Source organism: Macrotis lagotis, chromosome 1 (genome assembly GCF_037893015.1).
Source record: "Macrotis lagotis isolate mMagLag1 chromosome 1, bilby.v1.9.chrom.fasta, whole genome shotgun sequence".
Classification (NCBI taxonomy): Eukaryota; Metazoa; Chordata; class Mammalia; order Peramelemorphia; family Peramelidae; genus Macrotis; species Macrotis lagotis.
Genome location: NC_133658.1, coordinates 488,851,313 through 488,923,401, shown reverse-complemented (window position 1 = coordinate 488,923,401; position 72,089 = coordinate 488,851,313). Strand labels below are relative to the sequence as shown.

Below are 72,089 nucleotides of genomic sequence, written 5' to 3'. Positions count from 1 at the left end.
ATCATATTAGAATCTCTGCCTGGGATGTTTTAACATTAATATTTTTAGCTAATTAAAATTAACATTTTAATATTTCATAGTACAACACTGGCAGAGACAGAGCCAAAGGACTTGGGTTCAAATTCTACCTCTGATGCTTATTACCTTTGAGATCGTGAGAAAGCCAAATAAGCATCTTGGGCTCCAGTATTCTCATCTGTAAAATGAGAGGGTTCAATAGGCTAGATAACCCTTATGTCCTTGCAGCTCTGAATCTATAATATCTTAATGATCTCTCTTGTTACATGATACTTCCTTAGTTAGTCATGCATAGCCTGAATCTTTTACCTACCCTAGGGTACAAGATATCAATGGCAATATGCTTGTTTATGTTTATCATACATCTTTCCCTCCCAGGGTCACACAGCTAGTTAGTGTCTGAGGTCCAATTTGAACTTGGGTCCTTCTGACTCCAGGTCTATTAGTCTATCCATTACCCTCATCTAGCTACACTTCCCATTCAGCTCTCAATTAGTATTTGAGTAACTTGCAATTTTGGTTCTTTATGGTGTACTATGATTCCCAGTCTTGTATCATCACCAGAATATTGTCAGTAGCTTTTAAAAGTATTTGGCAAAAGTAACATTTACAATCATTTAAAGTGTTAATTAATTTCACAAATATGTTCTAGGCCACTCTCCTCCTATTTAATTCTAGGCCCAGCTCATTTGTCATGATGAACACAGTGTTTGTCCAAGACATATGTATTATTAGGTTAAATCAATAGACTGCCTATGCAATCAATTCTACATCATAATATATACAATAAACAGTCTATGTCTATTTGGATTTTTCCTATATGGACTGATAAACCAATTTCTTCAGTGATCAAGATTTTCTTTAAGAAGGTCCTTTATTGTTCTAAAGGTATCAAGGTGGTGCAGTGGATAGAAAATAAGCATAAGGAAATGACAAACCACCCCCAGTATCGTTACCAAAAAAAAATGGAAACAAAAAGTTAGACATACTGAAATGACTGAATAAAACTACAAAATATTGCTCTAAAGAATGTTTGTGATCTTTGTGTATGACTCTGTGTGTGTGTGTGTGTGTGTGTGTGTGTGTGTGTGTGAGAGAGAGAGAGAGAGAGAGAGAGAGAGAGAGATGTCACAAACTTCTTTGGCAATCTGGTCAAGCCTATGGATTTTTCTTTGAATGATATTTTATTTTTTTTAATGATATTTTAAATCAACAAAATAAAATAAGTAGTATTATAAGGGAAACCAATTATATTGAAATAGTTATCACAACATTAAAAAAGAAAAGTCAACAAACCCTAGGTGAAGAACCCCCACTTAATACACTCAAAGACAATATCATCTACAAAAAAGAATATATAGATACCTTCACCATGACTTTGTATAGTATATCCTTATTCACTTTGGACTTTGCTCGGACCAACCTCCATAACAATGGCAAAGCTCTTTAATAGAGAATTTCTTCCAAATCTATTGTTGATAACCAGATGACCCAGAATATGGTTCAGTCTCTTAGATGAAATTCTTACCTACTTAAAACTACCCCTCCACACAAGGAAAGCCAAAAAAAGTCTATTTTCCATTCTATGACATGCTGTTATATGGACTTATCTATTATATATCTTAAGAGATACAATAAATGAAGAATGAATTAGGTTCAGAATTATGTTGGAGAAGAAAGGGCTGGATAGTCTGGGGTACAGGGAGGGGGGGAGGGAATAAGGATTTATCTGGCACCTACTATGTGCTAAGCACGTTTTTACATATAACTTTTTACTTTTTAAAAATCCTCACAGTGAGAATAGGTTCTATTATTTTCCCCATTTTGCAGGAAACTTAGGCCAACAGATGTTAAATGACTTATCCAAGGTCATACACCTTCTTAAGTGTCTGAAGTCACATTTGAGCTCACTTCTTCTGGCCCAGAGCTCTAGTCATCTCACCAACAACTGCCTCTAAGAGAAATTGCAGAGATCTCCCCCCTCAAATTCTCCCTTAAGCACCCATCCTTTTAAATATAAATATTTAACCAATGTTGTGTTATGCCTGTGAGCCATGAAATAATTCAGAATTAAAATCTACCAACATTCAGAGACCATTATAGAGGCATGATGTGCTAGGTACAAGTAGGATGCAATGTATAAAAGACCACAAATATATAATTAAGTATGTTGCTGAAAACATACATAAGATCAAAAAACGATGAGTCGATCAGATGGTAAAGGAAGAAGTAACTACTGGTTGACTCATGTTTTATGATGTCAAGGAAAAATAAAGAAGACCCCTTCCTCCCCCAGCACACTGAGTGGACGCTCTGTAGTGAACTTATGGGACAGTATGGACAAGAATCATACAAGATGGGCAATCATGGTTGCATTACATTTTGCAAAATTAGAGTGAAAATCCAAATCAGTGAAGTCATAGATCCATTTGAGTACTGACTATAACCTAAAATAGGATTAAAAGGAATCATAAAAGATTGAAATAAATGAACAACAAATAGCTATAACCCGCAAACAATAAATATGATGGGGAAATTTACAGGTGGTAGAGAAGAACTTATAAAAACTTGCCTATTTTCTTTTTTTGTGCTTTTGCTAAGGATACCTGCAACATGTACAAAGACTAGATGATTATCTTAAAGAGTATATAAAGATGAAAGTAGATAAATGTTTAATGGATGTCTTTTTGATGGTTATTTTTTTAAAGAAAGATTTTATTTATTTTGAGTTTTACAATTTTTCCCCTATTCTTGCTTCCCTCCCCCTACCCCCACCCCCCACAGAAGGCAGTCTGTTAGTCTTTCCTTTGTTTCCATGGTATACATTGATCTAAGCTGAATGTGATAAGAGAGAAATCATATCCTTAAGGAAGAAAAATAAAGTATAAGAGACAGCAAAATTACATAATAAGATAACGTGCTTTTTTTCCTAAATTGAAGGTAATAGTCTTTGGTCTTTGTTCAAACTCCACAATTCTTTTTCTGGATACAGATGGCATTCTCCATAACAGATATCCCAAAATTGTCCTTGATTGTTGCACTGATGGAATGAGTGAGTCCATCAAGATTGATCATCACTCCCATGTTGCTGTTAGGGTGTATAATGTTTTTCTGCTTTCTGCTCATCTCACTCAGCTTGATGGTTATCTTTTATTGGTAATAAGCCTGCATTATCCTTTGCTTCTCTGTATTTCAGCATTAAGTCCAAGAGTTTATCCACTGCGGCGATTTCTGGTCGCCTGCTAGATGATTATTTATATCAGTTAAACTTCTCTAAGAAACATCCATAAGCTGAGTAAACAGTTTTATTTGATCAATTCATGATTTTTAAGAGTTAGTTTATTTCAACTCAGATTGAGATTGAGTGCCAATGATTTCTCATATTTTCATGGACTGATATTGTCTTTGAATTCTCTTCCAATCAGTTAATGATCTGACTGCACATAAGAGATCTTGACATGACTCCCATATCTGTCACCAGTTATTTCCTCTCCATTAACATTATCAACTTCAGTTTTTTGTGATATTGTTTGGTGTTCACAGTCACACAGTTAATAAGAATTGAAGTCAATAAGCCCTTGCAGTTATCAGTCTGCAGCAGATATCATCAAGGGGACAAATTTTTATGAAAAAAGAGTCATCTGATTCCTGGTCTTCTTTTTCAGCACAGTCAGTAGACTCACTCTTTGTTAACTAATCAGGGATTCATTATCATTCTTAAGTAATTAATCATTTTTTCACTAATGAAGCCTGAGGACCATTCTCAGAATTAAGTGTATATAATAAAATACATAGAATTACAAAGGAAACCAAAGGTTAGTGAAAATACATAATTTTTTCCCCATCTAGGTTCAAAGAATCCTGGAAAAGGGGTCTGTGGATCCCAAGTAAAGAACCCTAGCTTTAGAGGCAGAACTAGGACCAAAGGACAGAAGTTAAAAAATACATTTTTTCAGATCAATAGAAGTAAGAACTCATGACTATTCAAACTGTCCCTTGAAATGGACTGTCCCACAGATCTAGGCTTAGAATCCTGGGTCCTAGAAATCGTAGTGTTTCCCACCAGTCAATCAATAAACACGTATTTTTGTTGTTCAGTTTTTTTCAGTCATGCCTGACTCTTCATGCCCCATCTGAGAATTTCCTCAGCAAAGATACTGAAGCGCTTTGCCATTTCCCTTTCCAGCTCATTTTATAGATGAGGAAATTGAGAGAAATAGGGTGACTTGTTAAGAAATTCCTACAAACCACTGTTCTGAGCACTTGGGGATATAATGAGAAAAGCAAGACAGATCCTACTCTCAAGCAGCTCACACTCTAATAAAAACAATATATTAAGGAAGATGCAGCTCCAATTCAGATCGCAAGACTTGATTTGCCCAGGCTTACACAATTAGTAATTGTCTGAGGTCAGATTTGAACTCAAGAAGAAGATTCTTCCTGACTCCAGGCATGACATTTTATCCACCGTGCCATCTAATTATCCATTAGTAAGGATCCAAAAAGAGGAAGAGGACTGCCCACACAGTATAATGACTTCATCCATCTTGGTCCTTGCCAAGATCAGCATGGGGATAAATCTATACAAATAAGAAATCTGTTCATCTCTATTGGCAACTAATATCGGCTGTTGAATAGCTGCCACTGATGGATACAGTCACCTAAGTGTTCAGAGAATAGCAACGTCCTCTAGACCATTGCTTCTACTTCCAGCCAGACTTCCTCATCCATAATGCTTATGGACACATAACCTTGACATTTCCTCTACAGATAACTAGAGTTCGGACCTCTTCAACAGTCACTGTTGTTGAAGAGCCAATAGGAAAGCTCTTGTCACCAAAGTCCTTGGCACTGTCAAATAGATCAATATCAGAAACAATATGTTTTATTCATGAAAATGTCATTTAAAAAAGATGTATTATTGTTGTATCCTAAGAACCATCAAGTCTTGCCATCTGAATTGGAGCTGCATCTTCCTTTATATATTGCTTTTATTAGAGTGTGAGCTGCTTGAGAGTAGGATCTGTCTTGCTTTCCTCATTATATCCAAGTGCTCAGCACAGTATTTTGTCCATAGGAATTACTCAACAAACATTTTTAAATCATTTATTAAAAAGCAGTGATAAAAAGCAGTGCCATAACTGTTCAAGCAGAAACTGGTACGGGGCCATCTGAGTAATCTAAAAGCCTTTTTGGTCTCTTTCATTTTTCAATCTGGAACTATATTTTTTTTTCAGGCTTGTTTCCCCCTTCTGTCAGCAGTGTTGAAGACATTCTTAAGTTGGGTGGGAGGCTGGGTTTGATAACCTTTAAAATCTCTTCCAACTCTAAGATTCTGATTCTGCCATAAGTCAGTGTTAAATTAAGATACAAATGTATCAGATACCAAAATAAAATTTCTGGTAGAACATGGAAAAATCGGAGAGTGATTTTTTGAAGGTCTTTGTGAATCGGTATGATGGTTCAGAATCATTTCCCAAAAAGACCTTTGAACCTTCTCCTTCACTGTCCCTACTTCTGGTCCAGTCCCTAGTCTTCCCCCTCCCCCTCATTACCTCAAAATGCAAGCTTCCTCTTGTCAACTATTCTTGGTTTTGAGAAAGCACAGGCTCTGTCTTCTGTAAAGGCTCCCGAGGATAGTAAGCATGCAGAATAAACTACAATTAAGTTCTCTAGATGTACAAGTATTGATGTTTTCTGATGAACTTATAGAAAAAACCCAGGCTTGAGAGCATTAACAAGAGGAAACCGATAGGGAAGTTAATTGATTTTTCCCTGAGTCACACAGCTAAGTGATTAGGGATGAATTTGAATCATGGATTTTGGTTTCACAATTCAATCTCACCTTTTTCTCTCCTAGTCTCTCCCAAATGGAAACTAAATCAGTTCTCATTAGAATACAGAGATATTAAGATGTGTCTGAGCCTCTGAAATTAAATCTAATTTATCCTTGTTTAGTTATTATCTCCGCCATTAGACTGTAAGCTCAGAGAGGGCAGAGATTATTTTTGCCTTTGTCTCCCCAGTGCTTAGCACATGTAAGTAATTTATAAATTCTTGTGGATTGACTTCTTGGTTCTATAAAATAAAAGAAATATAAATCCTCAGGAGCAAAATCTCACTTATATCACTATCAAAGTCATTTTTGACCCAACAGTATACGACACAAAGCTATTGAAAACCTTTTTACCATGTTTAATACATGGTAAGCACTCAATAAATGCTAGCTTATTGATTCAATAGAAATACCAAACTCATGAAATATGGAGAAGTTTTGTTGTCATACTAAGGAGATTAAAAAAAAACAATTAGTCCTCTGATGCCATGAAAGCAGCTTTTTATATATATATTTTTCAAGATTTCAACTAATTCAAGGGTTCATGGCCTTCTAGCAGGAAGGTATCTTAATGGTCATCTAAATCCTTTCTCCATACCAAACCCCTTTGTTGTTGTTGTTGTTGTTGTTCAGTTGTGTCTGACTGTTCATGAATCTATTTGGGGTTTTCTTGGCATACTTGTCATTTCCTTCTTCAGCTCATTTTACAGATGAGGAAACTAAGGCAAATAAGGTTAAGTGACTTGCCCAGGGTCACCCAGCTAAAAAATATGTAAGACTAGATTTGAAACTCAGGTATTGAACCACCTAGCTGCCCAACCCCGTTTTACAGATAAAGAAACTGAGGTCCATAGAAGTTCTGTGTCTTGTCCAAGGCTGCTCAGGTAATAAATGGGAGAACCATGTTCTCTGACTCCAGATCCTTCAGTGTTTCCTCATTGCCTCATTGCCTTTATGGCTAAGGGCTTTTGTTTCTGTTTGTTTGTTTGTTTTGTGTTCTAAATAGATTGAATAGTCAATTCAAATTGAATTTAATTTGAAAATACTGTCTCTGTGAAAGAGTCTTGAAATTATTTAGTGCCCTTAATACAGTCCAATCTTTTCTGAGATTTCCAAAATGAAGGCACCATGCAATTTCCCATACTTGTATCAGAATGTAGTCAAATTCCTACTGGTTTATGATGCAACTTAATTCACACAAATGTAAAAGCTGCAAATCACAGGAGATCTTGTCATAGTGAAAGCCACAGCTGTATTCAGTCATAGCCCTCACAGACCTTTGTCACCACATCAGGGCTATCTTTGTGCCCCCAAGGATAAAAAAGAGCCCCTATTACTTACAATATGGGGTCTTTTTCATGGGGAACAGTGCCCTCTTGTGTCAGCCCCAGTTCATTAAGTTGATATGAGATCAGGTATCTAAGGCAAACTAAGAAAATATTATCTCTATTTATTTCATGGACATAAATTTCATTCCCAGAATTAAACATGACAGAGGATGAATAGAGATATCTAGATGCTCAAAGACAATCATTGACTCCTTCTCTTGTGCTATGTGGCAACCAGGTGGCATAGTGGATAGGATATTGGATGTGGAATTGGGAAGACCTGAGTTCAAATTCAGTCTCAGAAATTTACTTGTTATGTGATCCTAGGAAAGAAACTTAACCTCGGTCTGCCTTAGTTTCCTGATCTGTAAAATAAAGGTAATAATAGGACCTGCCTCCTAGAATTGTTAGAATAAAATGAAATAATACTTTCAAAGTGCTTGGTAAACCTTAAAGTCATATAAATATTAATTATTTTTTATTATTATAATGATAATTAAGCAAAGGAAAAAGAACCTGATAATAGACAGCTAATTTAGCATAAAAGAAGATCTGGGTTTATATTCAGAGGAAGATTAGTGAGGTTTAAAAGAAAAAGCCATTTCTAACCCAAAGAATAACATCAAATGATTACAAGCCCATAAAGAATTCTTGGAAGAATTTTAAAGGGAATTTTAAAACTCAAATAAGTTCATCCAGAAAAAGAACTGTTAAATGGAAATATGTAAATGTCTAATGGTAACCATGGGGAGGAAAGGAGAAAGAGTGTAAAAAAGAAATTTACATGATAATTTTGTTATATATTTAATAGTAGATTTGAAGTTTTATATAATCATCCTTTTACTATATTGTTCTGGAAATGTTTGTTTTATTCCATAAATTAAAAATCAAATAAGAAAGATTGAGAAAAAAATCAGAAAAAATTAAGAGCAATCCATGAAAATTATGAAAAGAAAGTTAACCAATTGGAAAAAGAGATGACATCCTCTTTGGTTACCATTACTACTCCTGTGGCTGATTCTTCAATTCCTTGTGTTGCATCTTCTATATCAGTCCCTTAATTTTCCCACTTCTACTTCATGCACAAAAATCTTATCACTGAAAAATCTGGAACTTTGATTCCAGGTAATCACTAAAGTACAGGCTGCCTGGCTTCCACAAATAACCTCACAATACATTTTAGATAAAGATACTTATCCCAAGAGATTCATTAATCAAGGTGTTACCTGGGTCCAATAAATATTCACTTACTGAGAAACTACTATATATTCAGCATCCTACAAAGAGCTGGCCAGGGGTGGGGGATCTACAGAACAAAAGGCACAGATCTTGCCCTCAGAGCTTACTATGCAGTTGGGGATGTAGAGATAAAAGCACATTTGAAATGGACTAACAGTGAAGTAAAAAAAAATAGTAGGTGTCAAACTTTATGACAGATTATAAGTGCTATTAGTTCAGAAGAGATCAATAGAAGCTTCCATGGTCAGAGAAGATTCCATAAGAAGTTAGGACATGAGCTAACTCTTAAAGTATTTGAACCTAAGCAGAAGAGAGTAGGAGAAGGTGAGAAGGTAAGATTGGATTGGGAGAAAAAAATCAACAGTTCATTTCTTCACAGTGCCTAACATATAATAGGAATTCAACAAACATGAACTCATTTCCCCTGCTTCCCTATTAAGCATTTCAAGACTCTCATTTTCCCCTATCTTTAGTCTCATGCTTTACTTCCTTATTTTAAGCCATCCCATGAATTAATCTCTCTGAATTCAGTCGATTTTCAATCATTGGGGAACTGATTATTTCATTGTATATTATTTAGATACTTGACTTCTCCTCTGACTGCTGGGTAACTTTTAATCATTTCTCGGTCTGCCTATAAATAAAGAAAAAAAAGGAGATAGAAATTCAAATCAACCCATTTTAACTCACATGTTTTCCTAAAAGATTACAGAGGCTAAAACTAGTAACTGAAATGAGATTTTTAAAAATTTCTTCTATATTTCTTTTTAGGTTTTACCTTTACTCATGAATGAATTGCCCAATCTTTCTAAAATATTGATATAATGAGTCCATCTTTTTAGGAAAGAAAAACTAAATATTAAGTAAGGTATTTGTGATTATTATTGCAATTTAAACTAAACCTAGAGATGTTTATTTAATTTTGTATAGAGTAAGAGTAGTATCTGTTTATTCATAACCACAAATATAAAGATGTGAAATATAGTTTCAATCACAACACTAAGATTTCTAAGTAATGTTTAAAATAAGAAGCCAGTTTGCCCAAAATGACATGGAAGAATCAATGAAAAGATAATTGAAAAAGTGAAGAAAGCACTGGCTTGAAATCAGGAACTCATTCTCATGAGTTAGTTAATATTTGGCTTCAGACAACTACTAGCTGTATGACCCTGGGTAAGTCATTTAACCTTGTTTGCCTCAATCCTTTATCTATAAAATGAGCTGGAGAAGGAAATGGCAAATTGCACCAGTATCTTTGCCAAGAAAATCTCCAAATAGGGTCATGAAGAGTCAGACGTGACTGAAAAATGACAGCAAAACAATAACAAAGATATTTAATATCTAAAGGAGAACTAATGAGCATCTGTTACACTTACCAGCTAGTTTTACTATCACATGAAAAAGAACAAATGTTTTTGTCTCTTGAATGAGTGAATTTTTTTAAAAAAGTATTTATTAAAATACATGTATTAATTGCCAGCACTAGGTGCTGGGGGTACAAAAGAAAGAACAAGAAAGTCCTTTCTTTCAAAGAGTTCACACACTATTTGAGGGACAGTACATGTTAGATAGAAAGATAGCTTGATAGACAATTATATATATATATATATATACATATATATGTATATATATACACACACACACACACACACACATATAGAGAGAGAGAGAGAGAGGATATAGAAAGAGAGATCTGTAAAGACAGATAGACATTGATAAAGATAGAGTAAAAAGACAGATAATATGATAGATTGATAGATACACAGATGTAGTTAGAAATCAATAGATAAATAGACTTAGGCAGATAGAAAGAAGGAAGGAAGGAAGGAAGGAAGGAAGGAAGGAAGGAAGAAAGGAAGGAAGGAAGGAAGGAAGGAAGGAAGGAAGGAAGGAAGGAAGGAAGGAAGGAAGGAAGGAAGGAAGAAAGAAAGAAAGAAAGAAATTAAGAACATGCTATATGGTGCTGAGTAGTAGCTGAATAGTCATGAAGACACAAAAATAAGAAAAGTCCTAGAGCTCAGGTGTTTCAAAAGGAGGAAGAAGTCCAGGAATGAAGTGAAAATTTGATGGGGTACCTCCTGAAATAGTAATTAAGACACTAGGAAGGTAGAGTTCAATCAGGAGAATGGAGAATGGGGGGGATAAGAGAGTTAGTGAGAAGGAAGAAACAAAAAAAGAAATTCTGAAAACAATGTTCAATTTGGAAAGGGTCAGTTGATAAAACCCAAGGGTCCTTAGACTATATCATTAAGGTAGATGACAGTCCCTGAGTTATGTTTCACTGTAAGAAAACTTCTATGAATATATTTCCGTGGCAGAAAATTGGACCTAGAATAAGATTCTTCAAAAGATAAAGGCATACCAAACACCTAGCCTACTGTTTCTTAGTTTGTCCTTATCCCAAATGACATTAGTTATTTAGTGCCTGCATAATAACCACACTATTAATGACTGATATTAAAAATTCTGAATTTTTAAATTGAGATTTTATCAGATATAAAGATTTTATTAAGGTTTAGAAAATTTAAAACTATCACAGTACTAAGGAATCATTTATTTATTGTAGTGATTAGTTATTGTTGTGATCAGACAGTTAGGTGGCATAGTGCCAGGCCTGGAGTCAGGAAGACTCATCTTTCTGAGTCCCAATTTGTCCTCAGATACTTACTGGACCCTGGACAAGTGGTTTAACCCTTTTGCCTCAGGTTCTTCATCTGTAAAATGAGCTGGAAAAGGAAATGACAAACTACTTTAGTATCTTTGCCAAGAAAATCCCACGCAGGGTCATGACTAAAAAATGACTGAACAACAACATCTGTGACTACTGAGTGTGAATGAAAGGAATCAGAAAATCATTGAGAAGCTCTGTTGGAAGCAATTGGATAAAAGAATACTTTACAACAAATTAGTCCTGCTGATTCTCTTACTGCAATGGTGGATAAAATCACAGACCAAGTTCAAGCTCTTCATTTTGCCATATGTGTCACTACAGGAAAATTTCCCAATTCTTCATCTGTAAAATAGGAATAACACAATTTATTATAATAGTTTGGGCATATCAAAGTTCTTTTTAAAATTATATAGCACTATTCAAAACAAGCTATTATTATTCCCCTTAGAAATAAATAGCCGGTTTTTTGACTTTCTTTAAATGTCAGTGCTTAGCATAATGCCTGTCACATTGTGTTTGCTGTTCAGTTGTGTCCAACTCTGGGGTTTTTCTTGGGAAAGATACAGAAGTAATTAGTCATTTCTTTCTCCAATTCATTTTACAAATAGAGAAAGTGAGGCAAGCAGGGTTAAATGACTTGTCCAAGGTCACATAGCTAATAGGTGTCTGAGGTCAGATTTGAACTCAGGTATTACAGACTCCAAGTGTGAAGCGCTATCTATTTCACCACCTGTTTCATAGCATGAGCTTAATAAATGACTGTCAACTGACTTGTAGTTTCATTCATTCATTGCATAGAAGAACAGTATTTCTTTCTGCCAAAAGGAAGAAAGGGAATTCGCCGTTAATTCATTTTTTTCCTAATGTTGTTTTCTAAAAGATATCTGACAGTATTTGCCATTCTCAGTAGACTATAAAGGTAACCAAAGGCTTAAGACTGAGTCTTGGGACACATGAAAAGGAAAAGGAGGGAGGAGAGCAATGAAGAAAGACTAGTCAAAAAGGTAAAATAAACTGGACAGCTCCATTTTGTGTAGGCAAAGGATCACAACCCTTATAAGTAAGAGGTGTTATGTGGTATTGCAATGCTGCACAGAAAACAAAATGAATAAACTTACATAGGAATGCTGGATTTTTGAGAATCACAAAGTTGAGACAACTTGGAGTCAGGAAGACCTGAGTTCAAATGTGACCTCAGGCACTTACTAGCTCTATGACCCTGAACCAGTCAGTTGAGGACAGTTTCCTCAACTGTAACATGAAAATAATAATAGTACCTTCTTCCCAGGCTTGTTGTGAGAATAAAATGAGATATCTGTGAAGTGCCTTGCAAACATTAAATAAATAAGAGCTGTTATTGTGATTATTATTATTTGAAGACCCTTCCCCCAAATAATAATATTATAAGCTCATGAGTCCTACTTTTTGTTTTAATAAATTATCATATATTTCCAGTTGCCTGACTGGCATTTATAATTAAAACAGAGATTGAAACATCCTTCTATTTTAATATAACTTACAAAATCACTTATTATATCCACACATATTTCCTCTGAATTCATAAATAGCCTAGACAACAACTATAGGGTTTTTTTTAATTAAAAATTAGAAGTATTTTTTAAATGACCTAATGCTTGCATGTATTCTTTTATTTAAAACCTCTTCATTTACAGAATCTTCATTCAGTGTCAAATTTCATGACTAATGTGAAAATTCAGAAACTAATATGTTTAATTACCCAAGATCTTTGTTTTTCTCTGTTGTCTTGCTGATACTTTTTCCTCTATCTAATTACTGTTTTGATTTTAAGGTGGGCTGAGTCACTCTGAGAAGAGGTAAAATTCAACCAGTAAATTTGGCTCCTTGCTGGTGATAATAATGCTGTTTTGTAAGGAAGGAAGAAGAAAAAGAATGAAGGATGGAAGGAAGATAGGAGGGAAAGAAGGAAAGAAGAAGGGAAAGAATGGAGGGAAAGAGGAAAAGAGGGAAGGAAAGGCTGTTATTTGACTTGTCTATACCACCTAGTGGCTAAAATCTAAAATGGACTGAACATGTTAGCACAATCCCTGACCATTTGCTTTTAAAATTATCAATTCCCAAAATCAAAGCCCAGTACAAGGTTTTGTCCTTAATTTTAAAGTAAATTCTTGGGAAGCTACTTACTATAATATCTTTGGAAGGACTGTTGAACAAGAAATTGCTTCCTTTTCAACAACCCAGGAATTTTGAAACTACACTGGAACACTGAGAAGAAGCTGTAGTCTCTTTGTAAGTATCTAAGGAGCTGTAATATAGAAGACAAATTTAAAAATTTACTGATTTTACTCATAGAGCCTAAGAAGAAATAACAGATGGATGTTGCAAGTGAGATAGCTTTAAAGTTCATATGAGAAAGCATTTCTTAACAACTAGAGCTGTTTAAACATGCACTAGATGCCTCAAAATAGTGGGCTTCATCACTAGAGGTTCAAATTGAGGTTAAATGGTGACTACTCTGGGAGGGAATTAATATAGGAGGGAATTGATGTCTCAAGTAAGTGTTTACCTAAGATGGCAATGTATGATCCCTTCTAATGCAGAGATTCTGTGATTCTAAGAATTTTTACCTTTTTCTTTGAGGTGGGCATTGGAAGGGGTATAGAAGAGGGAGGAACATGAATATAAATATAAAGAGTTGGGGGTTCCATACCAGTGTCAGCCTCTATGTTTTCTACCTTTTCAGTTCCTGGCTTTAATATTTCTGTATGAGGGCAGCACAATTTTGAATGCAATCTTAGTAGATTATAGAAACACCACATTTCATACAAACAAATAACTCAGAGGAATAACAAGTAATGAAAACACTAAACTAAAATTCTATTTTTCAAGATGAGTTTTGTGGCTCTTACTGATGTTTGGTGTTTACATAAAGTCAAAGAAATTTGGTTTTTGTGATACTATACTTTCAAACCTCAATAAACTGGAAAATGGGAATGATGTATGATAAAAAATCCATTAAAAATCAGAGCAAGAATAGAATAAACTGAAGATTTTTGAAAGGCATAAAACAAATCATATTAGTATAAAATTTTATAATAAAATTGCCCAAAGGCACATACTTAAAATAAATTTAATTATATTTTAATTACATTCATTTTATTCTATCAATTTTCTATTTTTAATCAGTATTAGAATATTTATCCTCTAAATCAATGATGAATTTTTAGATCATAACTATGTTTTTTGTTATAAAGTCTGCTAAATCAGAGCTGTTAAAATAAGAATGAATCCCCCAAAAAATGCTAACCAAGAGTTATAGAAAGGATTCCTGTTTTAATTTAAAAAAAACCCAATAATTGATCATTTCCTGCTTTCCACCAGGGATATTTTCTTGAATAATTTAATCAAAATGTCTTCAATGGATGCTTATTGTTACTGATTCCTAGGCTAGACACTATATGGGGAGACAAAAAACAGGGTCCCTGGTCTAGAAGGAACTCATAGTCTAGCTGAGATGAGACTAATATAAATAACATCAATATAAAAATATTAGGTCATATAAGACCAAATAGTGCACAGTAGGCTTATGGATGAATTAGTAGTAAAGATAGAGAATATATATTATCATCCACAGACAGATGTGTAAAGAATTATTCTAGGAGGGGCAGCTAGATGGCACAGTGGATAGAGCACCAGCCCTGGAGTCAGGAGGACTTGAGTTCAAATCTTGCCTCAGACACTTAATCATTACCTAGCCGTGTGGCCTTGGGCAAGCCACTTAACCCCATTATGCCTAGGCATAATGGGGTTAAGTGGCTTGCCCAAGGCCACACGGCTAGGTAATGATTAAGTGTCTGAGGTCGGATTTGACCCCAGGTACTCCTGACTCCAAGGCCGGTGCTCTATCCACTTCACCACCTAGCCGCCCCCTCAAAAACATTTTTTTAAAGAATTATTCTAGGTGTTGGTAATACAGTAAAAGAGGAACTTGGCTGTCCCACTACTTAAAACATTATTGCAATATAGCCTCACTGTAAATGTGAATATAATTAATTAGTGTCAGAATAGGGGAGGGCAAAAGACCACTGAACTCAATTCTTCTACCATCTAATTCTGGCTTCTGAACCTCCTGAAGAAGTGAGTCTGTCTCAGCTAACCTTTGATATTCAGTTTTCTCATCTAAAATGAGATCCTTATTACTAGTTACAACAACTCACGGGGATTTTGCAAGAAAAGCAATCTGAACCCACTGCTGGAATGAATCATAACATTCTTCTCATTTGAATAATTCATGTCAAAAATAGAAAACAACAGGAAGTTAGGTGGCAACAGTGCCTGGAGTCAGGAGGACCTGAGTTCAAATGAGGCCTCAGAACCTTACTAGCTGTGTGACACTGGACAAGTTACTTAACTCCATGCCTCAAAAAAAAATTAAGTAATAATAATAATTATTATTATTATAATAACTAGTCATTAGATATCATTTTACTCCTATCAGATTGGCTAAAATGCTAGAAGGGGAAATTAACAAATGTTGGATAGAATGTGGAAAAATGAGACCTTAATTCATTGTTGGTGGATATGTGAATTCATCCACTCATTTTGGAAAGACATTTGGAATTATACCTAAGGAGTTATTAAACTGTCTATAATCTTTAACTCAGCAACACCACTACTAGGTCTATTTCCAAAGATGACTGGAGAAAATGGAAAAGAATGTTCATAATTCTAAGATATTTATAGCAACTCTCATTTTGGTGGCAAAGAACTAGAAAATACAAGGATACCTATAAATTGGAAAATGGCTAAAAAATATTGTGGTATAGGTTCATTAGTGGAATATTACTCTACTATAAGATATGATGAGTTCAATAATTTTATTAAGGCATCGAGAGATGTCCATGAAATAATGAAGATGGGGCAGTTAGGTGGCACAGTGGATAGAACACTGGCATTGGACTCAGGAGTACCTGAGTTCAAATCTGACCTCAGACACTTAATAATTACCTAGATTTGTGGCCTTGGGCAAGCCACTTAACTCCATTGCCTTGCAAAAAATTAAAAATTAAAAAAATAAAAAATAATGAAGAGCAAAATGAGTAGAACCAAGAGAACATTATTTATAGCAATAACAATATTGTTTTAAGAACAACTTTGAGCATAATATAGCAATGTGGTCTTAAGAACAATTTTGAGTAACCAAATCACTCTATTACAAATATATAAAATAAATCTCAAAATTTCTATGAAAGAAGATGCTGTTTGAATCCAGAAAGTAATATTGCTAATGGTATAAGAAATGATGAGCTGGTTGATTTTTGAAAAACATGGAAAGATTGGACTATAATCTTACATATGTGTGTAACAGTATATAAGTGCATATATATGTGTGTGTGTTTATAGATATATATGTATATATGCCTACACACATACATATATGAATATATACATGCATTTCTTCATACATAATTGTAGCTTTCTTTAGGGTGGGGAGGAGGGAAAGGGAAAAATAAAACAGTGTACAGCAGAAAAAAAGAAAACCAACAAAAAAAGCAAAGAAAAATTGGGCAGTTTTGAAAACAATGTGTAATATTTAATATATAGCCTTTCTTGAAATAGAAATTTATTGTTTTATATTAAATCCTCTCTCATGAACTACTGTGTACATAATAAATCTTTTTTCTTTTCTTGCTTTGCATTTGTATAAATATTTTAAAATTTATCCCCCAAAATGAAATTACTGATTTTTAAAGTGTCAAACTTGGTATCAGGAAAACAATCTGGGTTCAAATTCTACCTCTAACACAATAGTGTGATAATCAGCAAGTTATTAAATCTCTCTAGGATGGAAACCTGGAGTAGATCCAACTCTAAAATGATATGGTTACCTGTATCTCCAACAGTATGTTGTTTTTCCCTTTATAGGGGAAAATTCTAAACTCTACTCTAAAATGAAAGAGATGGATGAAATAGTTTCTAAAATCCCTCGCAGTTCTAAAGCTATCCTATAATAACCTCCCAGACGTACTGAGGTCTCTAAATTTTTTTGCTGTTTATTGTTTGTTCTTCATTCTCAAAGAGGACTAATGATGTGGGGTTGGGGAAGGGGAATTAGTTTGTTCTGACTACAAGATTTCTGTATGCTTTCAGCTGCTTTTTGGGCTTCTCTGTAATTATACTGTTCATTATCTTCCACTATCTTCCTCCATGAGATTTGACAAATGTACTCTGGCCTCATTATTCTTGACAACTACATTAAAAAAATTTTATTTTATTTTTATTTATGGAATTAAATAAACATTTTCATAATATACCATAATAAAAAGATGATTGCACATGAAACTTCAACTCTACTATATATAATTTGTTATTCCTTTTAAACATACAACAGTTATCATGTAAATTTCTTTTTTTTCCTTCCTTCTACAATTCTTCCCCCCTTTCCCTGGAGGTGACCATCATTAGACAAAATAAGAAAATGCATTACACACACACACACACACACACACACACACACACACACACACACACAAACTTATTCTATGCATCTATTTATCAGTACTTTCTTCATATGTCCTTTATAGTTCATCTGGGTATTTATAATAGTCAAAATTTGCTCAAAGTCCTTCTTAAAAAAATTACTATTACTCTATACAATGTTCCAAAGGTTCTGCTCTTCATTATTTCATGCAATTCTTTCCATGCTTTTCTAAGATCCTTGAGCTCAACATTTCTTATAGTGTAGTAGTATTCCAATCATATACCATAACCTGCTTACTCATTCCCCAATTGATGGGCATACCTGCAATTTCCAGATCTTTGTCACCACAAAGAGAGTTACTATAGACATTTTAGAATATAGAGGTTTTTCTTTTTCCCTAATCATCTTTGGAAATAGATCTAGGAGTGGTATTGCTGAGTCAAAATGTATGGACAGTTAAATAACTATTTGGGCATAATTCCAAATCTCTTTCCAAAATGACTGGATCAGCTTAAAGATTCACAATCAGTGAATTCTCAATTTTTCGGAATTCCCTCCTACATTTTTAACTGTCCCCTTCAATCATTTTAGTCAATCTGATATGAATAAAACGATATCTCAGGTTTTAATTTACATTTCCATAATCAATAATAATTTAGATAATTTTTATATAATTATAAATTGTTTGTATTTCTTTCTTGGAAAATTACTTGTTCATATTCCTTGAACACTTCTCAGTTGAGGAATGGCTTTTATTCTAATAGATTTTTTTATTTGGTGGTGAGACCTTTACCTGAGAAACTATCTTTAAAAACTTTTCCCAATTTTCTTCTTTCCTTTTTTTCCTTTCTTTCATTTTCTTTTCCTTCTTAAAATAATATGTTGTTTACAAGAAACACATTTCAGAATGAGAGATATATACATAAAGTAAAACTGTAGGGTTGGAGTAGAGTTTATAAATACATACATACACACACACACATATAAAAATTGGCTTATATTGTGGGGTCCACATATAGATTTCAAGGCTTCCTGAACTTGTTTGGGGAAAATACCTCTAACTGAAACCAAGCATTTCCTTTAAAATTTAAAACATTTATAAGAGTCATCAACTAAAGCTAGTACATGCATCTAGGAGGAAGTAGAAGAATTTTTGATCCTCTCCTGTTCTAATACATCATAGTACCCTGTATTAAACTTAAGAAACCAACTGACCAAGTTCATAGAAAACTCATTTTGTACCTAAATTTCACAGGCAATATATAAATTTTGAAATTCATATGCAGGTTATACATCCATTGGTGTCCCCCTTCTGCTAAAGAAGCCTGGGACACAGACAAAAAAAAGATTGAGTCTCTGGTTTACAGGATTTTGTCAAGATTTATGCAGTTATTCTATTGCTTCATTGCTGGGCAGATATTGGTTCAGGTTCTAAGTATCTTTATGGTAGTCATTTATTTTAAACACTCCAAGACAAGAAGACAAAGTGTCCCATGAAATGGCCTTGTTTTCTTCTATCACAAATAAAATCATTTCCATGTATTCCTTCATTTGCCTTCTGAGCAAAGCCTGAGAGTCATTTTTTTCATTTGACTATTACTTCTACCTTCATCTATTAACAAAAATATAATCTTTAATAGATCTGAAAAAGGAAATAGCAAACTGTTCCAGTATCTCTGCCAAGAAAATTCCAAATGGGGCCATGAAGAGTCAGACGTGACTGAAATGACAACAAAAACAACAATATTGATTATTTTAGGTCAGTTGCATGATTTTCTTTAGTCCTAACCTGGTTTCTATCAGGATTTCAGTAGATGATAATACTCATAAAATAGCAAACAATAGATTTTTATAGGTCATTAGAACAAGAAGAAAACTTAGAAAACATTAGTACCTTTTTTTTTAGGTTTTTGCAAGGCAAACGGGGTTAAGTGGCTTGCCCAAGGCCACACAGCTAGGTAATCATTAAGTGTCTGAGACCGGATTTGAACCCAGGTACTCCTGATTCCAGGGCCGGTACTTTATCCCCTACACCACCTAGCCACCCCTAAACATTTAGTTCAGTCTCCTGTTTTTCTACAAATAGATAAATGACTTTCCAGAATCAAAACCCAAGTCTCCTGATGTCCCTTCCATGTTTACCACATTTCCAGTTGCAAATTTTTATATATTATCTGTCTATTTTAGGTACACACTGAGTTTTTTCAGTTGGTCAATCAAATTTAACATAAGACACTATTGGAACAAGATTATGCCTAAAATTTCCTCTGCTTATCCTTGATAGCATGTACTAGCTTTAACTGGAATCACTAAATAAAATATATAAGCATGAAAAATACACATACAAACACACACACCCACAAGTTTCTACCAACAAACCCTCATCTAAAAACTGATTTTATATAAAATAATGCAGTGAATGGAACAAGTGAGTCTGGAGTCAGAAAGACCTAAGTTCAAATCTGATCTCAGACTCTTCTTAGCTGTGTGACTCTGGACAAGTTTGCTTCAGATACCTTATCTGTAAAAGTGAACTGGGGGCAGCTAGGTGGTGCATGGATAGAGCACTGGCCCTGGAGTCAGGAGTACCTGAGTTCAAATGTGGCCTCCGACACTTAATGATTACCTAGCTGTATGGCCTTGGGCAAGCCACTTAACCCCATTGCCTTGCAAAAACCTAAAAAAATAAAAAAAAACAAACAAAAAAAGATAAAAAAGACAAAAAATCTGTAGTCATGAAAAATGTTACTACAGTAATCATGCAATAAGAGTAAACAGTACACCCCCAAGAAAAGAGATATCTCAAGAAAAATACAGTTAAAAAAAGTTTAGCAATCTGTATTCAGCCACCGTCAACTCTGTCTTTGGTATGGATAGTATAAGTCCTTCAGAGTTTCTTGGGTCACAGGATTGCTGAGAAAAGGGAAGCCATTCACAACTGATCAGACTATAACATTACTGTTATTTTTACATTTCCCATTGCATCTGCTCATGTAAATTTTTTACTAGGAGTATCTATCCATCATTTCTCACAACAGAATTGCATTTCTTCATAATCACATACCACAGTTTATCCAGTCATTCCCCAACTGATGGGAATCCCCTCAATTTCCAGTCCCTTGCCACCAGAAAATAGTTGCTATAAATATCCTTATGCATATAGATCATTTTCCTTCCTGTTTTTTATCTCTTCTAGTATATCGATCTAGAACTGGCACTTCTAGTTCAAGACATAGTTTTATAACCTTTTGGGCATGGTTAGAAATTGTTCTACAAAATTGTTACATCACTTCACAACTCCTCCAACAGCTCATTAATCTCATTTTCCCTCCTTTCCAACATTTGTCGCCTTCTCTTTCTGTGCTATTAGTGAATACAATAGTATAAGGTAGTACCTCAGAATTGTTCCAATGCACATTTCTCTTATCAATAGTGTTGACATTTAAAAAATGATTTAAATAGATAGTATTGATAACGTTGTCTGAAAACTGTTAATATCTTTCAATTATTTATCAATTGGGGAATGACTTTTATTTTTTATAAATATAACTCAGTTCTCTATGTTTGAGTATCTGTAAGGAAAAAATATTGAAACAAGTTTCTTGGAATATCAGAGAAACTTGTTTCAATAGTTTTCCCACAGTTACTATCACTAACTATAATTCCCTACAACCTATACCCTCCACCCCCATAATTACTCTGTCCCTCCTCAAAAGTGTTTTGCCTCTGACTACCTCCTCCCACAATCTTTTCTCCCTTCTATCACCTCTCCCCTTTCTCCCATCCCTTTTCCCTTCTACTTTCCTTTAAGGTAAGATAGATTTCTATACCCAATTGAGAGTATATGTTATTCCCTTTATGAACCAATTCCAATGTGGGTAAGATTCACTCACTTCCCCTCACCTTCCCTCTTCTTTCACTCCACTGCAAGAACTTTTTCTTATCTCTTTTATGTGAAATAACTTATTGATTCTACCTCCTCCTTTCCCTTTCTCCCAGTACATTCCTCTCATTCATTAACACCATATTTTTAATGTATTATTCTTCAAATTCAATTTCTGCCTGTGCCTTCTCTCTCTTTCTCTCTCTTTATGTATATATATATATATATATATATGTGTGTGTGTGTGTGTGTGTGTGTGTGTGTGTGTCTGTGTGTGTGTGTGTGTGTGTGTGTGTGTGTGTCTGTGTGTCTGTGTGTCTGTGTATCTGTGTGTGTATAGTTTGTGTCCACATAATGAGGAAGTTCATGAGTTACCATGACCAGCTTTCCATGAAAGAATATAAGCAGTTCAACATCATTAAGTCCCTTATGATTTGCCTTTCCTATTTATCTTTTTGTGCTTCACTTGAGTCTTGTATTTGAAGATAAAATTTTCTGTTCAGCTCTGGTTGTTTCATCAGGAAAGTTTGAAAGTTCCCTATCTCATCATTTCTTCCCCTGAAAGAGCATGTTCAGTTTTGCTAGGAAGTGGATTCTTGCTTGTAATCTAAGAACTTTTGCCTGCTGAAATATCATATTCCAAATCCTACAATCCCTTAATGTAGAAACTACTAAATCTTGTGTTATCCTTATTGTGGTTCCATGACATTTGAATTGTTTAATTTTGGCTGCTTGCAATACTTTCTCTATGACCTGGGAGTTCTAAAGTTTGGCTATAATATTCTGGGCAGTTTTCATTTTGGGATCTCTTTCAGGAAGTGATTGCTAAATTCTTTCAATTTCTATTTTATCCCCTGCTCCTAGATTATCATGGCAGTTTTGCTTGATAACTTCTTGAAAGATTAAATCTAGGCTCTTTTTTGATCCTGCTTTCAGGTAGTCCAATAATTTTAATTTTTCTCTCCTGGGTCTGTTTTCCAGGTCAGTTGTTTTTCCAATGAGATATTTCACATTTTCTGCTACTTTTTCATTCTTTTGGTTTTGTTTTATTGTTTCTTGATTTCTCACAAAGTCATCAGCTTCCCTTGGCTTCATTCTATATTTTAAGGAATTATTTTCTTTAATGACTTTTTGTATCTCCTTTTCCATTTGACCAATTTTACTTTTTTTAAGACATTCTTCTCCCCATTACTTTTTGGATCTCCTTTCACATTTGACCCAGTCTGATTTTTAAGATGTTATTTTCTTCATTATTTTGTATCTCCTACACCAAGTTGCTGACTTGATTTTCATGATTTTTCCTGCATCACTCTCATTTCTCTTTTTAATTTTTCCTCTACCTCCTTTACTTGATTCTCAAAATCCTGTTTGAGCTCTTCCATGGTCTGAGACAATTCACATTTTTCTTGGAGACTTTGGATGTAGGAGTTTTGACTGAGACATTTTCCATATGACCAGAATAACTGCCTATAGTTGAATTTTTTCCTTCTGTTGTTTATTCATTTCCCCAATCTCTGACTTGATTTCAACTATTTGTAAGGTGGGACTCTGCTTCAGGGTGAATGCACTGTCCCAAGTTTTTGAGGGTGTTTGCAGCTATTTTCAGAGATACTTCTAGGGACCTGCAAGTTTTCAATTCTTCCAAGATTTTAGTGGTTATGACTACTCTCTTTGCTTATGGTCTGGTCTGTGAGTGACCTTAAACACTGCTTTCTGCCCAGGAACTGTGAGGAGAGTCCTGCTCCATTTAGGCAGCAAGCTCTGTTATGCTACTGCTCCTCTTCTTCCTGAGACTCTGACCCAAATCTGAATATGGACAAAGCAACAGAATCCTGCCTAAGTGATAATTTAGAAATCATTATAAGCTCCCTCTGTCCTCCTTATCATCCATCAGCTGAGAGATCCAGAAGCAACTGCTACTACTGATTCAATGGCTCTGGAGGCTTGCTCCTAATCTGCTGGGGTTGGGTCTGCACTGCTGGGGTCTATGAGGCTTGTGCTGGGCTGGGCTTCAATCTCATCCTGGTGTGGCAGAATTTTCCTGCTGACCTTCCAAATTGTTCTTGGAAATCTCTGAATTGGGAGGTCTGGAAGACAACACAGCTGCCACTGACCCAGTTGCGTGGCTTCCTGCTCCTGGATTGCTAGGATCAGTTTGGTCCAACCTGGCCTGTGAGTCCCAGAATTCCTCTCTCACCCCTTCCCCAGGATTTTACAAGTTCTCTTAGGCTAAAAAATTGATTCACTGATTTTTTGGGGGTTCTGCCACTCTAGAATTTATTTATTTGAGTCATTTCAGGGATGGCTAGGTGGAGTAGTGGATAAAGCACCGGCCTTGGAGTCAGGAGTACCTGGGTTCAAATCCGGTCTCAGACACTTAATAATTACCTAGCTGTGTGGCCTTGGGCAAGCCATTTAACCCCATTTGCCTTGCAAAAACCTAAAAAAACAAAGAGTCATTATTTGGAGTGGTTTTGGGGCAAGTTCATAACTTTACTCCACTACCTTGGTTGTGTCCCTGTCCATTGTCATTTCTAAATAAACAAAGCCTTAGACGAAACAAACATAATTTAAAATTCACTTCCTCTGTGGACTATCAATGGCCATTCAACTCACTTTCTAGAAAATAATAAATAATCAAAACCACATGTCATACTATCACTGTTTCCATTAAAATGCATGCATTCATACACACATGTATATATGTACATACTAAATGCATGTATATTTGAGACAGTGGGAAATATATCAATATGGAAGTTGGTGAATGTAAGCTAATTTTGGAAAATTTGTAGGAGAAATTGGATCTGTTTGGTTCAAACTATCTAACTAAAATCATTAGGAGCAGATTGTACAAGTCAGAATTCACTTTCAATACAAGTTTTCCCATCATTTGTTTACTGTTCGGAGAACATAAAAATGTATTCACTAACTCCAAAAGTTTGTTCTCAAAAGCTTTTTATCTGCCAAGAATATAACTTGGCAGAATATAACCCAGGCTGTGCTGAAACAAATTAAGAAAATATTAAAAAAGGAAATCCAAAAGGGCACCATTCTCTCAAGTTCAAGATTTAATCTTCATTTCCTCTTACCATCTGATACTATTTTTCTCTTGTGATCATCCAAACATAACAATAGGAAGAGCATGTTTTGTACACTATGATACATGTCTTCCTCTTACTGACCATGAATTTTTTCATCTCATCCTCTGGGTTTTCTAAAAAATAATTTTTAACTCTCAGTGCTACTATACAATCGAACCCACTATTCCATGATGCTTTTTCTCTTCCTAGTTTAATCTGTTGTTTATAATTTGGATTATGGATCAATAAATTGGACTTGTAGTTGTATCTAATCTTGAAGCACTTGAAGCACAGACTATCCAATATTAATATCAATAAATATTAGGGGGATAGAGACTGGGAGTGGATCTGTAATTTCATTCGAGTGAAAACTCCCAAGTCTTTGAGATTTGCTTAGAGGACTCACTAAAGATTCAGAGTCACACACCAGTATTTGTTATAGGTAGAAATTCAACCCACATCTTCTTGGTTTCAAGGCTGGCTCATTATCCACTATCCCATGTGGTATAGTGTACAATTCAATAGAACACCCAGAAGCAATAATTATTATCAATCAAAATGAATTATTTAATTAACAGAACAACATAAGATTATATATAATTTTTTTGTAGAGGTTAGAAAAGATTCTGACAACAGATCTATGAGAACATTTAGTTCACATGTAAGATTTCTTGAAAGTATAAAGTTCAAGAAAATGAGCTAGAAAATGCAAAATTTATTTTTTAATTTATTATTTATTTTAACATTCATTTTAAAAAAATGAATTTCAGCTTCTCTCTTTCATCTCATCCCTCCCCAATGCACTGTGAAGGCAAGAAATGTGTCATTAATTATACATGCGAAAAATGCAATAGTTGTAATGTCTTAAAGTGTAAAGCAAATAAAAAAGGAAAAGAGAGAAAAAAAGGTTGCATAAAAATATATTTATAAAAATCTTAATGAACTTTTTTCAAAATAATAAACTTAATTTTTAATGTAAATATCACCACTTTTAATGATATAACCATAAAATCAGAATGAAGACAGCTATTAAATAGCTGTTCCTCTATTTTCATTAGCAACATATTTCTTCTTAGTTATTGTTTGTTATTATTTTGAAGATATTATTCTAGGTTGTTGAATTTTTTAAGTGATGTAACACTTCCCCAATATTTGACAAGATTCACTTCCCAAAATCTTACTTTATTAATACTAGGCCAGGTAGGTCAATGGATCACAGGATTTCCAGAGGACTAGTGTGATTTGTTCATTTAAAGATGAAACTGAGGTTCCAGAAGAGTTTAAATGACTTGCTTGACACCAAATAGGCACTATTCATTCATGAATAAATTTGAGTTCAGGTTTTTTGATTCGAGAGTTTTCTACCATTGTGTCTAGTTTCAAGAACTTGTATGTGCAACTTATTACAAATTGGAAGTATTTAGCAGAATGCCAAAACTCCATTTTTTTCACAATTAGGATACTGAAACATAATAGTATTAACATAAAATCCACATTCAGAAGAAAAACTTCTCTAACCACAGAAGTTCAGAGTGGAAGGAATCTCAAAGGGCAAATAGCCATACAAATTTCATGTGGAGATCTCCAATAATGGGAAGCTCACTACCACTCCCCAAACTAAATTTTTTTCTTCAAGAAACAGGATCCCTAGGGAATCTGGGAGTTTTAGCAGAATGTTGGCTCATTATGAATCAACATTGGTTCACAGCAAGCAGGAAAGATGTTATTTACCTGACTTAAACCATAGGTCACATTATAAGTAAATTAGATGAGCAAGAAATTATTTTTATGACCTATGGATTGAAGAAGTTCATAACAAAATAAGGGACAGAGAGAAGCAGAGAAGATAAAATAGACAATTTTGATTATATAAAGTTTAAAAGAATTTGTACACACAAAACCTGGGGAGGGGGAGTGGAGAGGGGTGGTTTGAAACTCAGCCAGTTTATTATACAGAACTGAAGGAAAATATAGGAACAGAATAATGGGAAAGTACTGAATTCTAGATGTGTGGAAAAGGCAGGGTATATCTGGAGCTTAAGGATTCAGGAGTAAGATGATTAATCCATTTTCAGGAACAAGTAAAACAACCAATGTGATAATAGTATTAGACTTACAAAAAAGGAAATGGAAAGTTTTTAGAAACCTCAAAGATTTAGTTGTTTGTCTATTCTGTTCTCCTTTTAATCTAAGAAATAGCTTCAAGGAGCAATTAATTTAGTGAGTCAGCTATAAATAGGCTGTTGTCAGAAATGGTAGTTAACTTCTCAAAACCACCACCTGTTAATGGGTCTGTTATATTCCAAATATAACAGGGGGAGAGGGCAGGACTTGTGGGGTATTTAAGCTTAGGACATAAAATAGTTGGAAGCCAATTCTCTATCATCCTCCCAAAACAAAGACATACTTTTGCTTTAAAAAGACAGGTATTTAACAGAGATTAAAATATCATGTACTATTAGAGAAGAGAATAAGGAAGTAATAAATATAGTAATATATCAAAAATTATTCCTATAATGAAAACAAATCTTAGTTATAATCTTCTTGTTATTTCTGGAAAGAAGATACTACCAAATTACTTCTCCTAGGCTCAGTTGGGCATATTTGAACATGAGGCTGCTAGATTTCGATTTCCTAATAGGAAAAAAATCTGAAAAGCAAAACTACCACTCCTCAAATCAGCAAGGTCATGGCAGACAATAAAATGAGTCTTGTGACTTCTTCATTATTGTCCTGAAGAGAAGGAATAGTAAAGATAGAGTCAACAGATTATAGCTTTTTCATTACCAACTAGAAGGAAAGTATAAGCAAAGTCAAAAAACAAATACTCCAAAAAACCTGGAAGATGCATCACCTGCACTGCCAATAACATCAAGTCACATAATTCTAGGTCCTGTGCCTTATTAGTGTTCAAGGTCATTCTCAGCTTCCAAGAGCAGGGCAATAATCCAGATTCTAACCTCTGTTATTGAGGGGAATCACTTTGAAAAGCAGGTTTTTTATTGCCTTCTTTCCATCAAATAGATATTAGTTGCCAACTATAATTTTGTCAAGGGTGCTAAGTAGTGGAGGGGGAGAACTGAAGAGTTTTCATTGCATTGCCTTTATAGTCAAGAAGCAACAACAATGGGTGGAATACCGGGTCTGGAGTCAGGAAGAACTGAGTTTGAACGAAACTTCAGACAATTACTAGTTATGTGACACTGATCAAGGCACTTAAACTCTTGTCTACCTCAGTTTCCTCACCTGTAATATAAGGATAATGGCATGTTCCTCCCAGGATTGTTGCAAGGATTAAATATTTGTAAAGCTGTTGTTTGTCCTTCCTTCTCAAAGAGGACCATGACATTAAGAAAGATGTCAGGACTTGCAAATGAATTGGATTTAAGTGAGGGAGGGCTGTGCAAAGTCACTAGACTCATTTGTAAAGTATTTAGAAGTCCAAAATTACTTTGCAAGAAAAGTATTTCCAAAGTACAGCCTACAGTTCAAATAAAATTAGTCTTATATACATAGTTTTTTAATGAGATTATGTAAATGAATTAGAGATTGGACCTGTGATTTCACAGGTAGAAAGAATTTCATCATAAAGAAACTCATTTTCTGCCACTTAAGTAGTCTAGAGAGAACTATCTAGTTTACTTAGAGGCTAAGTGGTTTGCCCAGGACCATAGTCAACATATGTCAGAAGTAGAGCTTGAACCCAAGTATTCCTGGGTGAGTAGCGAATTCTATACTATGAATGAAGAAATATTGATTTAAAAGAGGTAAAAGAAATTATAAGTTTAAGCACTTTTAAAAAACACAATTCCTGTATTTATAAATAATCCTTCATTACTTTTTCCATAAAATATTTTTTATATCTTTTTTTTTTTGCAAGGCAACGGGGTTAAGTGGCTTGCCCAAGGCTGCACAGCTAGGTAATCATTAAGTGTCTGAGGCCACATTTGAACTCAGGTACTCCTGCCTCCAGGGCTGGTGCTCTATCTACTGTGCCACCTAGCCACCCCCCATAACATTTTAAATCTAAGAATACTTCCAAAATTCTTCTAGTTAGGACAGTCTTGTCTGCATTGAATCCACTGTGGCTAGTAAAAGACCTGGGATTTGGAGGACATGAATTCTAATTTAGTTAGTTAGTTGAAATTTAGAAACTTTATGTGGCTCCTCTATAAAATAAGGTTAAAACCAAATCTTATCATAGGATTGTTCTAAGAAATTCTGAATAAAAGCAATTTTCAAGAATAAAAAAAATTTAAACTCCCACTTAACTACAGTCACATTAGTTTGAAACTTTCTACTTTATGATTATTTCCTTTGCCTTTTCCATTAAATCCTTTCCATAGACAACCATAGTCTAAAAATAATAATGAATGTTACTATGTGCTTCTCTGTCACCTCAAAATAGCTTCTGAAAGGCACAGAATTAAATGATGGGCATAAAGGAATAGGAACCAATTCTCTGAGTATTATGTGGTTATGCTATAATGTTAAACAAATAATGCAAATGGTAAAGAATATTAAAGAGTAATGCTCCTGATAAAGAATGAAACTATAAGAAGTGATCTAAAGCACATATTTTTATAAGGCAGAAACACAACATCTGAATGAGCTCTTTTGCATTTAAAAGTAGTATTAGTAACAAGATGAATTACTCCTTTAGTCCCCCTTACCAGAACTTTGCATGAATTCTAAAATTCGAGTTGGTCAGACTGGTCTTACTGACCAAAGATCTACTGGGACTTGATTTTTACTAGAATCCTCAGATGTTCAGGGTAATTGGCAAGAAAAGCAAAAGAGAGAAAACTGAGATGCAGTTTTCACACTCATCTAAATTCTAAGTAGCATAGAAGGAGAGAGAGAATTATACTCTGTGGGTTCCAATAGCACAATGCAGCCAATCATTTCTATCCCTGTGGATACCGTTCCCCCTTCAGACTGCAGCCCACTCTTTTCTTTGAAGTAAAATTTAATTATAGCACTCAAGCAAAATAGGATTCAAACTTTTCACCTTCATTCTACCCACAGCGTTCTTTTTTAAATGTCATCTACTAAAAGAAATGCCAAAAAAAAAAAAAATCCTTTCACTCAACCGATAAGCCAGGAATACAAAATAATACAATGTTCATTTTAATCTGTGATTAAGATCTCATGAAAAAAATAAAGCTTTTAAAAGGTTCTTCCATACTTCTGATCTCATGGATAGGTCACCCCAAATATGAAGGTCGCAACCCCATTCATGTCTTTTCTTGCCTATATCCTCCCAGAAATTTTCTAGAGGGTCTATTCAACATGCCGAGGCTCCTCCTTGAATTCAGCTGACATTGCAGAGAACAAAAGCAAGTAGACTGTCCACTGATTCTTTAGCTGTCACCATATAAACTCTCCTAATTCCTTTTCTGATGACATCTCTGAGGCTTTTTCTCCTCTCCAAGTTTTAGTTACTAATGTATCCTTATACAAAAGGGCAATACAGAAGAATGATTTCTAGATCTAGTCAGGTGACTTGGAATTGAATATTGGCTCTGCTACTTTTACCACTTATGTAGAACCACTTTCCTCTCTCTGTACTGTTCACCTGTAAAATGGGAGTAGGGTGCAGAGCATAAATATCTTCTATATTTACTATACTACAAAAACATACACATTCATGAAATGTATACTTATTCATATAAAAATATACAAATACTTCTCTCACTGACATAGTTTTACAAAGAAAATGAGTCAAAACTGTTTGTTAACTGTTCTAATGAAATATTCTTCATTTAAGTGAGTAAATTATGTACCTTTTGCTATAAACAGGAAAAACTCCAAGCTCATCACCAGATTTCATACATAATTTAAAGTTCTAACTAGTAATAACAATTATACTTTTCAGGATTGAATGAAAAAATAATTATTTTTCTAATTTTTAGTTACCATGGATATGCCAAACACTGTATAATTTATTCACAAAGAAAACAAAGTCCCCAAATTCATTTTATACCATAGTTACATGGAAATAAATGCATATTTAGTTATATTTGCTAGAAAACATGTGAGAAACATATTGAAATTGTTTGCCACAATATATTAATTTGTCATTTATTTTTAAAAACCTCATGCAGTACGTTCTTAAAGATGTAACCAGATATCCAGCAACCATTATTTCTGAGGTATGATAAATTTTGAGCTTAAATTTTAAGAGATTAAAAAAATTTTCTAATAAAAAGATTTTATTTCTTTTTTAAGTTTAAAAAAAATCTAAATATGTTCACCATTCCAAAAAATTTGGCAAATGAATATAAAAATAAGGAAATCAGTCATCTTCTGAATCACTTTCTTTCTTTGTTGGGAGAGAGCATCTAATGGAAGACATCAATTTATCTTCAATCTGTTTCTTAGGATTTTCCTCTAGATCAGTTTTGATTGCTCCGGATTCAGAAAGTTTCCACTCGAGTTCTGTAAGATAAAGGGGGAAAAGAAGGACGGAAGGGGGTGGGGAGGAAAGCCAATTAATTTGTTTTCTTCCTGAGGTAGTTCATTCAAATTTGCAAAAAATTTCCCACATGGAAAGCAGAGTTAGCCTACACTGAAAGACAGTGTGTTAAAAAAAAATCACAACTATTAATAAGGAAAAAACATCAATTCAAATCTATATGAAAACAAGAAGAGAAAATAAAATTATTTTTCTCTAGGCACAATAGTTTCTTAGATTCAATAACTTTTCAGGGAGAGAAAAAGAGACAGTAATTCTATGCAACAAAAGAATTAATTTTCCTCAATCTTGCTAGCAATCTTTAAAGCTAATTCCAGTTAGACAAAATATTATCAGACTCTAGAAATTTCTAGATTTCAAAAGCTATGTCATACAGATGACTAAATTCCATGATGACTATCTTCAAATCAATATATGTGCCCTGGTTACTAAAAAAACTCCATTAAAAAATAGAGAAATTGGTTGCTGAAGCTACCATTTTTCACTCCAATTTATAATGAGATTGAACTCTACATATGGTGGTAGACTTTCCTGAAGCAAAACTAAATGATTTATTTTTCTCCTGTAAAGGGAAAAATTCAAGCAGAATATATTCTGTTTCTACATGCAAGATTAGAACAAAATAGTCTGGATTTTAGTTCAGTTGTTCTTTAAAGTGAAGCAATATGGTGATACACTACTAAAGTACTATTAATAACATTCATGACTAAACCAATTAATAACTGCATGATTAAACTCATTTTTTTCTATCTCATAATGCTTTAGTCAATATTTTGATTTTTAACTAGGTGATTGATTATGAAAGCTCAAATCAGATCACTCAGAATAAAATGATGTCATACTATTGTCATACTTCAATTAAAATCTGTGACTCTTTACCCACTGGTTTTTATGAAAAGATATTTCATAAAAGATTACTATACCTATTAAACTGGGTATAACTAGCTGAAAGATTTTCACTGGACTTAACAGTTTTTGGCAGACCAGACAACTTGCTACATTACACCTACTTTAATTAGAAACAGTACTAAAGGTTAACCATATCTGTAAGACACAAAAGGAGTCTTATCTTAGTGGAGAATCTCATCATCTAAAACTTATCAACCCCCAAATTCTACCACATTTGAAAAGAAGACCTTAAATACTATAGTTATATACTTCATATGTTAAATTATGTACTTCATGTTAAAGACTTAAGAAAAATAAAAAGCAGATATAGTTTTCAATCTTCATAGTTCTAGTGCTATTAAACAAATGACTCAGTCTGTTAAAAAAGGTAGCTTGCCAGAGTGGATAGAGTACTGATTTCAAAGCCAGGAGATCTGGGTTCAAACCCCACCTTTGTTATTTACTTACTGTGTGACCTGGAGCAAGTCACTTATATCTTTTGTACTCTAGGCAAGTTACACGGACAGAACAGCAGTAGCAAAGGGAGTTTCCTCATGAAAGTGTTGTCAATTATAGTCTTATGTATATATAAAAATGGGAACATAATGTGTTTCAGTAAAATTTTATGAATAATTGTTAGCATTAAGAGTAATATCTCTCAGGAATTAAGATGGTGATACAAGTTTAGTGTCTCTTCACTTCTCTCAACACCCCTCCATCCCTTCCCTTAGTTTTTCTCTCTTCAATCTCCCCCTGAAGTGAGCTGATTATCTATGCAGATGATACTAACACCTATATAACTAGACTGAGTCCTGAGAGCCTGTAACTATCTTCCTGTTGGACATTTTGCCTGGTTATGCCAGAGGCATATCAAATTCAACATATCCAAACCAGAACTCAACTTCCCCAAACAATATGCTCAACTTCTCTATTGCTATTAAAGAAACCACCATTCTTCCAGTCACCCATGTTTGTAACCATAGTCATCCTCAACTCTTCATTCTAATTCATCTCATGTATCTTATCAGTGGCCAAATCTCATTTCTATTTCCTTGACCTCTTTCACTATATACATACATATACATATATATATATATATGTATATGTATGTATATATCTTTTTTACCATTCACAAGTCACCATTCTAGTATAACAATACATCCAGTCTACACTAGTCTAATTGGTCTCCTTGCCTTGATCCTCTCCTCACCACATCCTATTCTCCAGACAGCTACCAAAGTGGTTTTTCTAAAGGAAAGACATGTCATTTCCCAGATCAAGTAACTCCAGTACCTTCTTCTTGCTTAAAACATAGAGCTGTCCAAAATGTGGCCTACCTGTAGGTTTACCAAAAGCTTTAGTAAATGAGGCTGAGCTACCATGGAGCTCTCACTAAAATGGCAAATTAAAATAAATTGTCTATTGAAAAACTTTTAAAAGGTTGGACAGTCCTGGCCTACAAGATTACATACAAGCTCCTCTCTTTACCAATTAAACATAATTAAGCGGCCAGTGATTGTGTTTTCCTCATTTGTGATATGGACATAATATTCTGCAACTACACCCCATAGTTGTTACAAAAATCAAATGAAATAACTTATGTAATAATACTTTGCAAACCTTAAAATAGTAAAGCACTGCTATTATCACTTAAAATCGTTCACAATCTGGCCTCATTCCATCTTTCCAGTCCTTCAAGGACTCTCTAGTAACCAAAGGTCTCCTTTGCTGTTCTTCACACATGACAGTCCATCTCCCATCTCCATACCTAGAATCCTCACCCTCATTATCCCTACCTCTTAGAATTCCCAGTTTCCTTCAAAACTTTCCCTGTATGAGGCCTTTCCTAGTTCTCCAAGATTACAGTGTCTACTCCTTCAAAGACTATCTTGTATCTCTAAGTGTCTCACATCACACACACACACACACACACACACACAAAAACACAAACACAAACATGAAACACACACACACATTTATATGCATATTGTCTCCCCTAATAAAATATAAGCTCCATGAAGACAGGAACAATTTCCATTTGTCTCTATAATCTACACAATTTTCTAAGACCTAAGGTTGCAGGTAAGGTTTGAGCTGCAATGGTAGACAAATTTCCTCACCTGTGAAGGTGAATCAATGAAATCATAGGTTTAGGTCCTATAACTAACTTAGTGCTTAGGTCAAATTCTTGTTGACTGTCACTAAAAATTCTTATGTAAAAAAGCAAAGAAAAAAATCAAGGGTTTGATAGCAGTTGATTTTTTAGTAATGCAACCTTTAAAAAAATAACACCACCACTCAAAGTTAATAACTGACCAAAGATAAATAAAATATGAAAGCTTTTTTTCCTTGATCATTGATCATAACATTATATTTGCTTTCTGCCTCTCAAAAATTTATTAAGACAATGTGAACTGAATTACAGCGGGACTCATAGCTTTGTAGGTTTTACATGAGACTCCTTACTTACCATCCTTTGTTAGGTTCATGCCACCAAATACTAGAGGGCCAATAAACTGGGCCTTGATATCACCCTCAAGGTAGACAAATATCGTGGGCAGATTCCTGTCGGGATAGTTGGGGATGCATGTTGTTGAAACAGACTTGATGAATTTCACATCAGGAAACTTCCTTGCCAGTCCACTAAAGTGCTGGTTTATAAGTGTGCACAGAGGGATTCTGTAAGAGAGAAAATTCACAAAAGAGGCTCAGTAAGCTAGGGAAAGCAGAATTTATACAAAAGATTTAATTTTATTTTACCTGATAAATATCATATTTAAAGTGACATAATTTTAATGTAAAAGGACACTTATTTCTCTCCTTTTTAAACAAAACCTGATAAAACTTTTAGAATCTAGAATATATATATGGTAAGTAAGCAAACAATTCCTGCTATTAATACATTAAGTTCATGATTACTCTTGTAAGAAAATCTATTGGACAAAGGAACATGTAGAGGTATAGAAGACAGCAGAAATAGTTGAGAATTACTATATATAGAGTAGGCAACCCAGGCATTCACAAGAATGACTAATTGGTTATTACTGGATTCTGTTTCTCAACACACACAAATTAAAAATCAAATTTTTCAATAAAATAAAAATTTTCAATTTTAGCCAGTTAGAGAAAGATTGTCAGATCATAAAAATAATAAATATGAAATCTACTTTTAAATAAACATGTAGCTCGAAAAGAACATGATTTTTCCTAACAGTGGTTCACAAAATTCACATGTTGAGTAAAACCAGGTTGAATAGGTTAACACTAATAAACCTTGAAATCTCAAGACTATTAACAAAAAAAAATATTATTTCTAAGTTATTTATCAATGAAATCTAAAATGTCTACTCAAAAGTTCAAAGCAAAGAAATACCTTTAAGAAAGCCTAAGATTTGACTTACCCTTGTTTGTAAAGGTGCAAGATTACCCACAAGCCCTTGCCAGCTTTGGTAACCTCTTCAACATAATCCTTCCCTGATATCTCCAAAACTTCTCCAAATTTGTTCTTTAGCTGAGTTGCTTTCCATTCTGCAAGCCTTTGTTGCCTGTAACATAGAATAAGGAAGACAAAAACATGTGAAATTCACCAAACTCACTCAAATTCATTCATATATGCTTTGTGAAAAAACAAACAAAAAACTCCCAATGATTGAAATAGTATAAGCACCCACCACTCAAAGTGGCAGGAATCTGCCAAAGGGCAGAGTGCTCACCATTCCACTCAATGAATAGGCACTCCACAGTGACTAAGATGGGAGACATGACTCTCAAAAGTCAAAATCTTCCAGTGTCCCTCTCTACCTCTCCTAGGGCAGACAGAGAACAACAGCTACTAATCCAATCATAAATCCAGATTAGCCCAGGTTCAGGTCCAGTTCAATTAACCCAGTCCTCAGTCAATGCATAACTTGAAGACATGGCTTAAGATCGCCACTTCCCTTAATAAAATATACTTTATGGACAATTTAAGGGATTCTATGCTAAAGGTAGTTTTGACTGTACAAAATTTTCACCACCAGTAACTTCTTACACATAATCTAGTACCAACTTTAGAACCTAGCCTCCATGAAAGATGTGACTCCACTGTACATGTACAAAGTAATCTTTGTTACTTTGCTTGGAACTGGTTTTATACATAAATTTTCATTAATTATGTCCAAGGAATCTGGTTTTATTTGTCTCAAAAAAAAAAGAGAGCACACTGTACAGCAATTTAATTATAATTCTTCCAAATGTTATCTCATCCAAAAAATTATTTTCCCAAAGACGTTTCATTACTATACGAAAGACCATAAAAGTCGCATAAATCTAACCTGTACATTTCAATAGCATGCTCATCTTCCTCATTAAATTCATCTTCATTTTCTTCTAGTTCTTCCAAAGTCATATCTTCATATGTTTTCACTGAAATGAATCATATGAGAAATAAGTAAAATTACCTACAGCAAATGAAAATCTTTGCAATATACTTTTATTCTCACTTTGTTTCCCAAAGCAGTGCATACTCACTTTTATCAATACCTTGGACTTTAAAAAAGGCTAAACAATTAAATTACACAACTAAAATTTAAACCTGAAAAGAGTAAGCACAGTTGAAATGATTTATTTCCAAAAGCACCGAGGATCCCATCTTACCAAATGCTTGCAGAACATCTGCATCTGAATGTTTCACAGGCATTCTGAATGTCTAAAATCAGAAATTATATTACACTCCACTGCCCTGAGTCAAATTTTCCATTTCTGTTGGGGATACCAATCACCTAGGTTCACAGTTTTAAAGATATTCTTTGACTCTTCCTTCTCCCTCAAACCCACTCAAATTTAAAATTAGTTGCCAGGTCTTGCCAATATACCCTCTATTACATCTCTTGCATCTATCTATGCCCTTTCCTCCCTTCATGGAGCTTCTATTAGAGTTCAAGTCAGGATCTATTTACATTTTGCTTAGACTACTGCAATAGTTTTCTACTTGTTCTCCATGTCTCCAGTTTCTCCCTTCTAAAATATGTCCTCAACACAGTTGCCACACTGACACTCCTAAAAAACAGACTTGAACATCCCATTCCTCACCCCAAAAGTATCTCAATGACTTCTTGCTTAAATAACTTGTAGTGTTCACAACTCTTGTTATTTAGGGATATTTACTTATCATGTATTTACCCCCATCATCATCAAATGAGTTTTCCCTTCCTCGAAAGAAAAATAGTTAAGCAAAACCAACTGACAATAACCCTATCAGACAGGATAAGTCACATTCTACATCTACTCATCCACTCACGTCTCCACACAAAAGAGGAAAGTACTTTTTCACCTTTTCTCTGGAGCTATGATGTAGAATTATGACAGTTCACTATTAAACTCTTTAATAGCTCCCTCTAGTTTCTAGAATAAAATAGCAAATCCTTAGCCAGAGAATTAAAACCACTTCAGCCATCCACTTTTCTAATCATGTTTCATCTAACTACCCTACTCCTCATGCTCTGTTTAGATTAAAATGGTCTGCTAGATATTCCCCATATACGAATTTTTTATGATCTCTCTTCATGTCAAATAACCCCCCTCCCCCATTGAAATGAATTCCTCCTTCAATGATACTAGATAGAATCCTAGTTTCCTTCAAATACAGTTCCTATTCCATCTCTTACACCAGGCCCGCCCTGATCCTTCCAATTGTGAGGACAGTCTTCCTCCTGAAATAACTTTGCATTTTCATACTTATGTAGATGTTTGCTTTTCAATCCCCAGTGCCTTACCCTTTGCCTTGAACATAAGAGACACTCTATAAATGTTTGTTGAATTAGTCTGAATAAAGGAAGACATCAGTAAGGAGTTCCAAGAGTGAAATTTAATTTACCTGACTCAATTTCAAAAAAAAAAAAAAAAGAAAAAAATCAGGAATAGGATGTCTCAAATTTAAAAGTTAAAGCTCTATAAGAAGTCTAAGAAATCATCTACTAAGTTAAACAATAATGGACAATCTATTTTTAAAGACACTGTTCTCTTAAAAGAGAAAGCATGGGGTGGCTAGGTGGATAAAGCACTGGTCCTGGAGTCAGGAGTACCTGGGTTCAAATCCAGTCTCAGACACTTAATAATTACCTAGCTGTGTGGCCTTGGGCAAGCCACTTAACCCCATTTGCCTTGCAAAAAAAAAAAAAAAAACTAAAAAAAAAAAAGAGAAAGCATGCTGTAGTGTTCAGATGGTTGGACTTGGGTTTCATTCTTGACTGTGACACTAGCTTTGTGATCCTGTTTATATCACTTACCTGGTTTATATCATTCTACTTACTGATCATTCAGTCAATCAAATCACTGATAAATAACACAAGCAAATGCATTAGGAGTTCTTCCACCAGAAAATTTCAATGAAAAACTAACCAAAAGCAAACAGACTTAGACTGACTTTTTTTTGAACTTTTTTTAAAATCATAATCTAAATTTGTAAGCTCTATCCACATGTTCATCTGCATAAGGACTCCCAGAATCAAAGATGTGTGAGAAAGGAGATGTGAAAAGACAGTATCCTAATGCACTATTAGTGGAATACTGAACTGGTCTAAGCAATCTGGAAAGCAATTTGAAACTGTGCTCAAAAAGTAACTAAATGGTACATTCTTATGCCCCAAAATAACTTAGATTTGCAAAATATTTTACAAACAATTATCTAATTTTATCTTTTTTTTTTTTTTTGCAATGCAATGGGATTAAGTGGCTTGCCCAAGGCCACACAGCTAGATAACTGTTAAGTGTCTGAGGCCAAATTTGAACTCAGGGACTCCTGACCCCAGGGCCGGTGCTCTATCTAGTATGCTACCTAGACACCCCCATTTAATTTTATTTCAATAACAACACTGGGAATCAGATGAGGAAGAAACTGAGGTAGGTAGAGGTTAAATGATTTATCCTAGGAACACACAGCTAATGTCTGAGGCTGCATTTGAATAAAGGTCTTTCTGACCCCACTGCTGTTTTTACCTAGTTACCTACCACTACCAGGCCTATCACAAAAGAGAAAAAAGAAAGAAGCAAAAGACTAACATATAAAAGATACTTTTAGTAATACTTTTTGTTATAGAAAAACTGGAAACAAAACAGGTACCTGTCAACTAGAGAATGGCATATAAATTATACTATATTAATATAATAGAGTATTAGTAAACCACAAGAAACAGCAAAATGGATGGAGTCAGAGAAACCAGGGGGAAAGTTGTGTGAAATGATAAAGAAATTAGCAGATTTGGATAATGACATATATAATGAATAGAATGATAAAGAAAAACAACTTTTTGTAAAGAAAAACAACTTTGAAAAACCCAAGAACTCTGATCAATGCAATGATCAATCATGATTCCATAGGAATGATGCTACCCAAACTCCTGAAAAAAAGGTAATGGACTGGGTCTGTAATATGAGACATACATTTCTAGACATAGCCAAAACTGGATTTGTTTTCTTGATTGTGTTTATTTGTATGAGGGAGTATTTTTGTTATTGTTTTTTTAATTGAGAGCAATGAGTTAATGATATTGAGGTCAACATATATAAATAAATACAAATTCATAGCTCCATATAGAATCATTTTTCTGTCTGCTAGGTATACAGCAATGTTTGTCAAACTAATAATTTTTTTTTAATGTAAGGGATATTTGGTGCAACTTAATTCCACCCCCGCAAGTAAGCAAATCAAGGCCCAGAGAGTGCTAAATAAACTGTTCATGGTCAAATAGTTGATTTAAGGCAGAACCAGTATTAGAACTAAAGCTTCATCACTATTTTAATCTAACACTCTTTCCACCATAATGAATGCTTGAATTAAAAAATAAATACATTTGGGGCAGCTAGGTGGCACAGTGGATAGAGCACCAGCCCTGAAGTCAGGAGTCCCTGAGTGCAAATTTGGCCTCAGACACTTAATAATTACCTAACTGTGTGGCTTTGGGCAAGTCACTTAACCCCATTTGACTTGCAATACATAAATAAATGAATGAATAAATAAATACCTCTAAGTCCACCAACCAGATAAAAGAATAATCAAGGAAATGAAAGGAATTCACCTATTGACTGCTGAAGAATGTGCTTCTCTTCTTCTTCTTCTTGCTTCTTTTCCAGATCTTTCAAACTTTCCTTTGGGGGCAATATACCCTTCTTGCGCAGGATATCATTCCACTCGGTGTCTGCATTGGGGTCCTAAAATAGTAAGATCAAGGATGACTTTAGGGATCTCAAGTTCAAGATAAAACGAGTATTGTGATTCTCAAAGTTGGCACCAGAAGGACTATTTGGCTTACAATAGGGAATGGTAGACCGACAGCTGAATTTTCTTGGTTAGGCCTTGGTTAACCTCATACTTCTAAGGTAAGTCTGTAATGCCTCTCAGAGCTTCTGCTCTCAATTCTTCTTGTTTTGATAGTACTCTCTTTTCCCTTCTCCTAACAACTAACATTTAAACTTCACAACATCTCTTAGAATAAGATTCCTTCAAAGCATAGGTCTCATAAGAGGCTTTTCATGATGGTCCCAGTTATTGGCATTCTTTCCCTCTTACTACTATGTATTTGCTGGTTTGAGTAATCTCCCTGAGAATATAAGTTATTTGACATTTTTTTGTATCTATATCCCTAGAACACAGAGGGACATCAAGGGCTCTTAAATGCTTGCTGATTAAACATACATTATGTATCCCTTCCAGTTACTGGCACAGTAACAGTAACATTTGCATACATTTAACAAATGTGTGTCCAACAAAAATGAGCATATCCTTTCATCCAGCCAATACCACTACTGGGTCTGTATGTACCCTGAAGAGATGATGAAAAAGGGTAAAAACATCACTTGTACAAAAATATTCATAGCAGCCCTGTTTGTGGTGGCAAAGAATTGGAACTTAAGTAAATGTCCTTCAATTGGGGAATGGCTTAGCAAACTGTGGTATATGTATGTCATGGAACACTATTGTTCTATTAGAAACCAGGAGGGATGGGAATGTGGGGAAGCCTGGAGGGATTTGCATGAAATGATGCTGAGTGAGATGTGCAGAACAAGAAAAACACTGTACACCCTAACAGCAACATGGGGGTGATGTTCAACCTTGATGGACTTGTTCATTCCATCAGTGAAACAATCAGGGACAATTTTGGGCTGTCTGCAATGGAGAATACCATCTGTATCCAGAGAAAGAGCAGTGGAGTTTGAACAAAGTTCAAGGACTATTCCCTTTCATTTAGAAAAAAAACTAGATATCTTATTGTCTGATCTTGTTATCTCTTATACTTTTCCTTTCTTCCTTAAGGATGTGATTTCTCTCTCATCTCATTCAATTTGGATCAATGTACAACATGGAAACAAAATAAAGACTGACAGACTGCTTTCGGGGGGGGAGTAAGATTGGGAGAAAAATTATAAAACTTAAATAAAATCTTTAATAAAAAAAAATTTTAAAAAAAACAAATGTGTGTCTTCCAACATCAAAAGAGATCCATTGAGTTACTTGCATATTGACTGTGTCCCAAGTTTAGGAAAATTTTTAGATTAGAAAAATTCAGTCCTGTATACTACTTTCAGTTAATAAACTACAAGAAAAATTGGACCTTGTCAAAAAGGGGTATCCTTTTATTAAAGACACAATAGTTATAGGATTTAAGTTCAAAATTCAAAACCTACTTCTGTAACTTTTTTCAGTGGCCTTGCACAAAATCACTTAACATCTATCAGTATCACTTTGGTCATCTGTAAAAATCAGATGGATTAGATATCTTCTAAATAAATTTCTTCTGGGGACAGTTAGTAGCAAGCCCTGGAGTCAGGAGAACCTGTGTTCAAATTCTGCTACAGATGCTTACTATGACCTTGGGCAAGTCACTTAACCCTATTGCCTTGCCAAAAAAAAAAAAGAAAAATTGTTTCTAGTTCTAAAATGATTCAATGTAAGGCAGGGATAGAATCTGGTTTTCTCCCAGAGAATAAACTCTTTCTAACCAGACCAGTCAGGAATATTCTCTGAATTTATTTTTTTAAGAGTAGCTGGGGGGACAGCTAGGTGGTACAGTGGATAGAGCATGGGCCCTGAAGTGAGGAGGACCTGAGTCCTAATCTGGCCTCAGACACTTAATAATTACTTAGCTATGTGACCTTGGGCAAATCACTTGACCCCATTACCTTGCAAAAAAACAAAAAAAGTTGCCCAGGAAGTAGGGTTGTCTGCTCTTCCTCCCTCCCCTCATTTGTATTTTGTCACCAAAATCCATAAACAGGCCAGAGGAATGTACTCCTCAATCCCAATTTGAGACTCGACCTTGTCTTTCTGAGAACAGCTCTCTGTGCATGCCACGTTTCGTGATTCAAAATGATTCAATGTAATTAATATTTTTTCCTTTTCTCTAAAATGGGCAGAATAATCTCTAAGATAATCAGACAAGAAGCGAGGTAGTACAATAGAGCTGGTATCAGATGTTAGTGGTAACATTGGGCAAGTCATTTAACCACTGCCTGCCTCAATTTCTCCAACTGTAAAATGGAGATAAAAATACCTAACTCCAAGGGTTGTTGTGAGGATAAAATAAGATATTTGTAAAATGATTTGCAAACCTTAAGACTTCATTCAAAGCATAATTAGGGACAATTTCTTTCAGGCCTCAATTGCTGGCATTCTCTCAGTCTTACTACCTTGTATTTATCTGAGTAATCTGCATGAGAACAGATGTTGCTTGCAAAGCTACCATGCAAACTTTTCAATTATTGTAAAAGTTAGCAGCTATGATTATTACTAATATTATTGATATCATTAATTGCTCTTTTATAGTTTCCAATTTTCAATTTCCTTAAAGTCAACACCATTGCAGATTTTCTAAATGGGGCGGATAATAAAAATTTTACATTTCAGGCAAAGGTGTGTAGGGTAGAAGTTTTTCAACTCCAAGTGATTGCTTGGATCTGTGACTTAAATCATATAAATGAGAAAATGACCTCTTACTAATTCTGGCCTGTAACTTTTATTCAACTTAAAAGTTTTAGACCAGGGATTTTTCATCTTTTTATGTTCCCCATATTCATCTAATGCCCCTTCTTAAATATATTAAATAAAAATCATAGGAATACAAATGAAATCAATTCTTTTGAAATAAAATGTTAAAGTTAACAGAATTTCAAATGAAACCAATTACAATGAAATAGTTATCATTTTTTAAAAACTTTTTGGACCCCAAGGAGAGAATAGTCTGAATCTAATCTTAATCTTAACCAGTCTAAATGATTTGCCAGGTTCACATGCTCGAAATAAGGAGCTGAACCCAGATTTTTCTTACTGTCCTGCTTCCCTGATCCCAAATGAATAATAACCAGCGAGCACTTTGATCCTGTTTTAAAGCTTTGCTTTATAATTATCCCCATCCTGCATGTAACTGGGGAAAATAAATGAAAACAACCCTTGGTTCTGGGACAGAAGTGACTGGCTGGGGTCAAACGATCCAAGCGTGAAGACTATTCCTGACCCTAGGTCTAGCAACGCGCTGACTCCTTAACCCAAGAAAGCAGAAAAGAAGAAAAATCTCTTTAAACCAGAGCTGCCAGGGCGTCAGCGCAGACGCTGCACTGCGCCTGCGCCGGGCCCCGCGGAGGTCTCCAGGCTGCGCCCGCCCCGCCGGGCCCGCGCCGGCCATCCGGGTCCCACCTCTGGCCCGGGAGCTCCAGCGTTCGGAGAGGTCGGCTTCTCTTCCTCCCTCCCTCCCTCCCTCCCCTCACCTGCATCTCGGCGCCAGAGCCCACAGATAGGTCAGAGGAAACTGCTCCTCAATCTCAGTGCACTGGGCCCCGAGTTGTGACTGCGCAGGCGCAAGGCCGCCTCGACCCCGCCCAAGCCAGCTCATGGCGAGCCGCCACCACGCCCCCCCGCCGCCGCGCTCCGTAAAACCAGCAGAGGCCGAGGCGCCTCGCTTTGGCCGGGAAAGGAAAGCGTCTGGGCGAGCATGCGCACAGCGCGCCTGAGCGGTCATGCGCGGAAGATGCGGGATGGGGCCTCCTCATTGGAGGCATGCGCAGGATTCCGGGAGGGCGTGAGTTCGTATTTAGGTCATGCGCAGAAAGGCTCCGGTCTCATTGGCGGGTTATTGTTGGCTGTTGTTCCGGCCTAAGACTGCGGGGCTTCCATATAAGGGCTGAAAAGTCCAGCCTGAGGGCCCTGGGGTCACCAGGCAGCTGAGGGGGAGGGCGGGCAGCGACTCCGGCCCTTCCCTCCCCTGCTTGTTAAGGGCGGCTAAAGACAGACATTTTTTATGACTATAATACTCCGGATCCCTGAGAATCGCACCATTCCCGTGAAGCGCCGGCAGGAGGCGCTATGGACGCGCTTTTCTCTGTGGGATGCTAAACCCGGTGAGCCTTCATTCATGATTTTGCGCCCACCCTAGTGCATTTCTCCCCGTAGGATACTTTATAAATCCTTGTGGAATGAATGAATGAATGAAGCGCCCGAGCCCTGCCCTGCTGGGGAAAGCACCAGACGCGAGTTCGAGTTCAGACCGGAATATTTTTGTTTTATTTCTTTGCTCTTCCAACACCATCCCTTCTTTTTTTTTTTAAGGTTGTTTTGAGGGGTTTTTTGCGAGGCCATGGGGCTAAGTGGCTTGCCCAAGGCCACACAGCTAGGTCATTATTAAGTGTCTGAGGCTGGATTTGAATTCAAGTCCTCCTGACTATCCCACAGTGCCACCTAGCTGCCCACCCCACTTTCTATAATTTTAAGATTTGCAAAGTGCTTAAAAGTATCTCATTTAATCCTAACAACCCTACAAGCTTGGTTCTATTATCATTCCCCATTTCACAGAAGAAGAAATTGAATCTGAAAGTTTGACTTGCTGGGAACCACACAAGTTTCTGAAGCAGGATCTGAATGCAGGTACTTCTGATTCCAAGTACTCCTAAGACCCTACCTATCTGCCCAGTATTTTGAGTGATTCTTTTCATTCTCTCCCAAGGAGGTCTTTTTTGAGTGAGGAAAACAAGAGGAAAGGAAATCAAGGGAAAGGACTCAGAACACTGGAGTTTAGTGCCACTAACTCAATTCAGCAAATTTTTATTTTCCCTTCTATTTGTAAGGCACTGTGTTCGACTGTAGAGATAAAATATGAAATGAAAATTGTTTCTGCCTTTAAGTAACTTGTGTTTTACCGGGGAACAGGGAGAAGAAATAAACTACTAAATAAAGTATCTTCAAATCCAAGGATCTATGATGTCATTGATTTAGTTCTCTCCAAACAATTCAGTTTGCAGCTGTCATCCTGTTCATCTCTTGTCCTCTCACAAATTCTCCACAAAGGGTCCACCCCTAGGAAGAATTCTTCCTGAATTTCTCCTAACATCTCAAAGACACAGTTGGAGCACTATATATATATATATATATATATATATATGTATGTATATATATATAATATGTCCCTCAATTACATGTAAAAACAATGCTTAACATTCATTTTTTTTAAGTTTGAATTCTGAATTCTATCTCTCCTCATTCCCTCCCCCACTCCTGACTTGGCAAGCAATCTGATATAGGTTATACATGCACAATCATGTAAAACATTAATTGGAGCACTCTTGTTATCTTTCTGTCATCCTTCGCAATATAACCTATTCATTTCTCTTGCTGTCATATAGTTCTTTACTGACATGCTTACTCCTATTCTTTAAAATTCCTTTTTGCTGTCTTCTCACAGTCATATATAACTTTCCATTGTCCTCTGTGTGATAATCATCTTTAGTTCTTTAGAGACTATTATGTTCCATGTTTATTGTCATACTGCACTAGAAGAAAGTATTAAAAGATGTCCTTTGCATTCATAAAAATCTTGGGTGTAATCAAAGGAGTTTTCTTGAAAGCAATGCAACATGATCTTCTCTTGTTCAGTTCTGGATACAACATTAGTGTAAATTTGTGTTATTTGTCCTAAATAGACATAATGATGGACAAACTCTTTAGTTTATTATCAAATATATGTTGTTAATCAGTTAAGTATTTAAGATATTATTATGCACCAAGCAATATGCTAAGAACTAGGGATACAAAGAAAGTGGGTGGGGTGAAAAACACAATCCCTTCCCTCAAGGAGTTTATAATCTAGTGGAGGAGATAACATAACAAACAACCATGTATAATTCATATATATATATATGTTAATATACACACATATATATAGGAAATAATAGCATATAAATCAATAAAGCAGTATTTAAACTGAGATTAGCAATCTCAGTTTAAAAGGGCTTAGTTACTAAACCTATTTTCAATTCTACAGCTTAACAATTACAGTTGAAACCACAGATTTCAAAACCATTAGTGTTAAAATCTATAATAGTTGAAATGAATGCAGCTTACCTTACCTTCAGTATCAGATTTCCTCTTGATCTTTCAGTCAAATTTTTAAAATGCTATTTCTAAGAAGAAATGTTATTCATTTATTTATTTGTTTATATTTATTTAAAGTCATTTTGACTAGTAGAAATACCCAAGTTAACTACAAAGAGCATATGAAGACACTACATCTAGAGAAATAACTAATAGAAGTATGTATAGAATAATTTTACATGTTTGTGATTATGTATATATACATATATATTTGTGTCTAGCATTACCCATGGTGGGGGGTAGGGGAGAAGAAAAAAGAAAAAAAATTACACAATCACTTTATTATATATTTAAAAGGAATAACATAATGTACATAATAGACTTGCAATTGCATACACTATCATCTTTTTTATTTTATTATATATATAATGCTTGTTTTATTCCATAAATTAGAAGTATAATAAATAAATAATTTTTCAACAATACTTAGCCCCATGGCCCAGATGGGATTTGAGCCATACTGTCCATAAGGTTTTCTTAGTAAAGCTACTGAAGTGGTTTTCCATTTCCTTCTCCAATGGATTAAGGCAAACATGTCAAGTAATATGCTCAGGGTCCCATAGCTAGTGAGTCTGTGAGCCATATATGAATTCAGGTCTTTCTGATTCTAGGCCTAGTGCTTTCTTCACTGAGCCATCTTTAGTAGCTAGTACCTTGATGGCAAAAAGCTTTTGATCTACTAAGTGAAATGTTATTTCATAACCAACAATCTATAAGCATAGTAAAATTGTATTTTCTGTATGTTTCAGTTAACTGTAAAGTGGCAAAGAAGTGATCATTGCTGAATACAACCTGTAAAAACCTACTTGTGCCTACTAATACTTTCAACATGGATATCTTTGATTTGTGAATCTCTTGTTTTAAAAAATATATATTTGGAAGAGCATTAATAAAGATCAGTAATTTATTTGTTCAAGTTCACTCTGGCATTTTTTTCAGTATTTATTAAAGTATGAAATTTTGTGCATGCCTGTGGTATCTTCCCCTCTTTCAGATTCCTTATATTGAGAATCCCTCAATTATTTCTATACTTTTATCCCCTCTAGCATCACTTTCCTTTATGTTTACCTCTTCCAATATGATTGCTTTTGCAGTCTTTGTTCTCTTTAGGCCATTTTTACCCCCTTTACAAACACATCTTGGTCAGTAGTTTTAGGTTAAGTATTGTCCCTGATGGGAAAAAATTGTAATGAAATTTACAAATCTTTTCCATTTTTCTTCCACTTGTAAAACACTTCCATTTTGTCCTCAGAAACCCTTAGAATGGCTTTGCCAAGTTGAATGTCTTGCCAAGTTCTCTTTAAACTGGTTGTACCCTCCAATGCTTCTCTCACTCTATGCTTTATGGCAAATAATCATCCATCATTCTTCTTTTTAAGCTTATGGAGACATGGTTCTATTCTAACCTGATGCTGCCTTTGGCAGTCATCTCTCTCCATCTGACACGTTAAGTTAAATGTTTGATGACTGTGGTGCTTTGTGGGATTTTTTTGGTTTCCATGTTCTGGCAATTCATTTATATTAGCTAAACTTTGGTTTTTAAGGTTAGTTACGCAGTGTTTTCCTTTATATGCTCTTTGTAGTTAATTTGGGTATTTATATTAGTTAAAATGATTTTAAATACTTTCTTCTTAGAAATAGTATTAATAGTACAATTAGTCATAGGAACTATAATGTGATATATGTGGTCCGTTTTCCATTTTCAACTGCCAATTTTTTTTGCTTTAATGGTTCGCAAATGATATAATATCTTTTCTTTCATTATCATTCTTTCTTGCTTTCTTATTTTTCCAATCTGAGTTCTGAAAATTGTTTTTGGTTTGACTCTGCACAGACTGGAGTTCAGAAATAACTCACATATTAATAATCAGTATTTTTCCTGTCTGTCCAAATAGAATCAATTTTTATTTATTTTGATGTTATTAGGTACTCACCAGGCCTGGAACCTAACAATTCTTTCTCAGAGGAAGTGATCAGAGTATAAAGGCATGAGGCTAGGAGGGAAATGATTACAGGGTCAATTGTGAAAGGCTTCATAGAAGAGATGATTCCTGAATTGTACTTTAAAAGAAGCTAGGAGGGGCAGCTAGGTGGCACAGTGGATAAAGCACTGGCCCTGGAGTCAGGAGTACCTGGGTTCAAATCAAGTCTCAGACACTTAATAATTACCTAGCTGTGTGGCCTTGGGCAAGCCACTTAACCCCATTGCCTTGCAAAAAGCTTTAAAAAAAAAGAAGCTAGGGATTCTGAGAAAAGGAGATTGAGAGGGTGTTTTTTTGGGGGGGGGTTGTCTTTGTGTACTTAGCACTTAGAAAATTCCTGGCTTAATAAATGTTTATTATTGATTAATAATATTATTAACTGATATTAATAACATAATTATATAATGACTATGAACTGATATGAAATTTCCCATTTGGTTTACAGTGTAGTTACTGCACGGCTTATAAGATTTTATTATTGCTTTGGCAATTATTTACTCTGGGCATGTGGTCTCTGATCTAAAAGTATAAGAAAGTTACCTTTACCACATAGGGATAAAGCTAAAGTCCTTGACTTCTAGCATACTATGATAACTCCAACTATCACCACATTGATTCCCAATATCTCCTTTTAACCAAAGGAGCAACTTAATCATCAAGAAATCCTCACATGTTGTGAGGGTGACCCTTGAGGATCCTTTAATAAGGAAATCCATCTTTTAAATTTGTTATAGGAGTACTGCAACTCAGTATCAATTCTGCAGCCATATTGTGCAGTACGAGCATTGAAGGAACCCTGGTCAAAAGCAGGTAGAAGATTTGTGGAGTTTGAACAGATACCAAAGACTATTACCTTTAATTTAAAATAAAACCATTATGTTATTATGTAATTTTTTCTATCTCTTATACTTTATTTTTCTTCCTTGAGGATATGATTTCTCTCTCATCACATTCAACTTAGATCAATGTATACCATGGAAACAATGTTAAGACTAATAGACTGCCTTCTGGGGGGAGGGGAGCAAGATTGGGGAAAAATTGTAAAATTCAAAATAAAATCTTTCTAAATAAAACAGGTAGAAGGATGTGAGAGTGCCAAGAAATCTTCATAATGAAGTCCAAGATCCTTAGAACAAAATATCTATACTTTCAAAGACTCACACTCTCTCTCCTCAATCAGATTCTATCCTTTTTGCAATCACGTTTTCCATATTAGCCAGGAAAATACTACTTACTCTCTGTCTGGTATGACCGTGGCCAAGTCACTTAACCATTTCCCCATTCAGCTCTGACTCTGTGATTCTCTGATCTTATTGTTAGGTTTATAAGTACCATTTCCTTTCTCAAAGATAGTTGTTCCTGATCAATATGGATCTATATTTAGTATGGTTATAAACATAGAACCTATATTAGATTGCTTTCTATCTTAAATGCTTTGCCTCAGGGTTTGTGCCTTTGAATGGTTTGTGTGTAGAAAGTTGTACTGCTAGAAATATGACTCATGCATATGGGTGCCTATGAAAAACACCCTAATTGAACATGGATAAAGTATAAAGGGATTTCAGAGATAGAAATGTCTAGTTTCTATTCCCAGAGCCATTACATTTCTTCTTGGAACTGATTTTAAGAGAAACTAGATCTTTCTAGAATTTAAGTTAAAAGAATTACAAAGAACTGGCATTTTGGGGGAAAGATATTAAAAGGTAAAGAGAGAAAAGATGATCATAACTCATTTTTCCAGAGTGCTTTATGGTTTGCAAGCACTTTCTTCCCAACAATCCTATGAGGAAGGCACTGAAAGTCATACCTATATTTTAAAGATGACGGAAATTGAGCCTCTTAAGTGCTTAGCTTATTTGCTAGTAATCATAATAGGGTTTGCAATGAGATTCAAACCCAGGTCTCAGCTCAGGAGAAGTCAAATGGAAATGTTTTTCCCACGCAACTATTAAATAGAATCAGAGTATGAACCCAGGATGTACAGTTCCAAATCCAGTACTCTATATCACAGAAAGAAAAAGCAGTTTAGCAAGTTTTTCATATTCACAGGTGAAGAAAAATCCAGAGCATCTGAATTTCAAATTGTTGACATAAATAGTTTAATTTACTCATCTTTAAGAACATCCAAAAAATCAACAGCACATAAAAGGAAACTTCAAGAATATAATTAGGAAACACAAGTTTGAAGAACTTTTGGAACTCTGGCAACAATTGGTGCTCACCAGGTCTGGGACCTAACAATTCCTTTCTCAAAGTGATCAAGGTATAAAGGTATGAGACTAGGAGGGAGATAATTACAGGAATGATCAGAAAAGGATTCATATAGGAAATGGCCCTTGAATTGTTCTTTAAAGGAAGCTTAGATTCTGAGAAAAGGAGATGAAGAAGGGGTGATGTATGTTTTTTGCTTTTCTTTATGTCCCTAGCATTTAACAAGGTCCTGGCTTAATAAATACTTGTTATTTATTAGTAATATTAACTAAAATTAATAATATAATTATATAATAACTATTAACTGATATGAAATTCCCTATTTAGTTTTACTTAATTTTACCCATTTGGTCTATAGTGTAGTTATAGCCGAACTTATAGGATTATATTATTGCTTTGGTAATTATTTAATCTAGCCATTTAACTGATTTACCTTTATAAAAGATAATGTAGAATATCTGGTTTTTCTGAGATGCCTAGTATATTTTGTGAACATAATTTTAATAAATTTTTTTTCATGCAAAGCCTTGCATGAGTGTCCAGCCTTCTGGGCTGCATTGCCCAACAAAAGTTGGTGAAAAGCCACATATAGAATTTATTTATGACTACAATGTAACCTGTATTACCACTAAAATGATAATAAAATATAATAAAGTATGACTTAGTTTGAAGGCATGGGTTGAACACACCTGTAAGACATTTTTAAGCTAGACTTTCTCCCCTGGCTGTTACTGCACAAAATTAACATTAGTATTTTGTTGCAAAGATTAGAAGATTTAGGATGGTGCTCTCTTATCAAGGACTTATTTTTTTCCTTAACTTTTCAGAGTGGACATTTACAACCCAAAGTAGTTAGTAAATTGATTTAATAAAACATAAACAGAGAGTGAAAAGCAACAAGTGAATATGAATGCATATATAAGTTTTTATGGTCAAGTCAAGAACATTGTTTCTATTTAGTCTTTAATATTTACAGAAATTTGACTTTTGGCTAGGCATACTGCAAAGAATATTCTACAGCAACTGCCTATATAGAAGGCAACTCTGATGTATATAGCTTCTCTAAAATCAATTGTTAAAAATGTTATTAAAGCAGTTGATGTGATATAGTAACCATCCCTAACTTTTTGATGCACACTTTCCCAAGTAAGATAACATGAGGATTTCATTACCCTATAGTATTGTAAGCATAGGGTGGATTTTCTTGAACCATTATATTCCCATTATATTCTTATTCAGTGTAAAGATAGTCAAATTCATTCCCTATCATCTGGCCTAAGAAATACATTTTTGAAGTCAAAAAGTTTTATGACATTGTAAGAGGAGAATCAATGTTTAAAGTGGAATTTTAAAAGGGAATTCCAAGCTGGTACTACATCAAACTAGAAATAATTGTGCTTGCCAAATTCTAAGTGCTCTTAAAGGTTCTCCAATTACTCTCTAAATCTCAGGTGATGCCTAAACTATTTAGAAATATAGATTTAGAACTAGAAGAGATTATTTAGTCCAAATCTCTTATTTTATAAATGAGAAACAATAAAATTCATGTAGGGATTAAATGATAGAGCCAAGATTTGAAACCAGGTTTCCTGGCTCCAAAATCAGTGGATTTTGACAGATAAGTTTCTAGGCCAGATAACCAAAGCAATGGAAGCAGTGAAAAATGAAACAACTGTTTACTAAAAAGTATAAGGCAACTGTTAGATTTGGGTGTCTATTTTCAGTTTAAAACAAGTCTTTATATTCTTGTAGCTGCCTCTGTGAAGAAATATTGAATTTTAGCATGTGGTCCTCTGATTAGAATCAGACAATCTCCACAAGCTAATTATGGCATAATTCCCATAATGTCATTCCCCTAGGCATAGTTTCAATCAATCAGCCAAACAATTTTTTATTGAACATTTCACTGTTTCCTTGTATTGTAGGTAAACTAAAATTAAGTATAAGACTGAATTCCTACCTCCAATGGGATCCCAGGGGGTTGACTGATAAGAACTAACTTCTTTTTCTCCCCTAGGAGGAAAAGTCAAAGATTGTTAGGTCCAACCTAGACCTCCATGTACAAACAGAACATATTGAATTCTCACTTGTGTTATTTTCTATTTAGGCTATGCAAAGCAAAATATAAACACCCATTAAGACATCTTTGAGATTTTTAAACGTTATCATGGATTTTGAATAAGTAATACATACTTTTCTTCAATAGTAGAATAAATTGCCTAGACAAGCCTGAAATTGAGGCCCTTTTTTCCTATTTTAAATCACTTTCTGAGTTTCTTTTTAAAATGACATGCCGATTCTTTCTTCTTATTATTTGCTTGAACTGGATTAGAAGATAACTCTAATGGAGAAGAAAATCAATTGATGGATTATAATCCTTAAAATGTCCTAGTTGCAAAGGGCACACTTGCAGTTTCCCATAAACCTCATCCATCAATATCTGAAGAGAGGTCTGTATGCTGACAGAATAGGGGTGAGGGGGTTTATATTGACATGAGGAATGTGCTGGATTACTTCAATTTGGAGCTCTTGGAATTGGCTGGCAATATTTCTACTGAAATTAAATGGAAAAATGTGAAGGTATCTAAGATCAAGCCAAGTTCCATCCAGATGGCAATGGGCAGTGATGAAGCACTGAAGACACCAAGTGCAGCTGTCACTGTTGTAAAGGGAGGGGTCATATCTAACCTCCTCCCTCAGTTGGTGTCCAAAACAAGCAAGAATCGTAACTACTGCTTCTCCTTAATGGATACAGATGGCCCCCATGCAGGAGGACTGGAAGTTTGGAAGGCATTGACTATTTTATTTTTTGTTGTTTTATTTCAGAAAGAATAATTTTGGACTAGGTGAATACTTAAAACGAATAGATTCCCCCTCTTAATCCTACTCTCCCAGACCAAAAGTGCTATTGGGCACATTTTTTATCTACATCTATACATATCAATAACAATATTTGTAACTTTTCAAATATCATTTACATGTTCATATGCCTGTAATAAATAGGAAGGAAAAAATTAAAAATTTAATGGATAACAATAATAAAATATTACCAAGGTACATATAAAGTATTTAAAAGAAAAAGTACCCACTTTAACGATATGTACAAAGCAAGGCTTCCCAACTAAATTATATCAGAATGACAATCATAAAAGTTAATCAAGGGAGGACTTATTGTCCCCTCAAAAGTTATAGAAACAAACATATAATTAGAGAAACAAATATGAGTCAAATATAACCAAAATATAAAAACTGAATAAATAAATCTCTTGCTAGTTAAACTGGGGAAAGGACTCATTCAATTTAAATAGATGCTATTGTATTGGCTAGATAATCATATGGGCAAAATACATTTACATACACACTCAGATTACATCCTAAAACAAACTCCATTTGAATCAGTGAGGTGCTTATGTGGATATATATATATATATATATATATATATATATATATAATATATATATATATATGTATGTATGTATATGTGTATGTATAGAATTAAAAATAAGAAAGAATTAAAATTGACAAGTATAATAACATAAGATTTTGGGGATAAGAATTTGTTATTTGTTGGTCAAAATTCCTGGAAAAACTGGAAAGTGATTTGGCAGAAATTGGGCATAGACCAACATCTTAGAAGTATCACATGCTAAGATTATCCATTTTATATCTCATTTGTTCTTTTTCACTTTATTCATACATTTTTGCCTAACCATAAGGCTGATAAGTGATATGATCCATGTTCTTCTGATGTTTTTTGTAATATTTCTCTTTATATCTAAGTCATGGACCCCTTTTGAGCTTATCATGGTAAATAGGGTAAGATATTGATTGGTCCATGCCCAGTTTCTGCCATTCTGCTTTTGTAACTTGAATCTCACATGGCAGAAATGGGCATTTGCATATATTTCCCATAGAACCTATATGCGATGTTGAACTCATGTCCTGAAGTGTTTCTTTGATGTCTCCTTTTCTAAGCAGGTATCCAAGCAACCACTTTGAGATGGACATGTCTAGGAGGTGATTTTCAAATTTAGTAATCTGTATCCATGGGAATGGTAGTATCCAAAGGAACACTTGGTTATGGAAACTGCTGATGAAGATACCTGCCTGCAGAAATAGTTGAAGATGAAGCTTAGAGCTTTGGATTCAGAGAGTGATAGTGTAGAGCTGATATAAAATGTCAATGTCTAATGAGCAAAAACTGCTTTATATACTGAAGAGTGTTTAAAGGTTGGCCTTATGACAGGTTGTAACCCTAGTTACAAATGGTTCCTGAATCCTGTAAATTTAAAATAAAGCGAAAACCTTTTTGTTGATGTTTTCCCCTTGCAATGTCATAACCATTCCCAATATTGTCTAGTAGAACCCTTCCTTTTATTAAAGAAGTATATTTAAACAAAAGAGACTAATAAAGTAAGATGTCTAGTAGAATAACACTTCCCCTTATTGCTTCCCACTTCTCTTCCAAATATAGAGAAATCAATTTCATAATCAGTCTTCTGAATTATTGTGGTTATTTTGTGTGATATCCTCTTGGTTCTGCTTGGATCACTGCATTATTTCATACAATTCTTCCTAAGTTTTTCAGGATTCTTCATATTCATCATTTTTTACAATAGAAAAAGATTCATTCATTTTTGTATCAACAACTTTTTTAGACCTTCCCCAACAAATTACTACCCACTTTGCTTCTAGATTTTTTTTTAAGATCACAAAAGTACTATTACAGATACTTCATATATGAGCTTTGTCTTCAACCATAGTCAATCCCCATTTTTCTGGGTATGATCAGCGGATACTGGAAAGGTAGGCTATGCTGTCAATCACTCAGTCTGTAGATATTGCTATACTTGTTTCAGGAACTCCCTCCTCTACCCCTTTCACATGGGTAGTGCTTCCCAATAAATTCACTCCTTTTGAGGGTCATGATTTTCCTTCAAAACCTGTATACTTTGCCTTCTGGAAGCAGATTAAAAAAGGTACCTTATTTCTGCTCATTTGTTTCTAGGATTATACTAGTTTACATTTATCAGTAGTCTTCCTAAAGTAGCTGCATCATTTTCAGGGTATTTATTAATATAGCCCAATAAATTCTCTTTTCTATTAAATGTACAGTTCTGAATCCTCAATTAATGAATTATCTCTGAAACACAACAATTCCTCTCTCTTTTTTTGAAAATCCACACACATGAATCTTACCAAAAATTGCAATAAATAATCTGGCTTTTTGTAGATCTATTGTTTAATACATTAAATGTATTAGAAGGCTAAGAATGCATATATAAGACACTAACACTTTCTGAGTGTTAGATGAAACTAGATAACCCCAAAATACATTTGGTTTTCTCCCCAAGAGAAGAAAAAGAGAAAGAGAATACACCATCAGTTTTTCTTCCTAATAAACAGAGTTTAATCAAATCTGAATATAAAGTCAAAATAAATTTTTTTCTAAATCCCCCTTTTAAGAACTTTCTCAACTAAGAAAAGTTATGCAGGCTTCTTGACCATTACTTTCTGGAAGATAGCAGGTACAGTTATTGCCTGAATTGAAAAAATGAAAAAAAAGCACACATTTTTTAATCCTACGGAACCAAGAAAGAAGATCACATTCCAAAAGACCAGAGAGAATATTTTGAGTTTCTTAGGAAAAAAATTAATATAATAACATTTTCAAATGAAACATTGAGATTCTAGTATTGGGATTAGGACCAAAAATATATGAGGGGGTAGAATTCAAAGATAGGAAATGTAAGGGGAAGAAAAATAATAAAATTTGAGAGATCAGGATGCAAAGATAGAAAATATGAGGGAAAGAAAAGCAACCTAAGAAAGTAAATTTTGTGTTGACCTCTTCCATTTATACATATTCGCTATGTTTTTCTAGGCAGAACCCTGCCAAACCATGACCTAGAAAAAATAATTTTACTGGAGCAGTCAATAAAGTTGATTCTGGAACACTTATTCCTTTTAAGTTTTTAGGTTTCAGACATACTCATTCCTGAGATCAATCTTTTGTGGGATTAAATAATCCAGGTGTCATCAACATTCTCAGCCCAGAAGAAGAGTGGTTCTCATGTCCTCACTAGAGCAAAACAGTTAAAATGGGAAAACATCAAGAACAGATTTAGAATTTCTTACATCTGAAATTAGCAGTATTAATTTATTTTGTTTTGTTGGCAGAATCTATTTTCCCTGTATATGGGAAAATGCATATGGATCACTGGAAACATTTAGGTTAAAGTTGGTACAGCTTCTAAATTAACATTTTTTATAGTTACAGTGAAGACAGAGTATTTCAAACCCCCAAAGTAATATTTTTAAGAGTCCTTTGAGAGAAAAGTCTTTTGTTATCTTCATAGGAAAGGTGAATATTAGGACTAAGAGAAGTTTTAATCGACCATGGGCAAATTCTTTGTGTGAGCCATATTTTCTCTCTTTGAAATAAACAACCTGAGCTATAATGAATTGTGCTAGAAATTAAAGTGATTGTTAAACTTTAAGACTTTAGGGTCAAGAAACAACAAATCATTTGAGTGGTTCTATTTGACCTTTTATAATAAAAGTTATAGTTACAATGGTTATATAATGTCAATGGAATAGTGGTCTTTATGGCTCAGTCAAATATTATGTTTTTTCTAAGTGACTATTATATTCCAACTCTATGCTAGTAACTACAGATATATATATATATATATATATATATATATATATATATATATATATATAATAGATGATATAGTCCCTGCCCTTGTAGGCCTTCCTTCATAATCAATGGGATTATCTTTAAGGAAAGATGATGGCATGCTAATTGATAGTATAATAGAGAGTCTGGCAGAGACAGAAAAATCTTTTGGAGAAACATAGAAGAACACTTTCAATTGTGCAAAGATTGTCCTGAAGAAAAAGAATTAGATTTCCTTCAGCTGGTAAGCAGCACAAGAAGTAATGAGTGGAAGTTGTAGAGATATTTTTCAAATGCTTCTTAATGACTAGTTCAGTGGTTTTCAGTCATGTCTAATTCTTCATGACCCCATTTGGGGTTTTAGATATTGAAATGGCTTGCTCTTTCCTTCTCCAGCTCATTTTACTGATGAGAAAATCGATGCAAATGAGATTAAGCTCGACAAGGGTTACACAGTTGGTGTCTGAGACTGGATTTGAGCTCAAGAAGAGGAGTCTTTCTGACTCCAGGGCTAGCACTCTGCACTATGGTGCTACTTAGCCTCCTAATGACTAGAGCCACCTAAAAGAAGAATATTCTGCCCTGGGAGGGCAGGCAGTTCTTTTTTCCTTGGAAAATCTTCAAATATAAGAGTTCTAAATCGTTGATTGTGTCATGGACCCCTTTGGAAGTTCACTGAAATTTATGAACCCCTTCTTAGAATAAAGGTCTTAATTTCATAAAGTAAATCACATAGGATTACCAAGAAACACAATTATATTGAAATAAAATGATCAAATGTACATTTTTAAAAATTCATGAACTCAAGGTTAGGAACATCTGTTTTAGGGATACAATGATAAAGTTCTCATCCAGGGATGAGTTGGATTAGATGAATTAGGGAGAAAATATGGTATAGTGGATAAATTAGTCAGGAAGATCCAACTGGTCAAGTCACTGCTGGCTGGCTCAATTTTCCTTATCTGCAAAAGGAGAGCATTGAACTAAATGGTCCTTCAGGTGCTTTCTATCTCTACCATGCTATGATCCACTGATGTTCCATGAAACTTTATTTCTCTGTATAGGAAAAATATTAGGATAATATTTATGATGCCACGGGTATAGGTGAGCTTTTTATTTTTCCACAGCTGAACAAATATGTCTACCCCAAGAAAGATAAATATTAAGAAAAAATCCATTCTCTAAGATATCTCAGTCTTATAGGGCTGGCTTGCAGTTCCCAATAGGTCAAATCCATATGTATTTAAAGACTGGAAATTATGCTGAAAGAATCAGTACTGAAGCCCCTGTCTTTCTGGCTGCTGTGATGGAATATTTAACAACAGAGTTACTGGAGGTGTCTGGTAATGTTGCCCGGGAAAACAAAAAATTACTTCTCAGCATATCCAGCTAGCCCTTCAAAATGATGAGGAACTTCATGAATTCTTGGCTGCTGTAACAATCCCTGAAGGTGAGGTGATGTCCTACATTCATTTCCAACTACTTTCTGGGAAGACACCTCAAGATCCACCAGATGAGAAACCCTCTTCCACGTAAACATCTAAGTTCCAGCAAAAAAGAAAAGAGGGGACCCTTAGCATATATGGCTTGCTTGCTCTAAGCAGATTCAGTTTGCTTGAAATAGGTCATATTAGGTCATAATTTGAGTTTTTAATTATTTTAACGAATCATATTTACAGAAATGCACTATAATAAAACATTTTGCTGCTTTAAATTGGTCAGTAGAATTCCTCCTGAAGCTCAAAAGTTCCTTGAGCTTTTCAATAAAAATCAACCTGGGATTCTGGTTATTCTGGATTTTAAAGGAATTCACTCAAGGAGAAATTGATTTGATTTAGTCAGGTGAGTTCTTTTTTAATAATATAAATACTGCTTTCCAGAAGAGGAAAGATAATCCTATTATAGCCCAGCTGTATTAAGAAAATGACCAAATGAAACAAAGTAAGATAATTTCTTAGTGTCTAACTTTCTGCTGTTTAAAAGGAATTCTAAACACTGGAATTATATTGGGCTTAGGAGTTCAAGTATATGCCACAGAACAGGGGCAGGTAGGTAAATGTAAGTCTTTGGGTGTTAAGGATTAGGTTTAGCATCATTTTAGATTTCAGGCCAGACCTGTGACTTAAAATCAAGGTGATCAGAAGTGAAAATTTGATCTCCCCAGGCAAATTGGGAGCTCTACTCTAACTTGATCTTAGGGAATTGAGTAATAACACTAAGAGTTTAAGTGACTTGACTAAATTACAACCAGAATAGATCAGTGGAAGGATTGAAATCCATATCTTTTTAGTCTTATATCCACTAAACTACAGTATCCCTTTATTACCATGCCAATATACATTGGGAAGGCTTATAGAAAGATTTACAATCTATGGTTATTATCTGGGCACTTCCATCTTTGAAATTTATCTTGTGGTGAAAAATAATGTTCATGAAAGTGAATGTTTATGATCTTGGAATGGCCTAGACAATTCTTTTGCAATATTTTCAGGAAAAAACATACTTGTTCAGAATGCATTTCTGGAACATATTGCTGGTTTTAGTTCATTTATATTTTAACTCTTGGCTTTGATTCAAATTCAAGCAATTAGTACAACTTATTTTGGCTATAGATTCATTACTAGTCCTTAATTCTAATGTCACTAGTCTGCCAAAAACATAGTGTGTCTGGGTTTTGTTTTGGGGGGGGGTGGACCATGGAGGAGGTACTTTTAGGAAAAGAGAATCTGTTGATAGTTAAAAGAATAGAAGGCAGAACATAGGGACTAGTTTTGGCTATTGTTGGGTTTTTATTTGGTTGATTTTTTCCCGTCCTACAGAAGAAAGTAGACCATGTTATCTTGATGGTTCAAGCTTGCCAAAATCTTTTGTCCTGCTGTCTCTACAAGCCATGTTTAGTCCGTAACATTTATAGGCAACAAAATAGCATCTGATCTTTATATTGATCAAAAAGGTTTGAACTCAAACTGGGCTATGATGAATTCTAATACTTCCTGTACTAACTCCAAATCTTTCTTCCATCAACTATTCCCCCTTTCGTTGTGAATCCTCAAGCTGATATTGACTTATTCTACAGACTCATCTGGCCACTCTCACTTGCTTTGTATTCTTGCTATTTTCACTTCTGAATGCCATTTTCCCTAGCATCACATTAGTAGATGTCACAAATATGGGAAAGCTAACCTTGGGTGACAGTATCCAAAAAGATCTCTACTTCTTAGCTCATGGGAATAAAATGAAATTGGCTTTCACTTGGGGGCAGCATAGGTATACAGAAGTTCTTCTGAGAAAAGTTCTTGGGTTTGAGGTGGACTACAAACTCAGTCAATATGTATAAGCATTATGATTTACTAGCACCAAACTAACCATAATATAATCTTAGGTTGCATTGAAAACTCCTGGAAATAAAGAAGTGACCATACTATTGAACTCTGCCCTCATGATATTTAATCTGTTGTATTGGAATCAGAATTCTCTTAGACCCTGTCATGTGATGAGCAATTGAAAGAAATGCAAATATTTAATAAGAGGAAAAGGAAGGTGGGGAAGGAAATGAGAGATGTTACCAAATTCTTAAAAGGTTGTCATGTAGAAGAAAATTTATAATTACTCTTTTTGGTTTTAGGGGATAAAACCAGAAACAGGGATACAAATTGCAAAGTGATAAATTTAATATTTGTCATGGAAACATGTCTATTAAAACTACGTAAAAGTGAAATTTCCTTTCCCTCCTTGGAAGTCATCAGGAAAAAGCTGGATGATCACTTACTGAGTATGTTGGAATGAAGATTCTTTTCATGTATGTGAATACATGACTGCTGAGTTCTCTCCTCTCAAAATTAGGAAATCATGTCATTTAGGATTTACCATAAGACTCAATTTCAGTCTACATTGGATTCTAAGGTCCTCTTTATGAATAGAGCATTTGGCTACCTAAGTGATGTGATTAAGGTACATATGCCTGATTTCCTTAATTGTAATATTTTTGAGATCAGGATATATACATATATATAATATGTGTCATTATATATTTGTGTATGTGTACAGCTATGCACAAAATAGTATCATAGGATTAGAGATTAGAAGCTGAAAGGCACTTTATAGTATTTTAAAGATAAGGAAAAGGAGGCCAAGAGAGAAGAAAAGGTTTGACTCAATTCACAAGTAGATAAGTTGCAAAGGATGGACTGACCTAGGTTGTCTTCTAATTTCAAATTCGACATTTTTTTACTGTGCCATGTATAACCAAGTTCATTATGGCTATTTTGAATAATGCTTATGCTAATTACATTGAGCCTTCCCTAAGGTAATACTTTATTATAAGCCCATTCAAGAACTACTGATCCATTGTAAAAGCTCTTAATTTGCACAACAAAGTAATACAAACATGACAAAAATCAGGACTTAAAACCTACTCTCCAGACACATTACATATGTCATAATGATGAATGAGAAAGAAACTTCCTAGCAATTGTCCTTCAGCTTTTAGGTAGACAAGAAGAAGAAAAAACTGTCAATCACTTCTCCATCTCCTTTAGATATTCTCAGCATCCAGTGTGGAGACCTAAGTTCTCAGGAAAGACTAGAAAATTGTGTTTGAGTCTTTGATCATTGGAATCCCACCCTTTCTTGGGTTTGAGGTTACTGTGGCTATGCTAGTCCCCACATATAGTATATAGTGTCTTTTAACACTGTCTGTAACACCAGAGTTTTTATCTCATTTCAAGGGAGCTCAGGAATATCTCAATGCTCTCTAGATGTGGAGCACAACTACCTCTTCATTCTGATTACTGTTTCGTTTTACTTTTCCTCTCTTCTTATTCTAGCAGGTTCATCTGACATACAGTTAGGTCATTCTGCAGGCCACCAGAGGATGACTGCAGGTGTATTCTAGCTCTATCTACCCTACTAAAACCTTTCTCTGATATCTTGCAGGGACATAATGGTGACTCTGGATTTTCAAAGATTCTATCAGGGGAACACAAGCTGTATTAGGTATGAAATTTGAAAGGCTTTCATATTGGTACCAGGGGCAGCCTGTATATTTATCACTCAAGAAGCTACATTTGAAGAGGCCAGGGAATTTCACCAGGTGAAAATGTTTTTAGTTCAGCAATACATCAGCCTATTAGGGCATGAAAAGTGTTGTAATTTAGATCTTTATAGAGTGGCAATTGTTCAAATGTTTGCTCCTCAAATCTTTTTACACTCTTGAAAATTTCCAAAGATTCCAAAAAGTTTTTGATCATTTAGGATATATCCTATATAAATATGTATCAATATCTACTCTATTAGAAATTTTAATTTTAAAAATAATTTAATTCATTTAAAATCATAATCTATTAATTATTAACATAAATGACATTTTAATGAAAAAAATGACTATATTTTTCAAACAAAATCTAGTGAGAAGAGTGGAACTGTTTTACATTTTTACAATTTCTTTACTATCCAGTTTGATAAAAAACAATATTTTCATATTTATTTTCCATTCACTTTGTTATAATATGTTGTGCTGAATGAAGCACATGGAAAAAAATACAACTTCATGCATAGATATGTAGCTGGAAAAAAGGTGAAGATTATCTCACTGGCCTTCTCACATAATCATGGATATTCTTTGATCCACACTAAAACTTGACTTAGTGGCACCTTCTTAAAAGTTAGTTGCAATGACCTCTTTGTAATCTGTTAAAGTAAATTCCAATGGTCCCTCTCTTGCATTCCTGAATACATTGCTACCCATGTACATATATTATCTTACATTGGTCATTTGAAAAATACTAGTTCACTGAATTAAGCACGTTTTTCAAATATTGACACATTTAATTAAACAATATCCAAAAATTTCATGCATTAATACCATCACTGATCGCTTCAGAAAAGTTTCTTAGGAAACTATCAAGTTAAAGGTAGCAGTTAAGAATTTTCTAAAATTCCAAATTCATGTTAAAAGCTCAAACTTTCTAATTGACATCAAATATTGTCAGTTGTTTTCCTTTAAGAAACAAGTTCACATCATTTATTTTTGAGAAAATGTCTGCCAAATACCCAAATCCAAATAATCAGTTTGTCAGTTGTTCTTTCAAGTAAAAATGATGCTCAAATTGACTAGTTTGACTCAGAACTTAAACAATTCCACAATTTCACATGTGCTTGTCTTCAACATCATACTTTAATATGTAGCAGAAGTGCTTTGTATACTTCTCATTTTGTCATAGAATATTAAAATGAAATCCTAAAGGATTGAGGTTTAATAAAATTAATAATTTTAATTGCTTCATCAAGTACTTTCTCATATGAAATTGGCATCACCACTCCAATCTCTTCTCCTCTTTTTATTAGAGGACTGGAGAGGTGTATACCAAACTCCTAACAATACCTTCCTTATTAGAGAGCAGAAACTAGACTCTCAATGTATTCCACCTTTGTATCTGCTGCTCTGCCTGGTTTCCAAATCCAGCAAACAACATAGTCCTTCCCCGTGCCTCCCATACTATGTTTTCCTCCCCTACTCTCTCAAATTGATTTGGATTTGATTGGATTACATAACGGTAAAGAATTCACAACTGGTAAAATTTGGTGTCTCTGACTTGATTTCTACTGAGGTATCAACAATTTTATTTTACCATTGCTATTTCACTCTTTATGTAAGTAGCAACACAGCTATTCCAAGATAAACCACAAGATGTATAAGCATGTGTATATGTATACTAGATAGGTAATACAGTGGATAAAGTGGTAGGTGTTATTTCTGTGAGAAATAGACTCTAGAGACTTTTTCCTTCCTCCATTCCCCTCATTCCCCCATTCTTCCCTTTTCCTGCCCTCTTCTTTCTTCTCTCATGTGTATGTGTCCATTTGTAAAGCAAAAGGACTATTTTTGCAATTTTTTTCACTATTATATATATATATATATATATATATATATATATATATACATATATATACACACACACACACACACAGAGAAGTGTCCTATTAACCAAATAGAGCTTGCATCTTTTGGATATAAACTTAGGTCCTTTAATTAAAGGGAAAGAGGTATTTTCTATATCTAAAGTGGCTCAAGCCCCTACCACTCAGTCTAGATATTCAGCTATTATTATGTTGAAAGAAACTAAGCTAAAAAAGCATAGAATCGACAAAAATAATTTAACAGATACAGAAAAGAAAATAAAAACTGAAATACTGTAACACCTATTACTTATTGTGAAATTTCCTTTCCACAGACTGAGGAAAATAGAGATAACACCATGACAGCTGTGAACACTACTACTCATTTAGAGCTCTTACTTGTCATTCTACTTTCTGACTGATGCATCCACAAGCTGATAAAGGATCTTCACTACCTCCAAGAGTTCTGCTTTCTCATCTCCTTCCAGTGAGCAACTTGCTCAGAAAGCAATCTTTGGCTTTAGTCTCTTCCTTGGTAATTCAGGAATCCCAATTTTCTATCTCTATTCCTGTATTCCTCTACTCCTTTTTCTATATGTTCTGGCTTTTCCTTTCCTCCCTAAAACTTCAGTCTTTTCTTCATGAATAAATTTCCTGTGTGCCCAGGCTTGGACCAGAAAGTTATAAAAAGTGAGTCATAAATCTTAAAATGCTAAGTAACTTAGCTATCAATTGATAACTATAATTTAATTCCTTTCAATGGAGAGATTTCTGTTACAACACTGCAAGGGATTGATGCTTTTTATTTAAATATCTCTGTTGACAGACCTCATTAGCATAATAGGAAGGGCAAGAACTGAGGTGGAGCAGATACAAAAAATTTAGGGGAAAAAAGATTTTTTTAAAAAGTTTGTCAGTATTTGATCATTGAATATTGAATACACCATTGAGTTTTTAAAAAAAAATCATTTTTCCAAATTAAAGCATCTCTGAGATACTACCTCCACACCTCTCAGACTGGCCAATATGAACAGAAAGGACAATGATCAACATTGGAAGGAATGTGGAAAACCTGGAACACTAATACGTTATTGGTGGAGCTGTGAACTCATCCAACCTTTCTGGAGAGCAATTTGGAATTCTAACCAAAGAGCAACAAATAATGTGCATATCCTTTGATCCAGCAATACCACTACTGGGTCTATACTCTGAAGAGATGATGAAAAAAGGTTAAAAACATCACTTGTACAAAAATATTCATAGCAGCCCTATTTGTGGTGGCAAAGAATTGAAAATTAAGTGAATATCCTTCAATTGGGGAAGGGTTTAGCAAACTGTGGTATATTTATGTCATGGAACACTTTTTCTATAGAAACCAGGAGGGATGGGAATTCAGGGAAGCCTTAGAAGTATCTGCATGAATGAGCTCTTGCTGAGTGAGATGAACAGAACCAGAAAAACATTGTATATCCCTAACAGCATCATGGGGGAGGGTGATGATCAAACTTGATGGACTTGCTCATTCTTCAGTGCAACAATCAGGGACAATTTTAAGCTATCTGCAATGGAGAGCGCCATCTGTATATAGGGAAAGAATTGTGGAGTTTGAACAAAGACTATTACTTTCAATTTAGAAAAAAAACTGTTATATAATTTTTCTACCTCTTTATACTTTATTTTTCTTCCTTAAGGATATAATTTCTCTGTATTAACATTCAGCTGAGACCAATGTATACCATGGAAACAATGTAAAGTTTAACAGAATGCTTTCTGTGGGGGTTGGGGGTAGGGAAGCAAGAATGGGGGGAAAATTGTAAAACTGAAAATAAATAAAATTTTTCTTAAAATCATTTTTCAAGTACAGGATTGGGGGAACATAATGGAATTCTATTTCTCATAAAGATATGAGGTTTTAATAGACAAACATGCTTATAATGAGTCATAAAATCTAAATGTGACAGACAAAAAAAGCTAATATCCTAGGAATACACTGAAAGATATATTGTCAAGAATAAAGAATGTGATAGATCACCATACACTATGGGGTTCAGTCTTCATCAGGAATATTGTATTCAGTAATGGGTACCCCGTTTTAGGAAACACATAGGAAAACAGGAGCACATCTAGAAGAAAACAATGTTGCCAAGAATACCAGAGTTTATTCCATATAAGTATTGGCTTAAGAAACTAAATATGTTTAGCCTGGAGAAAAAATAGATTTTTAGGGGATGTCATGACTCATTTCAAATAACTAAAGGTCTTTCACATGGGAAAGAGATTACATATTCTTTGGACTAAAAGGGTGGAACTACTAGCAGTATGTGTACATTGGTAAGGCAAATTTAGGCCTTATGATCTAAGGGAAAAACTTTCAAAGCACTAAAATTATTTAAAAGTGTAATAGTTGCTCAGAAGGTGAGGAGAAGGAAAATATAGAGAAGAAAATGATGATGAACAAGAATTATTTTCTTGATTAGATATGGGTTGTATTAGATGATCTCTGATGTCTCTTGCAAACCCTGTAATTCTATGAATCATGTTTTAAATATGAATGGGAACCCAAATCAATTAAACATTTTGTCCTTATTATTTGCCAAGCATTGTGTTATGTGCTAAGGAAATAAAGCCAAAAGGATGATATAGTCCCAGTCCTCAAGGAGCTTACATTCCATACAAGTTAAATACAAAATATTGGAAAGAGGGAGGAAGGGAAATGTTAGCAGTTGGGTGGAGCTGATGGAACATAATGCCCGTAAATTATCCTTCACTCTTGTCACATAACCTATTGTGGTCCTTTCCCATTAGACATTTCTTTGTAGAAGTTCTTCACATCATTCCTAGTTTTTATGGCATTGCAGCCTGCTCAGAATTATTGTGTGACTCAATAGTTTTAGATGATCCTCAATTTCAACTCTTTATGTACTATGATTCATTTGCCATACATCACCATGAGCATATTGGTATTAAAAATATAAATATTTGTTTTAAGAAGAAGGTTGCAATCAATAAAATAATTTTTTGTTTCTCAAATCCACTCTCCTCAGTTTGTTCAGTTCTAAGCTTAACACATTATCTAGTTGGAGTGCATCTCTCTAAGAGATCTATACTGATGAATTAGCTCTATAAGTTTTCCATCAAATTACTTAGCATAATCTGGACAATAGCAATTCACCATCCATTTAGTTTTTCCTATGTGAATAATTCAAATAATTTTGAATAGTTATGGATCTCATTTAAGAAGTTCTGTAGTATTCCAGAGCTTGGTGGGATCAATACATCATTCACAGAGAAGTGCATTGGGAAGGCCTAATCATATTGGAAATTTCCTCTGTGGAAGTGACTAAGGGATTTTACCAAACACATCTCCATATTGTATGCCTTGAGTGATATTAATAAACAGGTAGTTTTATGGTTATACATTTCAAGCGATTTTGTATATTTGAAATATACATGGAGACATGCTTCAATTTTTTGTCAGTGATAATAAATCTTACATTCTCTATAACAAGTATTCTTAAATTATGATCCATCAATTTGTTTTATTTTTATTTCATAGTTTGATAGCTATCTAAATATAATCGCTTTACTTTGATTTTTATTGTTGTTGTGTCTGATTGTTTTGGGAACTGATACTCTCAAACTCATCCATTTAGCAGCCACTCACAGGCTCAATCCCAGCACTAATTAGCACAGAAAGTTTAAGTGGCCCCCATCCTGATCTGAGCTGGTCCATGCCATTTATAGGAAGACTGGTGTCTCCCAACAGGAAGAAGTTTGGGAGAGAGAGTGGCTAATCATAATGACAGAATGGGCACACCTGGTCTCCCAAACTCAAATTATCCACCAATTTCATTTTTCGTAATAGCAGGAATTTCAGATGTGTACCACAATGCCTGACTTTCCTTTGTAATCCTTTGCATTTTATTTTGTACATTTAAACACATTATTGTGAGAAGGGGGGGCATAGGTTTTATCAAACTTCTAAAGGAGTTGGTAACACAAATAAACTTGCAGTCAAACATATGATTGTAAACATGTGTCTTGTACAATATTGCCTGGGAAAACCTGTTTCTCCTAATACCCCATTAATGATGGCCTTGGTGAATGCTCATAAAAAAATTGACATAGATGGGAAATCAGGCATATAAACTAGAATTTATTGGTGTCCTCTCAATCATCACTTTTTTGTATGATAATAAGGTCCAATAATTTTTTCCATGTTTTTGATAGCTTCCCTTCCTTTAACTATTTAACTGTCCTTCAATACTCTCAAAACTGTGTTGTCTCCCATGTATATCTCCTTTATATATCTTCATTATAGTCTAGTATTTTTTTTCTCTTTGTTTTCTTCAATATCCTTTGACTTCTTAAAAAGTACTCATGAGACTGTTGGGAGTCCAAAAATGACCTCTACACAGGACTTGACTGTGAAAAGAATTTGTTATTTTTAAAAAAATCTCTGTGATCTGATTTCTCTTTCAAGTTCATCTTTAAGTATTTGCCTCTAGAGTGGCAAGTGAGTTCTATTTCAAGCTTTGTACAACTGATTTTTCCTTTCGTTGCTTTTTTCAGTTTCCTTTCATTGCTTTTTTCACTCTTCCCCATAAGGTTTTCCAAAAAGGTTCATGTTCTGAACCTCTGTGGCTCTTTTATACCACATCTCTACTTGACAGGTATTAACTAAGGTAATTTGCAGACTCTTTTGTTCTGATTATAGCTGGAATGAATCTCATCTCCAGTACCCTTCCTCTTAGGAAAGACACTGGAATGTGTCTGAAAGAAAAGACCTGGAGTCTTAAGATTTACAACTAAAAGGTTTGTTGTGTTTATGGGTATATATGACTTATATAAGTAGTTATTCTTTCTCTGATCACCAATATCATGTGGATAGAAGTGTATTTTCCCAATTCTTCCCTTCAAAAAGATTTCTAATCACTACCTAGTTACTGTGTGGGCACTTAGTACTGGGAAAACATTCATGCTTTGTTGGAAACTCCTCAGAATGGTGGCGCTTGAGCTAACAAATAATTGCTTCAAACATTATTTGTGAAGTAGCTTAACCTTTCCATAAATAGAAATTCAGGATGGTGGTTGTTATGTAAGGCTATGCTTTTCCCTAACTTCCTTCACTAACAGTTTTTTTTTTAATTTTGAGGGTGGAGAAGATTGCAGAAAATGCCAGGTTCTGCAGATAGCAAATTTATACCAGTACTTTAATATAAACTGATGAGAATCACAATAAATACTTATATTCTTTGATGGAATCATGTGGGTGCTGCCCCCATTGATTCAGATTACAATCCAACCATGGCTTCTTATCCAGAAGAATCTCTGACCCTGCTATTCTTTAAATCCTCTTTAGTGGAATCCACTCAATATGTCAGACATGCTTCTAGATTCCTCAATAGTTTTTGGATCCTGCTATATTGGACATAGTGATGAGGGCAAAATAAGGGTTCATTTCCCAGATGGCTATAGTCTAAAGGTATATAGAAAAAATCACTCACCTAGGATGGTGAAAGCAGGGGAAAAGAGTAAGAATCAGGAAATAAAGTATGGCAGAGATGCTTTTTTGTGGGGGGAAATGTTGTACACCCAGAAATGTTATGTCATGCCTAAGAACTCTTAAACTAAAGTGGAATTTAGGAGTGAGGGTGAGAAATGAAGGCAGCACTCTGTGGAGGAAAATGACAGGACCTCTTAAGGCAGAACTAGGAATGAAAACTGGCAGCCCACTGAACAACAAAGGAATCCCTGAGCCACACTTTATTTCTGTAAAGAATATTTTGTGCTTGTACAAGATGGATCTTGCACATGTCATCATGGCAGGTTAGTTTCTAGATATTTTAAACATCTGTATATTTATACATTTGTAATGATAATGAATGGAAGTTCACTTATCATAATTTTTCCTGATTGTTGTATTATCTAGAAATCCTGGTGATTATCATGGGCTTAATAGGTACCTTAGTGCAGTGGCTAGAACCCTGAGTATGGAGTCAGGAAAACCTGAGTTAAATTCCAACTTCAGATATTTACTAGCTACATGATCCTGGGTAAGTCATTTAATCCTTTTTAGCTGCAGTTTCCTTATCTATTAAATGAGCTGAAGAAGGAAAAAGCAAACCAGTTCACTACCTTTGAAGAGTTGGATCCATTTGAAGCAACTGAACAACAATTACCTTGATGAAGCTATGTATCATCTCAATTTCTTTTGCTGAATCTCTGGGGTTTTCTAAGCCTAACTTCATGTCATCTGTAAGTTGAGGTCAATTCATCAAGAATGTTTGTGTATCAGACCCTGTTTTAGTCACTGGGATACTAGTACAGAGAATGAACAATCTCTATTCACAGTGAATCTGCATTTTACTTCTAATAAAAACAATCAGAACATATAAACTTAGATATAGCATTAATTTAAAGCGAATAATACATTACATTCGTGTACACATACACATACAAATGCAGCATAGTTTGGGAAGGCAGGAACTAGCTCCTGGAAGAATCAGGAAGTTTCTTTCAGAAGATAATACTTTAACTTTATCTTAAAAGAAAAGGTCACTATGAGGTGGGTAAGATTGAAATTTAGATTCTCTGGAACATGGAGTTCAAAAGGGAGAGTCTTGTCCACTAAGACTGGGAAGGTACGTTGGGACTATATTGAAGAGAGCTTTAAAAGCTAACCATAGTTTATATTTTATTCTAAAAACAATAAGAAACCAATGAATTTGGTTTAATAGGTGAGTCAGATGGTCAGAGCTGCACTTAAGAAAAAAACTACTTTGTCAGTTAAATATACTGCAGTGATAAAAGAACTGAAGAAATTATGGAAAGAAATTGAATTAGTATGTTGCCTCAACAATATAGACATAAGGAAGTGAGGGCCTGAACTTAGGTAGTAGCTGTGTGAGTAGAGAGAAGTGGTCAGTGGCAAGAGATGTGAAGATAAAAAAATGGCAAAATTTGACAATCAATTGGATATGTGGAGGAAAGGAGAATGAGGAATATAAAATTAAAATACTTAAATAAGGTAAAGATGGAGGTGCCTTCAACAGAAAGTTTTAGATCCAAGAATTTCAGTTCAGTTTTAGGTATGTTTAAAATATCTTTGAGACATTCAGTTTATCATGTCCAATAATCAATTCATAATATTGTATTGAATTTGAGGGAGAGATCAGAGGTGGATTTGTATATCTGGGAGTCATCTGTATGGAAATGATCATTTTTAACTCCCTGAGAGCGGATGAATTTACCAACAGTGTAAGATAAGAGCACCCAGGACAGAACCTTGAGGAACATGCAAAACTAGAGTCATGATATAAATGTTAAACCAGCAAAGAATATTGAGAAGGATTAGTAAGAGGGAGAATCATGAATATCCAGATAGGAAAGAGTATTCATGAAAAGAGGGTATTTAACAGTCAAATGTTGTTTGGTTAAAAAAACAGGTAAATCAAAAATGCTATTTTGGTTTTAAAAAAAAGAAAAAACAGGTAAATCAAGAAAGATCAGGGTTGTTTTTTTTTTAAAAAGATAATCAAATTTGGAAGTTCAAAAGATCTTTGGTAATTTTAGGGAGAAGATCACATGTATTATTTGATCAGAAGCCAGACTGCAAAGTGTTACAGAGTGAGTTAAATGACAGGAAATGGAGCTAGGAAGTGTCCATAGAAAGATTGAGATGATATTAGAATCTAGTGAACTTTTTTAAGGATGCATGAAACAAGCATATTTGAAAATGAATTTTGTTCTCATTTTTGTTGATTTTTTAAAATCTTTAGCTTTATTTTCTTTTTATTTATTATTATATCTAACATTTATAGAAATATATGAGATACAAGGAAAGAGACTGCTTGTTTTGCCTTCTTTATATTAAAAGATTCTATTATTTCTCAGTTGCAAAAAATACTAACTCTTGGCTTTTAATACATGCTTTTGGTCACAATGAAGAAGAGCATTTCATATCTATTTGGGTTTTTTTTAGGTTTTTACAAGACAATGGAGTTAAGTGGCTTGCCCAAGGTCACACAGCTAGGTAAT

The 72,089-nt window shown here is 34.6% G+C and overlaps 1 protein-coding gene across 1 annotated transcript; it reads right to left on the bottom strand.

Annotated features, from left to right (window-relative positions):
• Positions 1–25,111: 25,111 nt before the first annotated feature.
• Positions 25,112–43,744, bottom strand: PDCL3 (phosducin like 3). The gene is made up of 6 exons (XM_074213804.1): positions 43,621–43,744; positions 39,939–40,071; positions 36,198–36,288; positions 35,286–35,429; positions 34,355–34,563; positions 25,112–30,959 (listed from the first exon to the last, which is right to left on the bottom strand). The coding sequence occupies exons 1-6, from the start codon at positions 43,624–43,626 to the stop codon at positions 30,817–30,819; spliced, it is 726 nt and encodes a 241-aa protein (XP_074069905.1). The 5' UTR covers positions 43,627–43,744; the 3' UTR covers positions 25,112–30,816.
• Between the last annotated feature and the right edge of the window lie 28,345 nt (positions 43,745–72,089).

Coding starts and splice junctions, on each gene's coding strand:
- PDCL3 (XM_074213804.1), bottom strand. Junction 35,430..36,197: donor CATGCTATTGAAATGTACAG/GTTAGATTTATG, acceptor TCTATGTTACAG/GCAACAAAGGCTTGCAGAAT. Junction 34,564..35,285: donor TTGCACCTTTACAAACAAGG/GTAAGTCAAATC, acceptor TCTCTCTTACAG/AATCCCTCTGTGCACACTTA.